This window comes from Antedon bifida, chromosome 3, assembly GCF_963402885.1.
Source record: "Antedon bifida chromosome 3, ecAntBifi1.1, whole genome shotgun sequence".
Taxonomy (NCBI): Eukaryota; Metazoa; Echinodermata; class Crinoidea; order Comatulida; family Antedonidae; genus Antedon; species Antedon bifida.
In genome coordinates this window covers 20,981,916-21,054,004 of record NC_136228.1, presented here as the reverse complement: position 1 = coordinate 21,054,004, position 72,089 = coordinate 20,981,916, and the positions used below count along the sequence as shown (strand labels likewise).

General features: G+C 34.0%; 1 protein-coding gene and 1 pseudogene across 1 annotated transcript; both read left to right on the top strand.

The window, feature by feature from the left end:
- The first annotated feature begins 46,105 nt into the window (after positions 1-46,105).
- On the top strand, positions 46,106-47,868 carry LOC144837932 (uncharacterized). The gene is made up of 4 exons (XM_078693265.1): positions 46,106-46,226; positions 46,317-46,401; positions 47,037-47,208; positions 47,452-47,868. The coding sequence occupies exons 2-4, from the start codon at positions 46,342-46,344 to the stop codon at positions 47,592-47,594; spliced, it is 375 nt and encodes a 124-aa protein (XP_078549391.1). The 5' UTR covers positions 46,106-46,226; positions 46,317-46,341; the 3' UTR covers positions 47,595-47,868.
- Positions 47,869-57,235: 9,367 nt separating this feature from the next.
- LOC144838206 (G1/S-specific cyclin-D2 pseudogene) lies at positions 57,236-57,970 on the top strand (annotated as a pseudogene).
- Positions 57,971-72,089: the final 14,119 nt, after the last annotated feature.

The following is a 72,089-nucleotide window of genomic DNA, read 5'->3' as shown; positions in this document are numbered from 1 at the left end:
TCAATTTTAACCATACGTAATTGTTGTAATTCAACCCTTAACACAAACGAAAAAAGATAGAATCAGCTATTGGAAGTTCACTAATTAGCTTTTTAAGAAATGAGGAATATGTTAAAATAGTTAAAAAAGAAATTCAAACAATTAGAGAACTATATGCTGCGTCGCCATACAAAAGAGACACAATTAAGGATATCCCAGTCTCAGATTTGTCCCTTTCTATTAATGATGCATTATTTTTTTAAATGTTGCTCTTAGGAATAAGAGGCCAAACAATTTCGTTCTTCTCAAGTTTAAAAAAAGAAAATGAAAAGCGAGAAAAACAAGGCCAACAGCCATTAAGCGCGCGTGCTACAATGCATAGTGATACCGGACCGACAGACAGACAGACAGACAGACCAACTGACCGACATAGTGAACTATAGAGTCGCGTCCACGCGACTAAAAATTAGAAGATAAAATTAATGTAATTGAAAGAAAGATGGATGAACTTCAAATTGGTCCAGAAATGGACAACAATATTGAAGAGCTAAATTCCTTAATACCTTTAAACTAACCAAAGAGTGATCTGTACGATATCCTGGGTCTATTTTACATGTATCTATTATTGAGAGTAATTCCTCTGATATCAAAAAGAAGTCGAGCCGTGCTTGTTTTAGTGGTTTGTGTTGTCGCCATGTAAACCTTTTTATGTCAGGGTGTATTGTTCTCCATGCGTCTATTAAATCATTTTCTGACATAAGTTTAAGTACCATTTTTCTTGCTTTTGGGTTATTTGTATTAACATAGTTCTTGTTATCTATATCGGAATTTAATGTTAAGTTCCAATCGCCACACAAAATTTTATGAGCGTTTTCAAACGTATTCATGACTTGAATAATTTCCGTATAAAACTCTGGGCTGTCCATATATATTAATTAGTGTTGATCGTTTAGAATCAAATGTAAAATCTAACGCCAAGTAATTTCCGGACGGATCACTCTTTGTATTATACACTATCCTATCAAATAAATCATTAAAAAGAATTGCTACTCCCCTTGAAGTACCATTACAAAAATAACATTTATCTCCCCAAATTGATTTAACATGTGCTTCTATTTTTTTTGTAAAATGAACATCCTGTAAACACAAAATATCAGGCTTTTTAGCTTTCATTCATTCATTCATCTTTTATTTCGGAAAAAAATTCTCCATAGTTCAGTAACAAATTAGTGTACACTATTGCAAATATAACAAATACATATATATATGTAGATATATAAAAAAAAAAAAAAACCCTACGCTACATAGTCACGTGGTTAGAACAATACAGCAGCTTCATCCATCTACTATGTAGATTGGATGAAGGAAAAGCAAATTCATGAATACATTTTATGACAATATTGTCTGACCTACCTAACCTGCACAACATGCCAAACACCACCTTACGTTGTAGTTCGTAGAACGAGCAGATGTGGTTTTCTACAAACATGGTGCTGGCACTGCATGACCTAAGTTTATTAAGGAGCAGGCGTAAGGCATTGTTGAAGCACACCTTTAGTGCTTCCATAGATTTTACATTAAAATTTGCCCACAAAGAAGCACAGTATAAGTTACTACAATATGTTTTAAACAAAAAACACTTTATGTTTTTAGAGCATTTTGAGAAAGTTCTACATAGTGTATTAGCTCCAATGCACAATGACCTGTACTGTCGTTTGATATCCGTATCATCTTTCAAATCGGGTGTCAAAGTAGTTAAGTACATCTACCCGTTTTTATTACCAAGGCCCCGGCAATTCATAGACATAATATTAATATCCCTTAGCATCATTAGTTATTAATTAGTTTTACAGTACTGCGACGATAAACACATCGCTCTATGAATTGCAACACATGATCTCGGTATGTTCTTTTGGTACCAACCAGCCAATCAAAAGCCGGCTTTACGCACTGTATAAACACACATACTAAGTGTAAGAGGTATCGCTCTATCAATTGCGACAAATGAATGATGTAAGTTCTTTTGTTACCCAACATCCAATTAAAAACCAGCATTACATAGAGTATAAAATAGACCAACCAATAGGTGTAGGCCGTATCGCTCTATCAATTCTTTTGTTACCCGATAGCCAATGAAAAACCAGCATTGCGTTCTTATTTTTTATTTATTTATTTGAACTTACACCTTTAAATCGGTGGCACTCAATCAATGACAATTGGTGCGTTCTTAAGTAAAAGTTACAAATTCACAAACTTAACTAAACAAATATGTAAAAAAAAAAAATTCATAAACATTAACTAAAGTCTCCAACAAAATAACAATTTAAAACTTAAATTAACTGGTAATATTCAGTAATACAGATCTTAATCTAATATAAAGATTGAACATGCTTAATTTCTGATATTTTCTTCCAAGCTCTCTTGACATAAAGTTTACAAAATCTATCAAAAATCTGCTCTACTTCATTAGGTAAAGGAATAGCTGTTGATCCTAAAACATAATACAGTTTATTATTGATAGTTGAGTTTGAAAATTCATTCCAGATATTGTTATAATTAATTAATGCATGTTCAAGCTTATCCAACTCTTCCAATCTTATGTTTGTAAGAGCAGGACTGATAAACAGGAAGTGTCTTATAGTTTCCTCTTGATTAATGTTACAAAGTGTACAAAACCCATTATTTTCTTCAGACCATCTAGAAACTCTGCTATCCAATGCTAATGTGTTCGAGCGAAGTTTAAATTTTAGGGATGCTCCTTCAAAATCTACTTTATCTAATAAATATTCTTCTATTTTTATTGTGTCCTTAAATAGGACAAAATCTGTGAGAGATGTCTTACTAGCAACATTCTCTTTCCATTCATTATGAAATATTACTTTTTTATTTTATCAATTAGAGGATTAACCCAATATACATTGTCACGATTGTTAAGCAAGTATTCTAGAAGGTCTTCAGATTCACATTTTGTAAAAACATCATATATACACTTAATAAATTTGAAGCGAAAATCATTAGGATCACCATCAAGAAGTTTAGTTGCATTGAGAAGTATATTTGGCCATCGATATGATGCAATTTAATTAAGCGACTAAAGTATTTAACTCGAGAAATGTCATGCATGATATGTATTGGTATCCAGCCAAGTTCCCCATAAATTACAGATCGTGGTGTACTCATAGAATCCTTTGAAATATATCTAGCCATCTGTAATTGAAGTTTTTCTATTTTATCTATATCTGATTTATTTATGGTATACCATACATCTGAACCATAATTAATTGAAGGAAGGGCAATTGTCCTCCAAAGTATATCGCCAAAATATACCCTATTGAAATTATCAAAATTGTCAACAACAGACTTGATATAAGCAATCAATCTATTACCTTTCTTTACAACACTTTCAAATTGTTTGTGATCATTTAAATTTCTTGAAATAAGGACACCTAGGTATTTATATGATTCGGCTTCACTAATATAGCCATCTCCTAATTTCCATTTTTTCTCCTTATTTATACGTTTTCCAATAACTAATATATTCGATTTCTCAAAATTAAAATTAAGCTTCCATTCTTTTGAAAATGTAGAGGCTAAGTCCAGCATTTTGTTCATTTCAAATTCATTGTTTGCAAGCAGTGCGATATCGTCTGCCCAGAATAAACCACCTAGCCAATTTCCATCAATCCTTACACCCAAATCATGTGAAACAAGTAATTTTTTAAATTCATTGATAAAAATACTAAATAGAACTTGCTTGCTTAACCCCCTGATGGATTTCAAATGAATCTGTGTCAATTCTACCCATCTTTACACTACCTGTTACTTTTTCATATAGGCTAGTTTGTCTATCAACCTACCTCTAGCCTAATGCCTGATTGCCAAACAGATTTCAATAATCCATCTCTCCAAACACTATCGAATGCTTTACGGAAATCCAGGAAGGCAATATATGTTTGCTTTTTTTCTTTTAAGCGACAGGCTGCTACACTTTTTAAAGTAAATATGTGATCTTCACATCTGCGAAAAGCACGAAAACCTCCCTGAGTTTCCGATAAAACATCCATACCTTCTAAGTAATTTGATAGTGCATAGTTATAATTCTGTTGAAAATTTTGGACACGCAAGACGTTAAAGTAATACCTCTATAATTGTTTAAATCATTAGCGTCTCCCTTTTTAAATATTGGTATAATTATACCATTGTTCCATTCTTGGGGTATTTGTTCTAGTTGGATGCATTTTTCAAATAAAGTAAGTAGCGATAATGTAATGGATTGCCCTCCATTTTTTAATAATTCGTTTGTTATTCCATCCAGGCCAGGGGCTTTATTGTTTTTAGCAAAATTAACTGCTTTTTCAACAGTTTCAAAATTAAGCACAATATCGTATAGATAGTTTTGCTCTACATCATCAGGACAAGGCTGTTCTTTAGAGAGTTTATTTCTGATTTCTTTAACATAGTTATTTGTGAGATAGCTATTACAATCATTTAAAACCATATTATTTGTACCTAGGTTCTCCCAATACTCTTTAACTGTTAAATTAATTTTATCTTTATCTGTAATAAATTCATCTAAACCTGGTATTTTAATACATTCAATTTCTTTACCCTTTATATTTCCTCTTAATAATTTCCAAAAATCTTTACAAGATGTACCCTCTTTGTTTGCAATATCAACAGATTTTTGTACACGCTGCTGTGATATTAACTATTAAGAACTATTAGTTCTTAACTAAAGATGCCAAAGTAATTATAATGAGAGTGCCTGCTGTGCGGTTGTTTTCTGTTGATCACTAACTTTCTGTACAAACAACACATTACATTTGTTGCATATTCTGAATAGGGTAATGACATACACATAGTTCAAATTGACAATGTAGATAAACAATAGAGAACTCATTATTAACTGCAGGTGTATGGTGAATTCCACCAATACAAGTACAACTAGAGGGTACTCCGAGAGTACAAACCTCCGCCTACTGTAAAATTCCCCTACATAAAATGTCCCCGGAAAATATATATTTTTTAAACATTTTTTTATTACTTCTAAGTGTAAATAGGCTAACTGTACACTACAAAGTTGTGGATGAGAGTTTGGTGTAATGGTTATGTATCCAGCCTCTCACAGTTAAGATCGCTGGTTCAAATCCAGCCGAGGTTTTTTTTTTTAGTTTTTTTTATCTCTTTTTTTTTGTGTGGACCTTGATCTTTGACCCTGACCCTTCAAAATTTAACCACAATTATATGATGAGTCATTGATCATTGTGGCTAAGTTTGGTGAGAATCGGATAAAAACTGTGGTCTCTAGGCAGTAAAATAGTTTTTTGTTAGTTGTGACCTTGACCTATGACCTTTTCCTCTCACAATCGAACTCGTCCGAGCTTTTGGGGCATAGATCATTGTGGCCAAATGGCCGGATTCGGATGAAAACTGTGGCCTCCAGGCTGTTCACAGACATACACAAAAACACACGCACACACACACACGCAAACACGGAGGTGAAAATATAACCTCCTTGGAGGAGGTAACAAACATACAGAGGTGAAAATATAACCTCCTTGGCGGAGGTAATAATAACACTTTTAAGCGTGTTAGACATTACGTTTGTAACTGAGAGTAAAAGCTGAACATTTATTTTCAACAGTTTGCATACTTTTCGTACAACAACAATTTACGTTTTTGCATATGATGGATACATAAAGTTTAAAATCACAATAAAGAAAAGTCAAAACACGGACAACACAAAAAACAACAGGCATAATGGTTGATTTTTTTTACCAATAACAGTATGCCTACTAATAACACGCATATACTACACTCACAGTACGCCCTGAACTGCTATTAGTTAAACTGGTTAGCTCCGAGTACAATTTTTTTAACTTGCTTTCATTTATTTGGTATAAATGATTTGTATTTACCTTCTTGTGTCTTAAATCGTATCATAGGCGGTAGGCTAAACGGAATAAACGCGAATTTTACATTTGGTCTTTGCCTAACTTTTTCTAAATGGTTCCTGTCTTAGCCTCCTAGCATTTTTGATACATCGTCACTTATATATATATATATATATATTGTATATAGTTCTTACCCAATGGATTGTTCTGTAATGTTTTTGCTGCGTTTCCGAGTATAAAATTGCGATCCATGTAACGTAATAGTTTGCAGTGAATCGGCCGTGGGATTTGCTTGTTCGTATTCTTGCTTTTGTGGCATTCATTTCTGTGATGCAATACTTCTCACTATGAACAACACTATCGAGTCTACCACCAGGCAAACCATGCTTAACATATATTTGTCATCTGTCAAGAAAGATACGTAGTTGGTTGATATTGTACTTATACAAGAATCACACCTTACACCTGAATTATTTGAAAAATGTAATTTAGTTTGGAACACTACTTGTATACTTGTATACTCCTTTTCTTTTTAACCATAAGGCATTTTGTTTCATGTGAGAACCATGGCTTACAATTAGGATACATTTTTGCCTTCTTTTCGGTGGATATGATATACGAACAAACAGCAACTCCATCATCTATAGTTTCTGCTGATTCAAAACAAAAAAACAAACAATATCAATAATCAATATTATTTTAGTCATTTTTGCTCGAGAACTTTTTAAATCCAATCAATTCTTCTTTGGACAGATTAATTGATATGGTTACAATTTACTGCACAAACACTGGTGTTGATGGTGACTATGGAGTATGGAAAGATCTTTTTGAATTCATCAACAATTCGAAGTGATAATCACCGGAATAATCATCCCCATCATTTACATTTATTCGTGCCTAAGGCCAAATAAAATACAAAAACACATACATTACTGATTATATCAATATTGAAGAAGACACTCCAACAAACTGGGCTATCAGGCCTAAAACACAATATTGATTTTTGTAAATAGTTAATAAAGTAATAACGTTATTCCTTAAAGCGTATTTCAGTTCTAGTAATAACGATTTGGTTAAAGAATTTCTTTTGGCATATTTTTAGGTAATACAGTATAAAGGGGCCTCTAATTAAACATCAAAATGACTAAAGGTAAATCAGATACAACATTAAAACATAAAAGTCGTAACTTACAGTAGAATAACGAATAGTAAATTAATAAATGAGTTGTAGATTGTAATTAGGATATATTAGGAAGCCAATAAATGAAATAAATCAAAATACAGTAGTCGTTTTCTCTACATTTCCTCGAAATCCGTATTGAGAAATGTTGGCAACAAATTAAGAAGAGAGAAAAAAAGGTGAAGAGCACGTAAAGTTCAACAAAAGGCATAAACAGTGTTTTAAGAAGGTTTTGAAGAAGAGCATAATCACTTAATGCTGCAAGAATTAAGTAGGTCGTTGTTATATTTAACATTTGTTTAATGCTGTTTAGCCTAAAGCATGTTTCATCAAGCTATACTTGAGCTAATACTCAAATTTCAGGATGAAAAGAAACGAAGAGTTACAGTGATCAAATACCATGGATAACTGGTGAAAACGCAATTGAAGTCATGCCTGCGGGAAATTTAGCTTCTAGATAATCGACTACCCTTTCTATTATTTTTATGAACCACAAACAATATATTATTAGCAGATCACTAATGACCCTGTATATGTGATTTCATTTGGAAATTACATCATATTGCCTGAAATGTATTGAAGTTATTGATAGTGGCGATGATTCGCTGTTGGATGGGAATAAAATAAATAAACGTAGTTCAGTACTATGCATACCGGCGTAAAACCTAAAAAAAGAAGCCATCTGGAAATCAATTCCACTGGATTTTTTTTTTCATACGCATCCAACAAATTACAAGATAGATCAACTATTTTATAATTTATCGTGCTTATAAAACTAAGTCTCATTAGGCTTAGGGAGTGGAGTTGAAAGAGTCGTGAGTTACAACCCTAGCACTAGGTCATTGACATTTGGATTGGATGGCAAGCACGTTAACCACCAAGCTGCTCCACTCCAAAGGAGTTTTCAAGATAGTATTGGCTTCTTTTCGAGATTGACTGTTTGAATTCCCAACAATTACAGCATTCTTTTAGAAAAGAAGCCCCATTTTTAGTTTACAAAGGTTTAATCTCGAAAAGAGGCCCATCTTTTAAAGAAGTCACCAGAAAGTACTAAACAAGGGCTTCTTTTTCACGGTTTTATGAGTCCTATTGTTTCCACAGGCTACATCTGTGTTCATGATTTGTGTGGACAAAATGATATTTCATTGTAATTATAGTTGATTAAATTTTCAAAAACGAATAAAAAAAATAAAACATAAAAACACACATATCGATATTTCCATTTAGGTTATTGTAAAAAGATATGGTATCGCTTGGTGCATATTCCTCAACCATTAATATGACTCCACAGAAATAGAAACCTCCGAAATAGAACTTCTCGAAGACATGAAACGTATGATGATTTTTGGGACTTTAATGCCTGCCTGAATGGTCAATAAATCATATATAACCCTCACACCTTATGTAGTGATCACTTCTGTTTCAAGATCGCCCCTAATATACTAATTATGAATTTTTATTTGTGGAATTGATCACACATCTTTTGAAAAATTAATTGTGGTTAGCTGCCATGTGTCATTTCTTTTACAGTTTGTACTACATTTGCCTTTAGCTCTTCTTGAATTGTGTTTATTTTGGGCCTATTTCTGATTCCATCAATGTATATAAAGATTGATGATTTTTGTATTTTTCTGTAATTATTTGTGAGCAATCTTTCATTCAACTATATATTAAAAGGCAATCGTGAAATAGAAAAGATCGCTAAATTTAGGGGTGGGTGATTGTGATTTATTGACCATATAGATAGACATAAGAAATTTCAAAGATGCGATGTGATTGAAACAAACTTTATTTTTCATGCTATTGCATTAGTATTGCATGATTATGATGGTTATGCCTGTGTTAAAAAGTCAGTTCCGTACCAGAGGATTCTGTTTTGTTGCATTAATTTCTGTGATGCAATACTTCCTCAATAATGAACAACATTATCGAGTCTACCACCAGGCAAACCATGCTTAACATATATTTGTCATCTGTCAAGAAAGATACGTAGTTGGTTGATATTGTACTTATACAAGAATCACACCTTACACCTGAATTATTTGAAAAATTTAATTTAGTTGGGAACACTACTTGTATACTTGTATACTCCCTTTTCTTTTTAACCATAACCATAACCTATTGCACAATATTGATTACCAAAACTATATTAGAAATGTAATTAATAACCCTAGCTCAGGTGTATTATGGGAAATATTAAAAGCCAAAATTAAGACGTAAAAAATAAATAAAAAAACTAAATGATTCTTTAGTAAATAATGATTGTAATGCCAATTAGAGCATACCATTCAGTGGTTTCGGAGGAGATACGTAAAATTACGCGACAAATTTAGTAGCATTAGTAGCCTACAATATAAAAAAAAAGGGAAAGTCGAAGCCGTGGTGCCCATCTCCATTTCCTACAATATAGATTTTAAAATATAACTGTATAAAACTCCTAACATGGTTAGAATGATAATAGGATACCATATCTTTTTAGGTTTTTCTAGCTAATTTGCATATTTATGCTCATTTGCATATGAAGGCGGTGGAATACAGAGGGTTGATTTGTTGTATGTTGTCAGGACAAAATATAGTAATACATTAATTTAAAACCAAAAAAACTTTGCCTACAATTTTGTCCCAGTTCACCATATATTTTAACTAGATTCAGTAGCCTACCTACGACGCATTATTGAAGGAGTTAAGTCCAAGAATCTAAAAGCAGTGATAATTTTTGTAGACTTTAAGCATTTGACTCGTAATCGTAAAAGAATGTTTAAAATATTTGAAGTATGTGGAATCCCATAGCGCATTGTAAACGCAATCGAAATAATATATAAAAACAAAAACAGAAGCAAAGGTACTGTCACCAGATGGAGATGAGAGACTGACTTTTTCACAATTTCGAATGGAATTCTACAAGGGGACACATTGGCGCCCTATGCTTTTCTAATTCCTCTTGATATGCATTAATAATGGCTACTGTGGGCTACGAACACCAGGTTTGACTTGAACGACAGCGTAGTAGGAGATATACTGCAATAAAAATAACGGTGCTGGCTTTGTTGATGATGATTTGGCCTTATTCTCAGACTTGATATGTGATGCTGAAAAGTTGCTCTTCACTTAGGGCCTAAATGAAATTTATCATATAATCAATCCGGAAAAGTTAAAAACACAGAATGGTATAGAGATGGATAATAATTATGAATGATTTCCAGTATTTGAGAAGCTGTATTAACACAACCGGCAGAGATTCTGAAATAAGAAAAGAAAAAACATGGGCTGTATATGGAGGTCAAATATCAGTAAAAACCTGAAACTACTCTACAAGAGTACTGTTGAATCAGTATTTATGGATCAGAAAGTTGGACCATTACAAAGAAACTTGAGGAAGCAATTGATGGCAGTCACTCACTACTACTTCGTGCTGCTATGGTAATAAAATGGCAACAAAAAATCAGCAACAAAGTACTATGGCTCTTTGGCCATACCAAAAAATAACAGAAACAATAAGAAGATGACATTTGCTGGAGACTGTCTTCGCAATAAAGAAGAAATCATTGCAGTTGCTGATGTGGACAAGTGACATGGGCGTGCAAATCAAGGAAGACCAGCACTCACATACATTGGTATGCAGAGAGATGAACTGGTTGTCACAATGATAGGAAGGTATGGAGAAATCTAGTCATATATAAGTTCGGGTATGTCCGGACTAAGTAAGTAAGAAAGTGATTAAAAAATAATGAGTTATTCCTACGTTTATAGTATGATGAATTGTCCATAATAATCAAAGCTGAAAACATTCTGCTTGCATATGAAAAACGAAGAATAGAAGGGCAAAGTCATTGAGATTGACATGAAACTAATCGAACCTCCAGCTGCAGAAGTTTCAAGTGACATCTTCGCAATCACCCACTCTAGCCCATAGTCATGCCATTGGCGTCAGCAACTAAATGAATTTGCCGAAGCTGTACAATATACCGGTAGTAAAAATCTCCCTTCTCTCCAAACTTAATATCTGTTACACTTTCATTAAAAAAAACACTATATTTATAATTACGCATTTGCGTTGAGATTACGGTGGCAAACTTTGCAATAAATACATATTCTAAAAGTGAAAATAAGGCACCATCAATAAGACTCGATGCCCCAACATATTTCGAAGGATACCGAAATTGACTCCTATGGGGGTCGCGGGAAAAAAATGTACCAAAATGAGCACATAGGGGTGTCCCTGGAAAAGGGGTCTCAATGGAGGGGGTTCTACTGTAATCAGATCGTTTGTTCAGATAACTTAAACAATTTGTAAATAAGTAGGCATATGTCTATAGTTTAGACCCAAATTGTTTGTTATAATACTGAATACAAGTGTGCGGCGTATGTAATTTAAAATAAATTAGTAATGTGATCTGATTCAACTTACAATTACATCTGTAATGTTACTAATTGATATTTCATGTATTCTCTGCGAGCTAGTACCAGAATCTCTACTTGGTCATTCCATAAACAAAGTCATTAAATCTTGGGCCTCTGTCTTCCTTCCCAATATTATTATTAGACTCTATTATTAATAAACATATACGGTACAAATACATATTATTATTTTTAAATAATTTCATTATTTTTTTGGTTTAAACTCATATAATAGGGCCTACTGAAATAATGTTATGGCCTTAATAGCCTCCCATAGACCAAAGCCTCTTCGGCTTCTCTTGAAACCACATGTGTGTTGTCGAACTACTCATATCAAGTAAGGACGTGGCAGAGGAGAGGAAAGAGGAGAAGGACTCGGAAAAAGAAAACGGGCTATGATAAGAAACCGACGGGCGGTGAAGTTAAACAATACTGTAGTCTCTATTTACATTTGTTTTCATCTGTTGGCCTACATAAGAGGCCTAGCCCAAGCCTTACAATACATCTATGAATGATTCATGAATCATGCCATAATAATGCAGATTTTCAACTACAATACAATTTAGTAACTACTAGGCTACTAGGCCCTAGGCCTAGGCCTATGCCTACTAGCCTGCTGGACCTTCCCCCAGCATGGTTAGAGATACCGGTATAGGAATAGAAGGAGGCCTACCGGACGTACCTGATTATTTTTTATGATGATTGGAAAAGAGAGAGGAAAAGCTGGACCACATAGACCTGGCTAGCTTAGAACAGACATTGACTGATAATGCCGGGCACACAGTGGATTGAGCATGCAAAAAGACAAGGTAGGACTAGGCTAGAAACGGTACCCAAAATGGTGCTGTGTTTTAAATAATAGTTTTAAATTTTATTTAAAGCCTAAAATCCATCCATGCCTTCGACTTTAACTGACTGGCTTTCCGCTTATAACCCATTGACCCCTAAGTATATTTTGCTCCCCTGCGACCTAAAAAAGCATAGGCCTATGTCACATAGCCATTACTTTTTTCTAAACTCAAAAAAAAATAATAAAATAATGCCAAGGACATTTTCTTTTCAAATATGTTGGAATTCGCCATTCTTGCGCGCGCACAGTGCGTTTTTTGAAAGCTTGGTCCGCCATCCGCCATGTGTAGCTTGCAGAAAATTAGACAAAAATATGCCAGAAACCAAAACAAATTTGGTATCAAAATGTTGTCAAAGGATAGGCTTCAACAAACTGACCATTGCGCAGAGTTTAAAAAAATATTTCATGCCCATAATGCATCTGACATGTCAGGTTTCATATTATAGATCAAAGATAAACAAAATGGCGCGGCCCTCGGAGGACATGGCCACGACTTTGCTTTTTTTAACACAGAAATAAGACAATTAATAGACACCACAACTGACCGTAATCTAACAACGGTCATAATCTAAAATCAAAAGTATTAATCCTTTAATTGTACAGCAAAAATGTGAAGAGATCAATAATAATTTTTAAAACAATATAAAAAGGACAAAATGCTTACCTCACATTTGAATCTGTCATTCGTTTTGACCTTAAGGCACTTGTCTGACCAACTTCCATCCACTCGGATTCTACGTACCTTGTCAACAGATTGCAAGTAAACCGGATTTTTTAGGTTAGGGAAATGCTCTTTATTGATATTAACTCCTTGTCTGGTTAATAGGCAGCTTTCGAAACACATGATGTGGCGATTATCGAAATGCAATAAGCTGTGAAATCCTACTGCGCATGCGAGAGCAATGCCAACTCGTTTGGCCTACTCATCGCGAGACAGGATTCAGCTGATTGGCATGACTGGAAGACACGATTTGTTACCTCAGAAAATGGACCTAGCAATCTGTGAGTGTTTTTACAGTTTTTAATAGTACAAATATATAATCTGTAATGATTGTATTTTATTTAGAAAGATATTTAAGAACTGTTGTGTGATGACAATATGTTAAATTAGGCCTAGGCCCTAGTAGGGAAATGCGATCATCATCATGAATCATGGTAATGAGGATGATGATGGCAGGTAATTTGGTAATATGTGCTTTCACCCTTTCAAAGGTCTATTATTACAAACTGCTCTTAGAATTACCGTTAAATGGAGGCATAATATAGAGAAATCTCTATCTATATGGGTAGTATAATATGGTCTACATAGTTTGGGAAATCCATGTACAGTAATAAAATAGAGACAAATTGTGTTACGTCTGATGACATCGTAGCTTTCGCTTACATGACTTTAAATTACATTATGCTTGTGCTATGCTTTTCATTTCTTGTGAAATTCTAGGACAAATTATAATGGAATATTTTTAATAAAATGGTAAAACTTATCTATAATATTATGACCTCTAAAGCCTGTTTTCCTGTCGACGTTATTCGACGCTATCGTCGTTAATCATTAACAGTTCAAAGACGATCGTTTGAAAACGATCAAGTTGAAATGATAACGATATCGAGTACCTTTTCCTGTAAATCGTTAATATTTCAATGTTTACGTAGAAGATCGCCAATTATTGTTAACGATAGCGTCGAATAACATCGACAGGAAAACAGGCTTAACATATCAAGCCAAGTTAAATAATGATCAAGATTGACCAAGTCTTTGGTTGGTATTGACATATGGCTGTCATGCCTTCTCAACTATTTTATAAAGCTCTAATTGGCCTTACTGAGCAATGTGCATCCAACTTTTTGGCATTTTACAAACTCTAGCATGTTTGTGCATCGTACACAATGTTCCAACAAAAACAATATTCATCTCGCAATGACGAAAGCTGGGTGGCTGGGGCTGGGGTTCAATTATCTCTTTTATTCCTGCTTTGTTAAATCGGTCAATGAATTAATGTTCTTTGGCTGTGAGTGTTCCTTTTTTGCACGGTCATGATTTATACGCCAGTGGTAATAAATTGTCAATGGCATTGTCGTCCGTTCATTTAAAATTACTCCTACATGTTGTTGTAGGCCGCCTCTCTTGCGCTTCAAAACCATGCGTCTCCAGAAAAGCATTCGTCATTTCGGTTAACATAGGGAATTGTTTGTGCTTTGCTGGTTTCCCAACTTTACCTGCTTTCACTTTCTTTTTGGTTTTGACGACTTGCTCTGTTTATAGCGAAAATGCTTGATATCAAATTATCATTATACTCCTTGTTGCACACTATGTCTGATGTGAGATGGAAATCCATGACCAATGTCGTGGATGGCTGGGTAAAAAATTGTAGTTGCTGCAGACAATAATAAAAAAATAAGATAAAACTGGTTCAATGTCGTGGATGGGCGGAAGTTGATTATATTTATTTAGACTCAAATTGATAAATTAACGTATGTTTGTTTGTATAGCAAAAATGAAAATAATTTACAATTCACAAACGTTTGCACCATAATAATATAATATACTAATGGTTGTAAGGCAATGGTTGTATCATTTAGTGGAGTATCTTTGTAAACTTGATATAATTTGGAACCCTATTTAGATGCAAATAAATTAATAATAAGGGTCTATGCAGAATTTCATTGAAATCATTGACATTGTCATCATCATCACTGTCTGACAATTCCTTACCAAAAAAATGTGTTATCATGTCATCAAAAACATTACAATCTTCGTCTCCGATATTTGCTCACGATAATACTTTAATTGTTTAGCAATTTCAGTTTTGTCTTGGTCTTTACACGCCATTATTAATTTAAGTTTTTTACCAAGTAAAGTAAGTATACACTGCTGTCGCGTTGTGTCCTGCTTCCTCCTCCGAACCACTGCACACATGGGTGGATGTTTTACAGCTTTAAAGCCATGTGAGCACAATTGGCCAATCACAGCGCCGGATACGGTGTTCGTCGTTAAGGAAAATATTTTTGTTTATATCACTAAAAGTCATTATCATTGGTTAGGATGAAGAACTTGTGGCTTGTCTGTGCCACATATGTCAATTGTTGTACAGTAGTAGTGCTACCACAGTAGTAGTTAGTACAGTCTAAAATGAGTAAAAAAAGTGGTCTAGAATTTGGATCCTGGTCCTGATTGCCTCCACAGTTTTCTGTGACTACATATCTATCTTAATCTATTAAATTTGGTAAAGGTATGTCTTGTTTTGTAAGTTTTGATGTTATCCTGCTTACAGGCAAACACACAAATATCGCAGACAAATATATACCAAAAATGAAGGTCCAATTGCAATTCTTGCTGACTGAATAAGTACATACTGTATTCAACAGCAGATGGTAATCCTAAAAAAGGAAACTTTGTAATTTATCAGTGGCAAATGGAAAGTTTGTTTCTGGAATGATAACTGCATCTTCGTGTTCGTCAGAAGGTATTGACGCTTGTTAGCTTGTTGGGTTTTTAACATAACTCGGTAGGATTGTTTACATTTAGAGTTGATTCTTGATTTTGAATATCAATTGTTACAACATTTTCTCATTCTCGCAAATTCTGTAAACTTTATCAGTATATCACATGCGTGACATCCTATCTTAACCCTTAAAAAATTAATTCATTTTGAGTATCTCGCATAAACATATGTAAACAGAACAGGGGTCAATTATTGTCAGGATGCAACATTGCGTCTTCCTTCAGACTGTGGAACAAATCTTTAAAATATATCATGAATAATTCCATCGAACTTTCGAGTTAAAATAACTATAGTGAGACATTTAATTAATAGGCACACTGCCTTAAAATGTGACAGAACAGAAAACAACGCCTAGAGTACTTATATACCAATAGGACAGGTTGTATGTAAATGAGTCTTCTTTTTCCAGGCTTCTCTATTTAGTGCTTCTTCTTTTAGTTCCGAATATGTATTGTTATTTTTTACCTTCCTTCTATTACAATATTCAATAATCCATCCATATCAATGACTTAGCCATATCTTTAACAAACAGATTCGATTTTATCAATTCAACAGCTAGGCTTAACTCAGTATATAGTACAATAGAATAGGATATTGTTCTACTCTGGACGAAACTTGTACATGTTTCGACGTCTCGAAAAGAAATGGTGAGGTATTCATGGGCGTTGCCGCCCACATTAGGGCGTGGCTCATGGGCGATACCACTGTCTTGGAGGGGGAGTTCAGGAATACATTTTTACTTTTCGGTTATGTTCTCCCTTGAAGGGGAAAAGGCCTATGTCGGTTCATCCAGGTAAGCTATCACTTATAGACTACCAACACCACTATATTGGTTTGTGTAGTTTTTATGCTTGCCTTACTTGTCAGAAATTGTATATAATTTTGTAATTTAGATTTAAAGGCATCAACTGCATCGACATTTGCAGATAAACTTTCGCCTTGTAGTGAAAACATTTTCCTTTTGCCATACCTATCCTCATCATTTCGTTTCTACTTTACTTTTTTCCTATACACTTGCCTCTACCGGACTGAGGCGAAGCACTCGGTGCTTAAAAGCCCCTCTTGAAAATAAAGTCACTTTTGGTATGGCGAAAAAAAAAATGGCAGGTGGTTGGACCATGTAACATTAAGCTTTGCTTCAAACGAGTTGACAGTAGAACATGAAACATCCATAGACAGGGCATTCCATAACAGAATTACTCCTGGAAAATGTGTCCCTCCTTATATTAAGATGTGAATGTTTGAACTTAAGTTTAGATCAAAAACAATCAAAACCTTTAACAATTCTAAAAACTTGAATAATGTCCGCTCTCTGTCGTCGATATATCAGAGTGGGAAGACCAAGAATAAAATGATCAATCACTTTAAAAAAAAAATTGTTAGTCTGCTTAGTCACACCTGTGTCAGAGAGATAATATAACGGAGATGGAAGCGAATAAACACATCTATGTATACATCTCAAGGAGTGCATATGTCTGCCTATTGGATCTATTCTTATTACCGAGTCTCTCATTCGTTGTCTTGAAATTGTTTCTGGAACAAACATTTTTACATGTCGAATGAATCTATCGTGGAACCATTTTTTTAAAACAAACATATCCACTCATGCAATATGTTGGCTGTATTAGTAGACTGGTAGCCGATTTGTGAATGAAGGCAAGTGGCACTTTACATGTTTTGCTCGTGTTTGTTTTACTGAGAACCGTAACCCTATATTTGCCTGTCTTGAAGTTCTTCGCCGATGTTTCACCATTAAGAACAAGAGAATGATTAGGCATTAGCTGCCACAATAACCCTGTCTCATCCGTGTTAAAACAGTTGATTCCCTTCTGAGACCTTCTTCTTCAATTATCTTTTGTAAATTAGCTTTAAAGGCATCAACCGCATCGACATTTGCAGATAAACTTTCGCCGTGTAGTGAAACTGAGCAAATTGCATGTCTAATTTTAAAACATGAAAGCCAGCTTTGATTGTGGTAAAGATCCTTAGCGAATAGAAATGCCTTTTCTTGTAACGGAAGTCCTGATATTGGTGCCCCGTTTACCTAATGTTTTGCAGCGCTCGCGTTCTTCTTCGATGAAGAAATATTCCACCAGACACCAGGCAACCTTTCGACAGTCAACGTGATGAGTCGGTAGCTTTGTAATTATAACATGCGTTATTTCGTCTTGTATTTGTTGTTGCTGTGGCATTTCTGCCCTGATTTACGAAAGGGCATTATCTCAATTTTTTTCAAAATTGAGATTTTTGTCTTACATGACTTTTGAGGGTATAATCTATCATTTAAACTTAACAGCTACTAAAAATTTTTTTTATAAATATTAAAAATATTAAAAAAATTAAAATCAGTTTGGGCATTATCTTTACTCATACCTACAAAAAATTCAGTAGAAAGCATTATCTCAAAAAAACAATACACAACAGGAAATGATCGCTTGACTGCACACTGCAGCGGTAACAATTATCCAATCAAAGGTTGACTTGATGCATGCTAATTAGCACGCTCAAACTATATTTGTAGATGTTAACTAAAATAAATTGAATACTTTTAATCAAATTATTGTATTTGACAACACTAAAATAAATTTATGCGGATACCTAACTAAAATGGAAGAGCATGGCTGCAAAGGACATTTCCAAGAGCCTATTGAATGAGTAGGCCTAAGTTAATTATTACTTTTTATTACTTATGTCTTCGTTATTATCCTTGAAAATGTAAAAAAAGTCCAATGGTCATTTGTAGTGTTTTCCAATTGATATTTAAATCAATGTTATGCAACTTTTGTTATAAAACAATGGCATTGGGAAATTCGTATTTTAGTCTTTTGAATTACATTTTATTTTGGGTGTGGCTGTCAGTAAGCGTAGTCATTACATTGAATTCCATTACATCGATTATTCCTTTACATTGATTATTCTATTACATATTAATATATTTGCATAATATTAATAAATTTGTACTTTTTATAGACAACGAAATGTCTCATACCGACTTCTACGCATACCAAAACTTCATGATGTTAAATAAGTACTCTTTAAAAAGGTTGAAAAAAAATTATACTGGAAATGTGAATATATGGATACCAGTTATATGTCTAGAGAGTTTTTAAAGAAAAACAGGAACTCCACAAATTAATAACAACAACATAATAAAAAAATTGATTACACAAACAGAAAACTTTTGGAAAAATCCACCAACTTCAAACGTACGCAATCTGTTAAAAACGCATAAATATATCAAATACAAAACTTGTAAATATAATGCATAAAGCAGTAATCTGTATCAAGATAGAAAATGCGATAAATTGGTTGTTTTATGTTTTTGTCATCAAATTTCATGAAATCCTTCCAAAGCGAGCACCACAATCACCTCCCCCCCCCCAAACCAATCGCCACCCCCACAAACACCCTCCCCACCCCTTGCCCAACAGCCACATGTTACTCCCTCTCATTAACTTTACCTATCCCTACTGCAACATATTTGTCTTGTGCTATTAGATTAGTTTTGTAGTGTACATTCTATGTAAATATAGAGATAATGCCTTTTGTTAAATTATCTATTGTTATTAGTTAGTATGAATAATTTACAAGAAGGAATTATCTCAATTTTGACCCCCTAAAAAATAAATTATTAAAATAAAATTCATGTTACATATTTTCTATATATGTACTAATACCTATTATAACTGAAAAACCATTAATTTGTCTCTAGATTTTTAAAGATAAACTCAAACACGTTTTGCTTATTTACTCAAAACTACATTTTTTGAGATAATGCCCTTTCGTAAATCAGGGCAGATTTGTGTTGGCTATTGTTGTATTAGTTGGGGTTGTGGTGGTAGTAAATGTGGTGACCTAGTGAGTTCAAGTGTTGCCAGGTGCTGGTGGAAAGATCGCAATTCTTGCTCTTGTCTTGCAATAGTGCTCTCTTATACCTCTACCTTCTCTTCCAGCTTTCGCAATTTGCGTGGTAGATCATCTAGGCTCATGTCAGATTGATGGTCATGTTCGACTGCTCTAAGAAGTTCTTTGGCCATTGCATTTACAGCGTTTTCAACTAATTCGACTTGAATCCTTAAAAAATGTTGTAATGAAAGACAACATCTTCCACCGTCACCGCAGGCTGACCTTCGGTTGCATGTAGTACACAAGCCGCCTAAAGTAAATGAATAATACAATCGAAACAATTTATTTAGGTAACCAATAATTCAAATAATGAATCTCACACAATTAAATAGAATTGTTTTACTGTACGGCTTACTTAAGTAGGCTAGATTACTGTTAATTCATACATTTTCTTATCTATCATTATGCAGTATGTTAGTCTACTGGAGTTGTGTACAATACATTGGTCCTAATTTACTGGTTTCTCTATGGAGAGTTTTTTGGTCGTTCGTTGTTTGGTTGAGATCGTTTCTGTGCTGCTAGTTGTTGGGGCACAGCAGCGTCTTCCACTGGAACATCTCCCTCTTCCTCCGCAGCCTCTTCTTCTACGTCGTCCTCTCCTGCTTCTTGTAAATCAAATACTATATGTTCGTATCTTACTCTTAATCCTATGGTTGATACGATCCGAAAAACAAAGATAATGCAAATTAGTAACTGATACCTGATGCTATTTGGGATTAGCTCAAATGCTTTGAGCAATGATACATATTAAGCGGAACCAATGGGCCTAGAGTCTTCAATAATATATATTGTATACATGCTTGCTAATTATATTTAAAATTGAGGACACTTTCATATCAATTAAAATACCAATCATATTTTGTCCAAAAATAAAAATACGTAGAAAACAAAAACTATAACTTTAAAATAAAATGTTAAAAAATACTACTATGTTACTATGAGTATTTGTTTTCCTTACGTCACACAGGAATGGGTAATTAACGTCCACTTCCATTGAACCGGGCAACTGCCACTTATCCTCTCTTTGCATTTGCCGATATGCTTCACCATATCTAAACGCCTATCATGTTTGTTTATTATTTACTTTAGTCTTGTAATTTATGTTATTGTTATATTCATACTAACTCGAGTGTACCTAAGGAACCATATCTCATAACTGTATATTTTTGCCGTGACAATAAAGTTTTATCGTATCGTATCGTAAACGCCGGAGTTCTGGTACTCAGACATTGTCCTTGTGCTAATCTGCTCTTAATGAACTTCAAGGGTGCAAGTAATGGCCGAACGATCGGAGGATACCCCTAAAAAATAATTTAGCACATAGATATAAATATAACTACACCCACTACATCCCCCACATTCAGAATAAATTCACAAGAATTAATTTCTATGCCTATTGTGGCATATATTTTATTAGTAGGCTTACTTGCATTCACATATAATTATATTAAACTTTTATCATTGGTGTAGGTTCATTTATGTATTATCCGGTTATTATTTTTTTATTACGTTAAATAATAATTTTTTTAAACATTTTTAATAGACAGGCCAATGTTGTAGACATTTAGGCTTCATACTTAGGCCTAAAAATTTTTTTTTTCTTTAATGTTAATTTCTCTGTTAATTGTACGCGAATTTGAGAGTAACAAAACACACTGAATAAAACAACGAGCTCAAACATCTATTCATAATTTGTTTCACACTTTAATTCTGTAATGCCGATGGGATCATTTATTTATTTGTGACCAGGTTGAGGATGTGATTTTGGGCTTTTTCTGCCCCATGTCGCATATGGCAAAACAACTTTATATGCGAGTAAAAGTTCCTGCAATCTTGCTACCTCTAAATACCATAACAATGCTCCATCGGATTCTGCTAAGGAGGCAGGAAATGAAAGACCTCTCAATTCCATTTCATTTATCACTTCATTGTACATCTTGTCCATGTTGTTAAGATCTCTTTCTGAGAACAAATTAAATAAAGACATGAACAACTTCTATTAACAATATGAAAACAAAAGTTACATTCATTCATTGAAGTTGGGTAGTTGAAGTTGGGTAGTAGTATGTGCCATAGGTGAAGAAAAATGAACCGAAAGTGTTCTTCGATCAGGCTGACCTTAACGGCAGCACCTATTTCTTTCCTGACCTTTAACGGCTACTGATAATGAATGGGAACATACGTAGTCATAATAAAACATTGTGAAAATGTCCTTTTTCAGAAAGTGGTATATATGGCAAAAAATGACACATTCATCCCGAGGAGCTGATTCAAAATAGGCATTTTCTTTCTTCATAAATTTGCATTAAGCTATTTTTAAGTCTATGGTTTTTCAAGGTTTAACGTGCACGGACGTCGTTATTTTGCAATTAAAGTTCATAAAAATGAAAAACAAAAAATGCGAGTGCGTAACGGAAACAAATTTGACAATTTTGAAATGCTCAAAATGTCATGAAACGTGTAGAAACTTGATTTTAAATGCAGCGCGCCATTTTTACTCTACAGAAAGTGTACTTTGATATGAATTAAATTTTCAACAAATGTCAATAAAAATAAAATTTTTGTTTCTATGATCAATCATTAAAAATCATGACATCGCGCGTAAGTCTTGTTGCGCAAGTCTGACATCATTAAAAAAAATAGGAGGTGCATAACTTACGTGAATGTCGATATGTTGACAATGTTACGAAATGTTCTATTTACACGTTGTAGAGATACGCAAGGCACAAAAATTACAGAAAGAAAGAAGAATAAGAAAGAAAATAATAAATAGGACAATAACAAGGAGGCGGGGATAACTAAAAATGTGCAGACAACTAATATTTTACATTTTGACATATATGATTTTGATTTACACTGAAGACGAAGAATCATCAAATTATTGTGATTTGTTGTGCTGTCTTTCAATATAACTGTGGTATCAGCACTTTTCGTTGATAGCATTTCGAAGTTGTTTTTTGTTCAGCTCAATGCTCGAATATCTAAATTGGGCAAGAACCTGGCTTAATATGGCATTGACCTTTCTGTCTTTTAACGCATCCTTGTTAAAGAAATCCCCAAAATTGCTTTGGCTCATCTCATGGGTTTCAACTCTCTGGCTAGTGTGACAGGAGCAACGTTCTCCTTTTGCTCTCCAAGCAAAACATAGCCATTCTAATCCAGATTGATGATTGACTCTTTTTTTTTAGAATTGACAATATCTGTCCAATAGCCTTGCTTCTTTTCTCCTGCTCTTTACGTAGTTCTAATATGATTTTCTTGTTGCTGCTGCAGCAACTGCAACATCATTTCAGTCCTGTAAAACATAACATGTCCAATGTCAAATCCCCACTGTTTAAATTATATAGCTAATTGGCACGGTATATAACAAACATTGACGAATACATGAATTAAACATAAAGGAATTAGTTTATGTTCTCCTCATGATATAAAATTTGCGATTTAATTTAACAGACTGTGTTGTATTTTTTTAATAATTATACTTACCGATATCACAAAATAGGTTTTCTTCATACCTTGTAGATTCCAAAACATGTTGACTTGGTGACTGTATAACTGTTAAAATCAAACAAATTGAAAGAAAAATTTACTGACATGTTCAGAACCATTTGCCATCGATGATTCTGACTGGATCGACCAAGTGTCACTTAATTCCATCATATGATTACTTGCATATAAATAAATATTGGATTAATTATGGACAGTAATCCCTCTCTCATCCAGTAGTCAGGGAGACTATGTCGAATAATAAAGTCCCGTGCGATTTTTATGAATAGAAAATACCACCTATCTAGACATGTTGAGTACAACCCAAGTAACAAGAAAACACATGTTGACAACGTTGGAAGGGTGGCAGAGGCCCGCCATCTTGAATTTCAAAATATCTTGGTAACCACAGACTGTAGAGACTTGCTTTTGGTCTCAAATTGTTCATAATATAAAACTTTATATCAGTTCTAATGGAACATTTATCCCCAAAATGACCGGAAATGGCTTTTCTGACCTTTAGCCCTAACTGACCGGAAGTTTTGTATCTCCTTAACTGGTGGACGTAGCGACTTGATTGTGGCCTCAAATTGTTCGTAATATAAAACTTTATATCAGCTCTAATGGCGCCTTTACCCAAAAAAGTGACAGAAATTGCTATTTCTGACCTTTGACCCTATTTGAATGGAAGTTTCATATCTCCACAACGAGTAGACATAGATACTTCATTTTGGTTCCAAAATGTTCATATCATACAACTTTCTATTTGCTCTAATGAAAACTTTCCAAAAATAATGACCGAAAATACAATTACTGACCTTTGACCCTAGTTATCTGGATTTGTTCATCTCCATACCGTACTGTTGACATAGTTACTTGATCTTGATATCAAACTATTTAGAGCATAGTTCTGTTGTTAATTGTCTTTTTGAGTTATTTTGCTTCAAAAGTGTAAATCAATTATTTTATGGACTAAATTGTTTTACGGTATAAGTTTAATACAGCAGTTCATCATCAGTGTCATCATCATCCTCATCATCAGTGAGACTTGCCTGCTCTTGGTTGTCACATAATTCCTAATCGTCACAGCAACTGCAAAGGTATGTGCAGTTTAAACCGGTTTTTTTTGCACTTGGATTGGTTGGTTGTGCATCATGTTTTTGCACAGTGGCACTTCACTAGGTCGATAACACCCTGGGGTGCTGGAGGCAAAGATGTCATAACTGCTTTATAATTGCCATCTACAATATCCCAACCAAAATCTTGAGGCTCTGGTATAGTTGGATTAGCAATGACATCGTTGTTCCATATTATAGCCTGATAGTGTGCCCTTAAAATGGCAGGCCGCAATGCACCCAGCGTTGGAGGCAAACCCTTTGATTGGTCTTGTTCCTTCTTAAAAAGCCACCACCTAACATCAGCAACATTTTTTAATCTGTGTTTCGTATATAGAGCTTACACACAAATGATGCTTCAGATAGTTCATTTGTTGTTCCTAATAATTTCATGGCAGTTGGATGTAGTTCCTCCAAAACCTTCCAGAATGTAGTTTTGCCTTTCCCAGAAAATCTACGAGTAATATCTGCACCTGAGAAAACATGCAGTCCTGGAAGGACTGCTGCTTTGGACTCAAACAGTGTTCTGTGGATTGCGCTAATAGAATTGTCCTGCGGGTTTTGCCAGTGCCTGTAACAAAGTTTGTATTTTGACATATAATGGGGTATCGTCTGATGGCTAGTACAAGTACGTAAATGTCAGGTGAGTATATATCTAGTGTGGTAGCACCATTCGTTGTTGCATCAACGGAATGCAAAATGAGTTTGGTATCAGCTTCCACCTGACTACTTGCAAGGTTGCTTACTTCCCTATGTGTAGCCTTCGCTTTGTTTCGCCGGGCAAACTACAAGATGCTTGTTTCTTCCACATGATCTAATATCTTTTCAGCTAAATACGTCGCCAGTCCATCTTTCGTTGATACATAAGCAAGAAGACGTTGCCTACTGATTGTACCGGTTGAAGTTGAATCTGTAATGTGGTAAGCTACAGCTTTATTGCCACCTAGCCGTCTCGCGCGGTTTGAAGCTTTGAGTGATTCTCCAGTATCATAGCGGTCACATACCAAATGCACCTCATCACAGTTATTTTACCATACTTCTGCCAGTGTCGTTCAATGAAATGTTCTGATAGATCGAAGCATGTTTCAATATTCTCTAGTTTACTTAGTGATTGCAAATAAGCCATAGCATCGACAATACATACTTATTTATAGTTCCTGACAACTTTTTCTTCTGTTGAGTCATTTGTTTCGTGAGCGACTTCTATCGTTTTTGGTAGCTTTTCAAGAATCGTCATCAAGTCACTCTTCGACATTGTAGGAAACAATGAACCATCTGCTGCAAATAAAGCTCTTGGGACAACAAAAAACTGTACCAACGGCTTGTCTGAGGTCCCTCAACTTGGATACAACTAGTTAACGAGCAAACAGCTTGTTGATTGTTCATGTCAGGTCCGTTACGATTTTTGCTTGGAGATCTGTTGTATTACTATTATCATGATGCTTTGATATTGATAAATATCTACTGGGAAGAAAAGTCATTGTCTCAGCTTCTTTAGCGAGAGCAAGAGCCACTAGAAAAAACTGTGTGCGTGAAAAAGGGTTTAACGAAATACCAGTTAGCCCACCAAGTACTTGATGAGACGTGATCTGGAACAATAGCACAAAATGGCAATGAATTTTTATCTACCACCCAGTTGCCATCGTTGAATTCTATCCATATTTCTGTATCTGATGCTCTCATGTCTGCCAGGTACGTAGGGATTAACTGAGCGTAATTTAATTTGTCATGTGCGACGAAATATGGTATAATGTTTCGGTAGCTTTAAGATGAAGACTCCAATTGGCAGTTCACACTGCTTGATGCTTGATTGTGATTGGCTAAAAGTTTAATCAACTGCCATGGTTTCCTTTTCCTTATTAGATACAGTATAATGGATATGTATACTTGATTCATTAGCACAACTGTAAATATGCATGTTATGAACAATTTCAGACCAGGATTGTCAAGCTGTAATGAAAATTTGAAAAATTCCACATAATTAGGGTCAAAGGTCAATAATTGCATTTCCGGTTATTATTTCGAAAAATATTTCATTAGAGTAAATAGAAGGTAGTATGTTGTGAACAATTTAAGATCAAAATAAAATGTCTACGTCCATTGGTTATGGAGATATAACACTTCCGGTCAATTAGGGTCAACGGTCAGATATGGCCTTTCCGGTCATTTTGGCAGGAAATGTTCCATTAGAGCTAATATAAAGTTGTATATTATGAACAATTTGAGACCAAAAACAAGTCTCTACAGTCTGTGGTTACCAAGATATGAACACTTTAAATTTCAATGGCGGCCATTTTGAAATTCAAGATGGCGGCCCTCTGCCACCCTTCCAACGTTGTCAACATGTTTTTTCCTGTTGTTTGGATTGTATTCAACATATCTAAATAGGTGGGATCTTCTATTCATAAAAATCCCACAGGATTACATAGTCTCCCTGACTACAGGGTAAGTCAGGGTTCATCGTTTCTAGTTATTTTACCTTAAATCGTATTATCTATCTGAAATGTTATTATGTTGACAATAAAAAGTGTATCGATATACCATATCGAATACATAAGCAAACAAGCGGTGAGGGTTCTACCGAACTGACACCCACCCAGTTATTTATAGTGATGCCTTGCATTTTGGTAAACCACATATTTTGTGATTGAAGAAAGTATAATATATTATATGTTATGGGGATTGCTTTTTGTAAGTTTGGGGTAGTGTACCAATGTTAATTTACACAAACCAATAGTGGTGTTGGTAGTCTGAGTGCTAGCTTTCCTGGATAAACTGACAATAGCCCTTTCTCCTCGAGATATAACTTGAAAAGTAGAAATTTTCATTGAACACCCCTTTCCACATATGGTTTAATCCATGAAATATGCCCTCAAGTGCTACCACTCATAGGCTACCAACACCACTGTTGTTTTGTGTAATCTATTTCGTGCCTAGCTTACCTGGATAAACCGACAATAGCCAGTGTAGCACCAGCCTAGATACTAGTCGGCAGTGGGAGACAAGTTACAAAGAGCTTGAATGTTGAGGTGGGGAGGGTCGATGAGGAGAGGTTGCGGAGGGCATCTCACTCAACGCTGCCGTAGGGGCTTGCAGAACTGCTGGGGAAAGAGCATCCGGGTCTGTAGAAGCCGCAGCGGGTTCAGGCATAGCATGAGGAGCATCATCATGTACAAGTGTAGGATGATAAACATAGTCAGCAATCCGCGAGCAGTCAAGCATCTTGCTAGGAAATCTTTCCTAATACTAGCCACACAGAATGACACTCAAACCTAAACCAGGTGTTCAATAAAAATGTCTACGTTTGTTGAAGGGCGCCTACCCGCTGGAAAAAAGCCTGTCGGCAGCACGTCGCGAACTTTCGACCCCAAAGCGTCTGGTTACCGACCTACATTCCAAGGAAATGAGTCCATGATTAGTTAGTAGTACGACGTTATGTTGAACAATAGACATAGATATTAATCAAGATAAAATTCTGTAGATAATAAACTATGTATAAACTATCAATTACGCATAAACATTTAAATCACTATTTGGCACGCGACCTTAATTAAGCATCTTAAGCCATCAAGATAATAATCAAATTGTTATATAATATGCCTCTGCCAACATAAAGCTATTGATTGTGAATTCACAACCACCCCGCTTTTCTTATAAACGGCATCTACTGGCGGAGCCTAGGCCAGATATTATGGCACTTCTCTCCCCGCTTTCCCATTCACTATTTATACGGCTACCGTAATTATAATTTAAATTGACTGTCTATAATAATTGAAGAACGGCCATCATACAAAATAACCATACAAAAAGTGTTGCGAACATGCGCCCCACACAAACCTGCTGAGTGCACGATACGTTTAGAAAAATTGCCATAATCATGTGTAATTATTACAGGATTATTACGACGTCAAGGTGTTTTGGGTTTTTTTTTTTTGTAGCCTTGGGAAAGGCCTAAGGACTACCCATAGGATCGATTAGTCCTAGACTTGACTTGTATGCCCACAGACCATCGAAAAAAACACCAGAGTGTATAAGCATGGACCTATTAAGTTAGATTTATATATATTACATATCTATCCAAGGGCAAATTACCGAAAAAATCACAATCTATCAGTGGCTGGATCTCAATGGAGATTTAAAAAAAAAAACGAAAAGCTAAATCAAAATAATCAAACAAATTGTCTTATTCAATCATACAGTGAATCGTTTAGAAACATTTTATAGTAATTTCTTTTCCAATACGTTCACAATTTTTAAATTAACATGGTGTCCTGAAATCCAATGAAAACGCTATTTCATTAATTAATAGTTGTTAACAATTTGTATTCATTCATTTTTTATATACCGTATATGTCGGTGTACAAGACGCACTTTTGACACGCAAATTTGACCTTTCAATTTTGGGTGCGTCTTATACACAGGTCATTTCCTCACGCACCCTAAAAATCTAGTCTAATCCGATCATCATGACTGAAACAAAATACACAAAAATGGTACGGTACGTGCTTTTTTTTAATAGACATACCGGTATATTTTGTTTATTATATCAATTTATTTAATTTTTTTATGGTGAAACTATCCACCGCCGGAAACCAACCTGGTATTTCTGAGTCGCGGTTTCGGGGCCATGATTGTATATATAAAAAACAAAGTGTATATAATACAACTACAATAATTACAAATTATTTTAACATAAACAGGCATACCTTTTAAAAAAAATGTAATTATAGATACATTTAGTGTTTTTTGGTGAAACTATCCCCCGCCGGACACCAACCCGGTATTTCTGAGTCGCGGTTTCGGGGCCATGATTTATATATACAAAAAACAAAGTGTACAATACAATTAAACTAAATACAAACTACTTTAAAATAAATAGGCATACCTTTTTTTCTATAATACATAGTGTTCTTTGGTAAAACTATCCCCCGCCGGACACCAACCCGATATTTCTTAATCGCGGTTTCGGGGCCATCAATTATATTTAAAAAAACAACAATTCGTAATGATAGACAATGTTAACATAAACATGCCTATGTTTTCTCTATATATTCATCGTTTTAACATTTTTGTGTTTGTTTTTGTTTTGTTTTTTTGTATATGGTAAAACTATAACCCGCCGGACACCAACCCGGTATTTCTGAGTCGCGGTTTCAGGGCCATGATTTTATACAAAAACAAAGTGTACAGTACAATATTAAACTTATGCAAAATATTTTAACATAAACAGACCTGTGCTTTCTCTATATATACAACAGTGTTTTTAAAAAAAATTATTTGTTATGGTGAAACTATCCACTGCCGGACACCAACCTGGTATTTCTAAGTCGCGGTTTCGGAGTCATGATTTTATACAATTTACACAATTTATACAATGATTTATAGGCCTATATAGGCCTACAAGAACAAAAACATATTACAAATAACGTATGATAGACAATGTTAACATAAATAGGCCTGTGCTTTCTCTCTATATACAGTGTTTTTTTTGTGTTTTTTTTAATGGTAACACTATCCTCCGCCAGATACCAACCCGGTATTTCTGAGTCGCGGTTTCGGGGCCATGATTTTATACAATTTACACAATGATTTATATAGGCCTACAAGAACAAAAACAAATTATGTATGATAGACAATGTTAACATAAACAGGCCTGTGCTCTCTCTCTATACACCGTGGTTTTTTTTTGTTTTTGTTTTTTTTTATGGTAAACTATCCCCCGCCACTTGTCTTGCAATATTTTTCGCTGTCACCTGATGCTGAAAACATCCACCACATTGGCACTTTCTTCTCCCCGTGTTCAACCCTTCAGTGCCAACAAGTGCTCTCTGACTACGGAGATTAAATACTAACCTTGGCCTTTCAACATTATCTCGAACTGGGGCATATTGCCTGGCGTCTGCATTTACTTGAGCGTGGAGGGACTCGATGCCGTGTTCGGACAACAGACCTAAAGTCCTAAACACAAGTGCGCATTCAGGAACATGGGATATTAAGATGTGCAGTTTGGGCGGAATGTTCTGCTCAGGAAAGATACTGCAAAAGAAAATTCCCAATGCCCAACAGCTTTGGCGAACATCTTTGACCTCGTTGTCGCATAGAAATGTTGCACTTGTGAAAGAAAAAATATGGTCCAACCTACCGAACAAATTAACATACATCTGGTGATCGGAAAGTCCCTCTAAGCATGCCAGGACTCTCACCGAATTACGCAAAATCTTCTTGCAATGATTCCCAACAAAACATTGCGAATGGTATTCTTGTTTTTTGACGTGCAGCTCATCATCCAGAATTGAATTCAACAACTTTTCTCTTGGACCAATTATCCCTTTAACTTCTTCATATACTTCCGCCAATTCCTTCTCTGCTACACCCTTCTCGTTTTCCATCTTTTCTACGCTTTCCTTACAACTTTCTACTCTATAAGTTTGCCATTCCATAATATCAGCAGGTGTTTCAAGCTGCTTTCTACATTGAGGACAATGCAATTCCATATTCACATAGTCCTCACCCTTCAAGCCCACACAATCTACATGAAACCATTTCCTATCCTCCTCTAACTCCTCATCACAACTGTCGCAACTAATCCAGGAAATGTCCCCAGCCACTACTCCTTCTACTTTGTCTTGCGAGGGCACAAGTGGCTAGGGCACATTTGTCCGAAAGACCATTCCCACGTTGACCATTCATACACTTTCGAAATCTTTCCAGAAGCGAAACTTGATATCTTAAGTCGGCTCTTGATACTTCCGTTTTCATGTTCCATTCAACAAACGTCGGGTTCTGTTCGACATTTTTACTTCCATCTGCTGGTCTCGCTATATCCTCGATTTGCTTTAAAAAAATGAACCGTGAGACCTAATATGATGTAGTACTGGTGGCACTACATGCACCATGTCACTTCCCATTGGCAGTATTGGTGCCTCGAAGATTGATAGGTGGAACTTGCTGTTTTTCTTGCTGTCTCCTTTATTTTCTTTGCAGTTTGCGAGGTCTGTTGCCATTTGTCCTGGTGTTCTTTCTTCGGCATACCACGAGGTGTTTTCACACCAGTTGCCATCTTCAGATTTTACCATTGGTGAATGTGGACGAATGGTTTGTTCATTTGCAGGCCTGTACAAGTCGTCACGATGAATATAACACCACAGACAGGGGAAGGTAGATACCGGTACGAGGTGGCCCAGGATCTTCGTGAGCCACTTATAATCTCCGAAGAGAAATACTCGGACCGGTTTTTCACATCCCCCTATCTGTAGTGTTGACTCATTCTGCTGCAAATGAACGAACTGTTCAGTGTACACACCAAACATAGCTTTCATGTTGGAATAGTTGTCAAATGCATTGTACATCGAAATTATTTCAGTTGTTGTTGCTGAGTTTGGTTTGTTGACATTGACAATCTGTGCCACCAATTTCATTGACGGACCGCCTTTATCACCCTATTGCAGAACAATCAGTATATTTCATTTCATTTCATTTCCTCCATAGCAAAACAATACAAAATAATAAACAAAAAATAAAAAATGAAATACATGTTTGTTGGATAAACAAAAGAAAAGTGAATTTAAGAAAATTATAATATATAATATATAATTCGTTAACTTTGTGTGCATTGTAAGCGTTCATTAATTGTTACGCCAAAAATGATAGAATAACCCTAACAAATGATTTATGATTTTCTTTTTCGTATGATACTCTTTTACTTTAAAAAAATTGATAATTTAATGTACTTGCACCTATTTTAGCCCATGCTTCGTTATGGAAAAATTGATGTTCCCATAAATTATCGTTTTGTTCGTGAATGTGAACAATATCCACGACTGGATCCACGGTCCAGGAACAAATGCGATGTTGGTTTCCTTTGCATTTGCGGCCCTTGGCATTACCAATTACCTAATAAAAGAATGTGATGTTATGTGGAGCGATAGATTACGGTATATGCGATAACATCAATTGGATTTCGAAAATAATAATCAGATTTATTCGGGCAACACCTTTCAATTCTTTGTACAGTTGTTGATCGCTTGCAAGTACCGTATTCCATGATTTGTCAAGAAAGTGCGGAGCTGGCGTAGTTTCTGCATTGGTAAACGCAGCAATAGCTTCAGATCTAGAGTTTCAATTGTGCTGAATTACTATATTAAAATGACACCCTAGGCCCTTGCTAGGCCGGAATTCATCAAGCACCCACGCCGGGACAGCGTCACCGACGCCGCCTCACAAAGCATCTTCCCGGGCCTAGCTTGACGTAGAAGTAGAGTTACAAATTACGCAGAATTCATGACTACAACCCCACTTAAGCAAATTTTAACAGTACATTAAATATTAATTTACGTAAAAATAAAGATTACTCATATGTTTATTTAAAATTTATATAAAATTATGATTTTTTAGGGTCACGAATTGATTCGTTTGTTATGAAAAGCCGTCAAATGGAAGGAAGCGACTATTATACCCCTATCCCTAAAGAGAAAGGTCCCAATAACTTAAACCAGATAAGACCAATTTCAATTACACATATCTTTGTGCGGATCCTAGAAAAATTTGTTGTCTCGCGGATTAAACCTACAATTGTTGCTCAAAAACAGTTTGGCAATCGACGAGGTGCCTCTACCAGTCATTACCTTACCAGTATGTTAGACTATCTCCCTCAAGGACTCAACCAACGACAGCAACAAGCAACAATAGTTGCAATCGACTATAGCAAAGCGTTCGACTTGATTGACCACACATCATTTCCAATTGGATAACATGGTTATCAACCCTGTTAAAAGTAAACGCATGAATATTACCTTTGATTTTATAATCTTTTACGACTTATTGATGTTCAGCATGAGATTTTAATATTTTTAACTGTTTTTTATTATTGTACAATTTGTATATGTAATTTACTCTCAATTCATATTTAAACAACTTAAATTCGCTTATTAGTGCCGTTTTATATATCAACATGATTCTAAATAAATAATGCAGCTAGCTGACTCTTTAAAATAATAAGTTTATATTAATTGCACACATCGTGTTCAGTTTAGAATGTTAATTTTTGAAGTTTACAATTAAAAAAAATGAATGTAAACTTACGATATATGATCAGCAGAATATTCAATATCAGTAACGTCGTAGAATGAAATAATATTATATAATATAAATTAATTAAAAATGCAATATAAACGGTAACTTCAAAATAGCGTGTGAACTCAATACAGTATAATAGGACAAAAAGAAATTGAAATTGAAAATAAGCGAGTTATAAAGGTAAATAACGCTCACTTACCAAAAACTTTTGATTCTGACACCCGCCGACAACTAGCGAACTTTCCAGAATGATTATTTTATAGTCTTCTAGGGGTTTCAATATATGATTAATCCGAATCTTCTATCAAAGAAGAGATCTGATGGGTCAATTTTTTTATATTTAAGCGCTACGAAATGCTATTTTGTATCGCAAATTAGCGAATTGGCACCTCATTAACACAAGTCCACGAGTTGAAGTGTGCGTGACGTCATCAAACAGTCCAATCAGCGGAATGTATTTTTATTAATAAATAGGAAAGATTTTCATATACCGTACATGATATTCCTGGTTCATTATCAGCCCCAAAAAAAAAAATCATAATTTGGATTGATTTTATTTTTTTCATTTTTTCATACACACAATAACAAGGTATATATTTAAATAATATGAAATTAAAGTCACTTAAATACGGTAGACATAGGCTAGGCCTACCCACACAGTGCATCGTAACTGAAAAAAATGTGGGGATTTCCCTTTTCATTGAATGTTCACTTGAAGTAGAGACTGATTATCAAACAAAATTATATCATTTGATTCTAATAAATATGTCTCAAATATCATTGTTTTATTATTACAATACCATTGTTTTGATTGTAAAATGTTTCAATTTTGACCTAGAAATAAGTGTGTCTTATACATCGACTACATAAAAAATACTAATATTTCAGTCTCCGTTATGGGTTCGTCTTATACACAGGTGCGACTTGTACACCGAAATATACGGTACTGTATTCATTGTATGTGGGTGTGTGTCGCGTGCGGTGATCATGTTTTTAGTGCAACAATTTTATTTGTTGTACAGTTGTTTGGGATGGTGTGATATGGACGCTCGTGATTTTGCATGCCAGTCAAGAACGATAGTTGCATGTTTAGGTCGATTCCGCGCCGGTGAGGAGAGATTCTGTATGGTGGGAAATAATTAATATGCCATGTGACCAACCAGCGATCAAATAACGTTTCGCTATTATTAATTAATATTTTAAAGTTCAAGTTGCATTGAACTGGTGGCACATCTTACCTCATCGTGGACAATTTTATTTTCAACAGGCCATATTTCTTGATACACAACACAAAAAGCCGGCCTACCTATATTTTTTTTGCGTTGGCCGTGAGTGCCCTTTCCGAGTTTTACCATAATAAAAACTACTGAAGTAGATAGAAAATAATGTCAAGAATATTTGTTTACATGACTCGGACGAGACGCAAAACTATCGCCTGTCTTCGTTGCAAGGGGATTTCCCTAAACCAGACCAACAAAACATCGAACATATTGTGTAACCAAAACAATATCGTCCCGGCCACCGTGCGTGGTAAATCTGTACATTAAAATACAGGGGTGTACACTTTTAATAATCAAGCTAAAAACGTTCCTCGATCGGAGGTCACTGAAAGTATTAAAGTCGCACCACCCCCGCCTCAATAATCGAGCTAGCCGCCTTCGTTGAAAAAAAATTGCACACACTCCTAGCCTAGCCTATCCTCCCGCTGCCGATCCGATCAAACACATGCAATTCAATACATTGGGAAAACAATTCCATTTGACACACACGCACCCTCTGATAAGAAATTTCAAACGACGTCGCGTGAGTACGAAGGATCGGCGGATCGTTGGAAAAACAATTCCTTTTGACGTACACGCACCCTCTGATAAGAAAATACCATGTGCGTTCCTGCATGGTGTAGTCCATTATACGTGTAAAATTAGGGGTGTCCACTTTTAGTACCAAAGTTAAACTGGCACCTCAACCCGAAGATCGTTGGAAGTATAATCCATATTTATATTTTATCGCACCCACCTCAATAATCCAGCCGACAGATCATCGAAAAATCTTGTTTAACAACGTCGTACACTAAATGAACAAACACGTTTTTACCGAACTCAAGGAAATGGTATAGTCCACAATACACGTGCAGAAGGCTAAACAGAGAGCGAGGGGTCGGCGTCCGTCCGTGTTTTGAATTCTTATAAATATGGATTATACTAACAAAAAAGCTTCAGAAATCGAAACTTGGAAAATAACAATAATTTATATTCTACTACATAATGTCATTGGCTTGATTTTTACCGTGGTTAACACTCTGTGTATGAATAGTTGTAGTTAAAGCCTACAAACAAATTGTTTTTGTATCATGTTTTCTCCGTCCGCTGCGCCTTAGTGCTTGCTGTTGTTAGGGTCTTTACCTGTTGGGCTTGGTTGGGCCTGGCTTCACATGCCTTTTTTGATCGCATTGTTTGAAACTAAACGAAACATTCAACACAGGACGGTAAACTGTAAACGCTAAACATCGTACCTTAATAATTATTATATGGATCGTAAATACACGTAATATTTATATGAAAGAAATTCAAAAAGATGTAGACAGTCCTCTCCTACTTAGTACTACTACTACTACTACTACGCAATCTGATGAATAGTGGAAATTCCCCTCAAAAATTTTGCAGGTAGAATTTTTTTTTTTTTTTTTAAATTCCACCCGGGCGCTCAACCGGAAACAAGCTATTTTTAAATTTTGGCCTAGGCTAGTTATTAAAATATTTTTTAATTTTGGCCTTGGTGCCCCTTCGATTTAAAACAAATGGCCTTGGTGCCCTCCCATTTGGCCTTGGTGCCCCTCAAATCAACGAAAACCGGAGGCCAAATGGCCTTGCCCCTAAAATCCCCAAATTTGAGGCCTGCCCAACTTCCTGATGATTTATTTGCATATCTTGCTGATAATATGATGGTTATGTACTGTACCATGGAGGAAATATATAATAAATATATAAGAAAGAAATAGGTGCTGCATAGGCAGGATCATGTATAAAAATAAAACAGACCAGTTTCTTGTTTCCGACTCAAAATAAAATATTTATTGAACGAGTACTTTCGACCATAGGTCATCATCAATCCGATGATGACCTATTGTCGAAAGTACTCGTACAATAAATATTTTATTTTGAGGCAGAAACAAGACATTGGTCTGTTTTAATAAATATATAGATAGACTGTACCAGTTATGACTGATAGGTAGAATAAATAAATAGGATTATTTGATTAGAAATTAATTTTTAAATACACGTAATCGCGTAATTTTTTGCGTAGCATGCTATTTTTATCATGTCAAAAGTTGCTTCATATTATGAAATACACTTTCGTAAAGGTCCATTTATTGCTTTAGATTAAATACATGGCATGCTCATCGACTCGATCAACAATGAATTTGTGTTAAAAACAATGGGCCTACTCCAACTTTCTGATGATTCATTTCCGTTGTGCAGTACTGTATGTCTATTATCCAGGGAAGAGTGTTTATAATAATAATAATAATATTTATTCGGCAAAAGTTCATAAAGTACATTTTACAATTCATCTTGCCAGGAGCAAGTAATAGGCATGAGCCCAAACAGAAAACTGCTCTTACTCCATCATTACTTATAAAATACAAAAATAACAAAACTAAGTAGCACAAATTAAGTCAAAATAAAACAAAACAAAACAAAGTTATAATGAGATACACCAATTAAAAATAAGTTGCATTATATAAACAATTACAACTTAATATTTTGAGATCAAATGTTTGGTGAGTTGGGCTTTAAAGTCTGAAATTGTAGCACATTGTTTAATTTCATTGGGAAGTTGCTCTCATAATCTAGGGAATTTAAAAATGTATTGGTCTTTGCCTTCCAATGTATTAACCGCCCTTCACACCTCTCACTTGATCTCACAAACTCATTAAAGGATGATGGACAGAGGCCATGCATTATTTTAAAACCTAATGTGAGTCTATACACTTTAAATATATCTTCAATACTTAAAATATTTAGGGTCTTTAACCTATATAAATATGAAGTGTCCCAATTTCCTTCTTTTCTGTACATAATTATTCTAGTGGCCTTTCTCTGAACCCTTTCAAGTCTATACATATGAGATATTTCAGTAGGTGCCCACATACAACAACAGTAAGTCACAACAGGTAGTATTAGTGCTTTGTAAAGATTTAGCATTGCCATCCAAGACATTGCTTTACTACATCTTGAAACAAAACCAAGAAGTTTGCTTGCCTTACTACAAACATAATCTACATGAGAGTGGCATGTTAATTTACTGTTGATATATACACCAAGTAGTTTGAATTCATGGACTCTTTCCGTTGAATCGGAATTGATATCGTAAGCAAATATGATGGGATCTTTACACCTGGATAAACTCATTGCTGCACATTTTGATGCATTTAATGGTAGTTTATTGAAAACTGACCATTCATAAATCTTATTTAAATCACTCTGTAACTTTATACAGTCTTCTAATTCATGAATAGGTCTTGAAATGGTATTGTCATCTGCAAATTGAAAAATTGAAGATTCTATACCATATTCAAGATCACTCACATACAATAGAAACAAAAGAGGGCCAAGAACTGACTCCTGGGGTACCCCTGATATTACATTCTTCCAATGCGATATTTCACCTCTATAGATAACTCTTTGTTTTCTATTTAAAAGAAAATCCTGAATCCATTTATTTAAACCTTTGTTTAAGCCAATATTGTTAAGTTTCTTAATCAGACGCTTATGGGGTACTTTATCAAAAGCAGATGAAAAATCTAAGAAAATTACATCTACTTGCTTACAATTTTTTGCATCTAAACTTTGAGCCCATGAATGAAACGCCTTAGTGAGTAACAATTCAGTACTATAAGCATGTCTAAAACCAAACTGATTATCTGATAATATACTATTAGCCTCTAAGAAATTATTGATTCGGGTACACACAAGTTTCTCCATAATTTTACAAACAATTGGTGTTAAAGACACAGGTCTGTAACTCTTAAAATTGCCTTTAGGTTTTCCATGCTTTTTGAAAACAGGTAAAACATTAGCAGTTTTCCACTGTTTTGGTAAAATGCCTTTTTCTAAAGATAAGTTAAAAAAGTCGCACAGCAATCGTGCTAGTTCTGCCCTACAAACCTTTAGAAATATGGGAAGTAAATTATCAGGTCCTGGAGATTTTGAAACAATTAAATAGTTTAATGCCTGATTAAACCTCCATCACATTAAATTTCTCAAGTTCCATATAATGCTAAGGGATAATATCAGAATTGCAGAGCAAGTCATCATCATCATTATTACTGAAATTACTAGAAAATTGATCATTGAACAAATTTGCTATCTCTCTAACATCTGTTACTATAGCATCATTAATCTTAAAACTTATAACTTGTGAATCTTGTCTAATTGCCCTAATATATGCCCAAAATTGCTTTATATTTGAAGTAGCCTTATTTGAGATGTCTAGAACATAATTTCTGTGACTACAATATATGGCTTTTTTCAGTTCCTTACTACAACACTTAAATCTATCTGTAGCTTCATTTGTTTTTAAAATCTTAGCCTTCCTATATAATTTTCTTTGTACAATGTTTCTTAATTTCTGTAGTAATCCATGGAAATGATTTAGTCTTATTTCTTTTCTTAATAGGCACAGATTCAGAAATAGCCTTGTTTATATTGTTCATTATACTATCCCAAATATTATTAATATTGTCAAACATAAAACAATTTTCCCAATTAAAATTAATTAATATGCTTTTCATCTTTAATTTCACTCTTTAATTCCCTGGTTTACACATTATAGTTTCTTAGGTTATGGATTATTAAATTCCATAAAAATAATCAGTTCATAGGCCAACATGTATTATTTTCCACAGTTTACTATATTTAAAAAAGTACCGTACATCAATCAATTTCAATAATTTATTTCCAAATGACAGACAAAAATATAATAAAAGATATATATATATATATATATATATTAATTCTCTGGTGCGCGTGCGTACAACTGAGGACTAGTGCTGTTCCGCCGTACCACGCCGAGAGTGTTAAAGAGTCGCTATCCAATCGAGTTTGAACAATACCATGAAAGCCCCAGTGGTCTAATGGTTAGGACATCTGCATATCAAGCAGGCGGGTCTCGGTTGGGGCGACTTTTTCTCATTCTCACAGATTTCCTCATCTTTATCGTTTCAAATTAATTAATTAAATTTCAGTATATCACCGGGCGGTTTAGGATTAATGTTCTTTGCCTCTTGTGTTTATATATATATATATATATAAAATATGTAAATACATAAATACAGTAAAACAACCAAAACAGTAAAACTCAAAAAGAAACTCACAAAATCACTTCATTAACTGACCACTGTCTGCCCCTTTTTACTGTGATTGATATTGGTTCCCTTTGAAAAAAAATTTACCGTCGTTTACCAGTGTTGAACAACGGTAAAACAACGTCGTACTAATCACCAAGGTTAATCACCTACTTACATGTTTTAATGGGTCTCATGGGGGTTTCATGATGGACTTTTAATTGGTTGCTGAAGGTAATCTATTAGTTGGCTTGTTTAACAATCACCAACTTACTGAATAGCTCCACCCTTCAAATATATAGACCAATGGCGAAGTCCAGTTTTAATTGAGGGTTGAAGACAAGTGTATTTAGTGACGTGACACGTGTCCTTCCCCGCTAGTTTTTATCAGATAGTTTTCTTGAAGAGAACAAAGCCCTCTATAGCCCAGTTGATGGTATAATAAAAAATATATAAAAAATAGAATAAAGCAAAGGGTAAGCCTATGTGACGTGAACTGGCCAAATCAGGAATGTAGATTATTTAATCATTCGCTGATATAATACGATAGGTAAAAATACAAATGATGGAGATACACAAGAAATATTAATTCTGTCCACTAAATACTATTCTAGTGTATAAGATTTTTTATTCGGTTATATTGCCGTATCACATGTTAGCTGTTCTTGTTAACTACGGTAAACTATACGGTGTTATCGAGTGTTAGGCCTAACTATAAAAACAACGGTATACTTGCCGTATCACATGGTTTAGATGGGTGAAATTTACGGATTTATCTATGAACAAAGTTCTCAAAACGTGGGTAAACGACTGTAAATATATTTACATAATGTATATAAAACGGTGGTATAAAATAAATGATTGTAAAGTGAAAATAGCGTGTCCGGTATTTTTTATTCAGACCAGTTAGCTGTTCTTGTTCACGACGGTAAACTACGGTGTTATCGAGTGTTAGGCCTAACTATAAAAACGGTATACTTGCCGTATCACATGGTTTAGATGGGTGAAATTTACGGATTTATCTATGAACAAAGTTCTCAAAGCGTGGGTAAACGACGGTAAATATATTTACATAATGTATATAAAACGGTGGTATATAAATGATTGTAAAGTGAAAATAGCGTGTCCGGAATTTTTTATTCGGACCAGTTATAGCTGTTCTTGTAAACGACGGTAAACTACGGTGTTATCGAGTGTTAGGCCTAACTATAAAAACAACGGTATAATTGCCGTATCACATGGTTTAGATGGGGGAAAAAAAAGTTCTCAAAATGGTATTAACTATTGGGAACGAAGAGATGTTCGTTTGTAAAATTACACTGAAAAAACTGTATCTATCTAAAACAATCGAGTTAGATGATGTTAAAATGATGTGGTATAAACAGGGAGATGGATGTCTCCCTGGTATAAATGAGGTAAAAATAGCGTGTCCGTATTTTTTTTATTTTACACTCTTCCCTGGATAAACCGCATTTTACAATAACCCAACAATTCGGTGATATGCATTTCATGCGTTCCGGGCCGAATCGGCCCGGGCCGAATCCGTCGTCCCGGGCCGAATCGTCCCGGGACGAATCGTTTTTTTTTCGTATATTCACGTTTAAATATATTTTTTTCTAAATTTATTTCAGTTTAGATCATAGGACTGCTGACTCTTAATTGTTTATTAACTTTATTGCAGTCCCTGACCAATTCATCTCTTTTTTATATTATGGTTTGTTGGTCAAATAAATAAATTAATAAAATGTAACACTGATATTAAGTTAACATTAAGAGAATACTATAATGAGAGAACGTACGACTGTAGTTATTTTATTTGATCATCAATGACAACACAATCTACAATAACCATGGAGTAATAACAAATTTGTATTTAGAAATAAACAATTGTATACGCCTAAAGTAATTCCAAAGGCGGCTGATAATGAGGAAATAACTATCATGCAAACAGTAGCGTGTTTAATTGCAAACGTGAATTGTATTATGCGATTAATAATGCTGATACAGTATTACTTAATCAAGTCAATCAATTCTCATGTATTTGATTGGTTAATTAATTAACCCCTAAAAAAGCTAAAACGAATGTATTGAGATATTGTAGTTCACTATAATATTATTTCTATGATTGAAGTAACCTAAACATTCGCTGACAAGAAAATCTACAAGAGCTTTAACTGAAAATAATGAATTTTTCTGGGGGAAAACATGAGTATAGCTTCTTATTATACAAACATTAAATCACTGTAATAAGTTTTCATGTAAATTAAGGATATTAATTAATATATAATATAAATATCATAACAATTACAATACTCACTCTTAGGTCTGTCACCCACGGAATCCTCACCCACGTAGGTAGTTTGAATTAACATTGGTCATCTTTGTTTCTATAACTCGGAGGCCGTATTAATGTAGACTAGAGAAACCCTTATTTCTCAATGTTTTTAAGTTATTTCAAATTTGATTCACGAACAAACCGCCGTTTGAGTTATTTTCACTACCTTGAGGCGAACCAATACTGAATGTATAATTTTAGATAAAACAAAATCACCTTTTAGGTAAATTAGGTATTAAAATTAGTTTATAAAAAAATATTAACCGAAACAATAAATATGATTATATTTTAATTGATTGACATATAGTTAGTTCAGTCTATTTTTGAAAATGAAAATTGTAATAAACAGGTAAATTGATTTTAATCTTTGCTGAATTTATTAATTTTAACTAGTAAGTTTTTAATTGTGCAGAATGGTGTCGAGTGGGACGACGCCACCATAACAGACCTAAGGCCAACAATGGCCATGAAACTTCGAATGGCCAGGCCTGAATTTGTAGCTGGAACAAAAGTGACATTACCAGGTCAAGGATGGCGAGGAGAAATCGTGAGTGTTGGAGGTATGACATGTTATTTGTTTAATTAAACATAACTGTGAAAGTAGTTTACCTCGTGAAAAAACCTTTTTACAGAAAGTAAGACTAGATATGGAACGGGAAAGTGTTATACATTTTGGGATCGAAGTTTATATATATATATACTATTAAAATTAATCAAAATAACAATACAACTAAACCAAAATAAATACTACATTCAAATATAAAATATAAGTTAATAATGTTAGACAGAGAGCAAAAGTTTAGAGCAAGTCAACCCATTTCAGCAGCCACTCTGAATCACAGTTCTTTCTGGCAATTTAATTTAACACATTTGCTTATTTTAATTGTATCTCCTTTGAGATCCAGTCATAAGCGTTGCCATTTTTTCTCAGTGTAATTTGCCTTTTCATTTTTCTACCGCATAGTTCAAAATCAACCAATCGTGATGATTTAAAACGGCTTTTTATAATTAATGTTTTTTTAAATTTTCATCTTTCCCTTGCGTTTGTAAATCCGGCCGCCGGATTACATCATAAACTGTAGGCCTAAAGATTTTTTACTCCGCCCACGCGACGCAACATGACGGATAAACCACGGAGGTAGACAATTATTTTTACCTCCATGGTCAAACATTGTTCATGTTAGAAGGTGGCCTACAGCCAACTTAGTGATCAGTTAATAGATGTATGTATTTATTCTCTTGTGTGTTGCAATATTGTAGTGGACTACAGTACTAATAACAAGGCCATATAGATGGCTGCAGTCGCGTGCTCATTAGTGTTTACCGACCAACCAACTGACCGAAATTACTGAACATGTTTAAAAATGTTGAAATGTTTAAAAACATTTATATTTTTTTAATTTACACGTGCGTAGCCTGTCACTCTTGACGTGCTCGTATAACGTAATTTCGAGTTGAAAAGTAAGTCAAGAAAACAGAAATCAGGCAAAAAGAGTGCGCAATAACATTTAACGCGCAGTGCGCGCGCAAAAATATGCGCACTCATGGCAATTTTGTAAACGCTTAAAATTGCCTGAAACATACTCTTATTTCATCGAAAATAAATTTTGAACATTTTAAGCGCGCGTACGCATGCGTTACATGCGCTACGCACTAATTGTATTGCCATATGATGATTTATGCCCTGAAATTTATGAGTACCAAATTTTATTTAATTGTGATTCATGGTTGTGAAGATATGATTACAAACGTGATTTCGTTAAATCGTGCGTAGACCGCGTAATTTTTTATTGCGCACCGTGAAAATATAACCACATCGATTCCTGGCCATAAGGAATATACTGTGAAAAATTGACTTAGCTAGATTAAACTGATATCAAGATAAGGTCAAAAAGCGATACGCATAGTGATACCGGACCGACAGACAGACCGACATAGTGAACTATAGAGTCGCGTCCACGCGACTAATAATTTAAGCTAGTGATCAGCAAAAACTATCACATTTTTTCCACTGGTAACAACACAAGTGACTGACCATGGACTCCATAGTTAGGACCTTATAAATTAGATAGGTCCATGGCACCGCAGATCCCGGCGGGGGACGGAGAACATTCCCCCCCCCCCCCCATATTTTTTTTAGTGGGGAATGTCCCCTCACTTTTCAATAGCAAAATTATTAAATTGTTGAAATGAAATAAAAGTAAACCATCTATTTCACGTATGGCGTATCGTATGTAATTTCAGAAAATACATACGAAGAAGCACTCAAGCAGCTATGTATTGTAGGCCTAAACAACGATCAGCGGTTCCACCGAGCACGTGCATATACAGTAGTGGAACCGCTGGTCGTTGTTTAGGCCTACAATACATAGCTGCATCTTGAGTGCTTGATATTTTGTTAATACTGTATTTGCGTGAGTTGTATTTAACGACGCGGAACGTCTAGGTACAATAGAATCACATTCTTTTTAATTAATTAATTCAATAGTTGAGAGCGATCCCTGGATTTCTTTTTCATCCATTGTAGTAGACATTAACAATTGTTTACTGATTTTTTTTGTCATGTTGAATTGTCCCTTGCAATGCAATGTACATTTAGTAAAGGAGGGATTTTAGTACGTTATTTTAAAATTTATTTTATTTAAAAAATATTTCAAAAATTATTTTTTAATTATACTTTGATAATATTGCATTTTTTAGAAACAAAAAAAGCATTGGACAGGATATCTGACTTAAGTGGTATATATGCAACACATTCAAATAAACATTTTCAGTAATATAACTACATATTACTGGAATAACTTCAGCCATAGCCAGAATTGAATAGGCACAATTAATAACCAAAACGACCTTGTGTTTTGTATCACTTTTACAGAAACTGCAAATTCAATTGCACCTGCTAAGAGTAAGTTTTTGTTTATTTTTTTTTGCCAATTACTACTGTAATAATTTGTTTGACATCAAATATGTCATTTAAAAAAAAGTAATTAATACATTTACTTATCATGCATTTTGTATCACTTTTACAGAAACTGCAAATTCAAATGCACCTGCTAAGAGTAAGTTTTTTTTTTTTGCCAATTACTACTGTAAAAATTCGTTTTACATCAAAATGTCATTTAAAAAAAAGTAATTAATACATTTACTTATCATGCATTTTGTATCACTTTTACAGAAAATGCAAATTCAACTGCACCTGCCAAGAGTAAGTTTTTTTTTGCCAATTACTACTGTAAAAATTTGTTTTACATCAAAATGTCATTTAAAAAAGGTAATTAATACATTTACTTATCATGCATTTTGTATCACTTTTACAGAAACTGCAAATTCAACTGCACCTGCCAAGAGTAAGTTTTTTTTTTGCCGATTACTACTGTAAAAATTTGTTTTACATCAAAATGTTATTTAAAAAAGGTAATTAATAAATTTACTTATCATGCATTTTGTATCACTTTTACAGAAACTGCAAATTCAACTGCACCTGCTAAGAGTAAGTTTTTGTTGTTTTTTTGGCCAATTACTACTGTAATAATTTGTTTTGACGTAAAAATGTCTTTTTTAAAAGAAAATTTCAACCCTGTAACACAATCACAGCAATATAATATAAAACTGCAATAATGGAATCATTACTTCCCTATTTAGACTAGTGCTAGTCAACTTGACACCTACAGTTTAAATTACTAAACAATCGTAACTGTTTTTTTTTTTACACAGTATCAACAGCAGCATTAAAAAAACGCAAGTATCTATTACAAGATTTTTACACTAACTACTACTACATACATAGCTTCTACAATAATTATTTAGTTTTTTAAGGTTGTCTGCAGTGACCAGTTTTATTAAATTGTATTTGATTCTCTTTTTTGCAGAACAAATCGAGCTGCAAAAAAAAGCCGAAAGACGGAATGTATTACAGATGCTGCGAGATGAAACTTCTGACAATGAATCCGATCATCATTCTTTTTCGGATTATTCTGTTTCGTCTCCATTGTCTGCTGATGATCAAAATATTGACTCCTCTATAGGCCCTCCTTTGCACGAATCATCAGGGCATTCTGTGCATATTTCTGACAACTCTGGACAATCTGAGTGTACGGTAAAGAAGTTGGTAGGCCAACTAAAACAGTTGTCAAACAAAGTTGATGACCTAACACTCAAGGTAAAACAATTATGTTGTTTCTGTAAAATAAAAATGTTGAAAATATTTATTTAAAAAAAACAATAATTAACAATACTTAATTACTTAAAGGTTGAAGCAATGCAAAGGAAAATTGATGCTCAACAACAACCCCTTCAGACATTGCCAAATGAAAATATACAGCCAGCTATCCCACGTAAGTTGTTAATTACAGTAGTGACAGTTATTCAAATTTCGAAAATTGAGATTACAAAAGTTTTCTTTTTATCATTTTGTTATTAGTAAAATAAACAATAAATTGATCACTCCATTACCAATCAGAGGATAGGATATCTGAAATACTATTACTTTTAGAGCACAGTATCTATTTAATTTCTTTTTATGCTGAAATAAAAAGTACCATTAAATAAGGGAATTGGCCCTGTTTTATAAGTGAAACATATGGAAAACATTCACTTTAAGGAAGAAAAACCTGTAAAACTGCCATGCTCTCAAATATTGTTTAGGAAATGTAGTTACTTTAATAATTAAATCAAAACATTAATGTAATTAATGCAAATCCTAGCTTATGTAATAAAGTATTTATAAAAAATGTAATATATTCAGTATTAATCCCTCTGATAAATAATGGAACAATCCATTTAGAGAGGTTCTCCTTCTACTAGATCTGCATTTTCTAGACACCTGTGTAACTGTATTTGGTTCCTTTTATAAATAGATTTTAGAAAATGAATTTTTGTTTTGTTTCATTACTCTAAGTGATGAAACAGCAAAATATAGTACTGTACAATAATTCAATATTAAAAATTTTTTTTTCTTTATTTTTTTTAGGTTTTCCCACCTAGGATTCGCCATTTGTGTGAAGGATGTGACAAAATGGGCATGTCAGTAAGAATACTTGTAAAGTATTTGTTTGATGATAATATGTTAGCAACACAAACAGTGACAGGCAAAGGAGAAGGCAAAGGACAGCTGGATCCCGAAAAAGTAAATTCTATAGTTGGTGAGTAACCAAATATTATAATATATTTCAATTTTCCCATCATTAATAACCTTTTTTTTTCATTTTGTGCCAATACTGTGGTATAGATACAGTATAATCAAATTAACCACAGCTAATAAATCATGTTGATGGATATAACTTTTAAATTTAGAATATTATGTTGAGTGCAATTTAAAACCCTTTCATTTCATACTCAGTTGACTTCTTCTATATTAACTACATTCTTATCACTTACATTTATAGCTTACGCTCTCATGCTGTACCCGGGTCGTACAAAATCTGAAGTCCGAATGATGATTGGGGTCAAAGCAAGAGAAGTCTCTAGACGGATCAATCGTGCTCCCAACGACACGCAACATGCACCACCACGCCTTTCTCCTCTGTAAAATCTTTACTTATGAACATCACTTTACGTAGAATATCATTTGTGTTTACATAGTAAGTAGCACTTTGTCTGAAAATAATAATTGTTATTTGAAATAGTAGGAAACGCATCCATTGCTGGTGACTAATTGAATTGTTAATAACAGTACACTTACTGGTTAAAAGTTACTTCTTTGGCATGGCTGCCTACAGTTGCTGATAACTTATGCAAATGCCATTCCTCTTCAAGGCCTTTTGCATATGCATTTTGAGAAATAATGTTTCCTTCTTGAATATATGCACTTGTTTTTCCTTCTTGTGTGCTAAAACTGAGAACTTTTCCATATAAAGTTCTGCCACGTCTCTTATATTCTACCACATAACCAATTCGACTCTTTAGTCTTTTCCATTGTGTGGAATAGATAGTTTCCCCATTAAATTTAATTTTGCTTGTGTTTTCTTTGTCTTCATTGATTTTTCTTTTTCTGGATTGACTGTATTAAATTTGAAAAGACAAATAGTATCGATAAAATTATTTTGGGAAAAAATAAAATATATCTAAATTAACAGTTTTATTAAATACAGTATTTGTTTTTTTGTGTTACAATGTAATGTGTATTTTCCACTTCTTTCACTATTATACATAGTTTATTTTTTTACTGTAATCTATACAAAATATTGTAATTACTATACCTTTTACCTTTGCCAAGAACACCACCAACTACATTTTGAACAGACTCTGATGTTGCCAGATTTTGTAAGGACCTTGCTCTTTGCAAAAGTTTGTAATTATTTACTATCTGTGGGCCAAGAAAATAGTCTTAAGAAGTAGCAATTTCATAGTACTATTCTCTTCGGACTATATCGTCCTGAGATGAGAAAAATATCATTCTCTCTGTCGTATATCAATTGTTATATTTCACCTCTTAGCAGAAATATTTGTATAATGTATGCAAGTTTAGCGATAAAAAAAGTATGTCTACCTGATCTGCAACGCATTTTGTGCCTCTTGCAAATTTGCACATTTGACCACAGTTGCTTTCAAAAGAGAAACATCCAAATGTCCAAATTGGACCACATTCTTCGACACATTCTGTCAGATGTTCACATACATTGTGAACATTCATTGTGCAGTTTTCACAACCTAAAAATATAAAAATACAATATTAAATTAAATCACAATTACAAACAGGTTAAATAAATTTTAATCAGTCTTTCAATCATGATTTAATTTAATAAATTAATGTATATATCGGCCGGTTACCACAATCGCAGTGAGTTCTCGGCCGGTTACCACAATCGCAGTGAGTTCTCGGCCGGTTACCACAATCGCAGTGAGTTCTCGGCCGGTTACCACAATCGCAGTGAGTTCTCGGCCGGTTACCACAATCGCAGTGAGTTCTCGGCCGGTTACCACAATCGCAATGAGTTCTCGGCCGGTTACCACAATCGCAATGAGTAGCTTGCCTTCTCCTGTTATATGTATAAAGTATTTGCCTGCGCCTAAGCCTCATCTGTTTCCTCCTCTGATAACTAACATCGGGCTGCTACCTTTTAGTTTTGCGTCCAGCTCCCTACTCCCTCTCATTGTCCTTTGTAAACCAAACCACAACTCCACGATTTGCATAATAATGCACGCTACAGTACTAATTTGCATCATAATACAGTATGACACTTTTACGGATAAAATGGATTACAGTCGCACCTTCACGTCATCATTAAATTCAAAAAGTTATCAGGAGTTATATCTCTTTCGTAAAAGCTCATCGCCTTTGAAATAGAGCGCATCTCAGTTTTACGTGCCCAAGATTCTTAAAATTGTTATTAATGTAATTATTTAGATACTTATCTTCAAAAATAGTTTTCTTTATATGTCAATTTGATGACGTCACCATGTTAGAAATTTGATTTAAAAGATGGGTCTCGTAATTTCATATATGCTACGCTGTATATAACATATACAGTGTGTTCTGTAAATACAGTATGTCAGCACTGTAAACATATTTAATTCATGTCATAATCATAGGATGGATGGCATAATAATTGCCGGCGTTCATATTTTAACGACATATGTCCATGTTGCGTTTGCGTGGATAACCCCCAAATCTTTCTTAAAAAATAGTGTTTTGTTCAATAATCAATAAACAAACTTACCATAGTAGGTCTTGTAAAGCTGGTAGAATTTACAAAATAACGTCTTTGCAGATTTTAGTTCATTCGGTGTTATTTCCTCCCGCAAACTAATATGCAATGCGGTGGCGAACATTGCAAAATGTGTGTAGTAATCGTCAGGTAGTATTCCTTTGAATACTACACAACCATAATACAAGCACAATGAACGGAATTCAGAGGCTGTAAAAAAATGATACAGTATTTGCAAGTTAATTCACATTTAATCGTGTTTTAAGTTCTGTATTTTTCAGCATTATAACAATTTAAGAAATGACCTCAACAAATATCAACAATAAATCGATTCACTAAAAAGCCTGTTTTCCTGAGTCCACGTTATTCAACGCTTACTATCATCGTTTGAAAACGTAAATATCGAGTACTGTGTGCGCAACAATTGGCCAGGCCCAGGTGCGGAAGCTCCGGTGTTTTAGAGCATTTTAGGCATACAGAAGTAAATTTCATATACTATAGTACAATTTTAGTTCATGATCTAAATACAAACTCAAAAATAAATTGTAGAATGGAAAATATACGCCAACTGCGAAAGTACTCCATGCACGTACAGGACAAGCGGTGGCGTAAAAAAAATTACCAAAATGCATTTAATTCGTGAAGCTTTGTAATTTTGTTGTATGAACGGGCGCGATATAGTGCAGGCTTTATTCTAGGCGTAGGATGTTATAAACAACCCAACAAATGTGAAAGAGGGCACTTGTAAAGCGAGGCTTGTTGCGAATGAATTGCCGATTCTTACAAAGGGAGGATACCGCCTCGTAGTATGTAGCATGGCCCAGAGATTGACGCTCGTGAGTTGGGCCAACTTCTAATCAAAATATAATGTTAATATTTTCATACCGTATTTTTGTAGACGGTTTACTATAATATTGAATATTGGTTACTAACAAAAAGAGATAAATATTTTAGTTATGTAGGCCTGTTGCGCCTGACTAAACCCGACTGACCACACACGTCCTGATAGCGTCTAATAACGTCTTAAGTCATGAAAAATAAAGATTTATAAAATGATCCTTTTTACAGGCCATTTTTAGTCGCGTGGACGCGACTCTATAGTTCACTATGTCGGTCTGTCGGTCTGTCTGTCGGTCCGGTATCACTATGCATTGTAGCACGCGACTTAATGGCTGTTGGTCTTGTTAATATTCACTTTAATTGAATTACAGTTTCTTCAATCAAGTACTGTAAATAATTTTTGTGTCGATCCAATTGTTTTGTCAGATTGAATAACTATAGTATTATGTTACATTAAAATGGTATATTCATGAAAATATATATATATTTAAGAATGTGAATACTTAAACAAACGTACCTTTGAAATTTGCGAAATTTTTGCTAATTGGCCGAGTCGACCTTGTTACATCGTCTGTGGGTTTTATTGTAACAAGTCGGTCATCAACCTCGGCCAATCGGTCACCGATGTAATATGACGCCTTGGTATTGGTGATCCACATTTTTATTAATGCTTTCATAACGCCAGAACAAGCACCATGCAGATAATCTACCTGCACATGTGTTGATGGGTCTACACCGTGAATAAACGAAAGGACCGATGGACCTTTGATCCCTTTAACCTGTAAACACAGAAAACATGGTTTTATTTCTAAAATTAAACTAGATTTTAATTTGTCTGACCAGGGAAGAGTGGAATAATTTCACTCTTTCCTGGTCTGACGAATAGGTGATCTTTTTGATACCATATCATAATAAATAGCGCTGAATTGTGTAGGCCACTGTAGTGTAGCATATGTGAAATGGGACCCACTAAGCTTAACAAATTGGGGTCATCATTCAGGAACTTGCATTAAATTGCCGATTGGAGAACGCGTATACTGTATATATATATTATTAGTTTGGCTTCCAGACGGAGCTTTGACTTAATATTAGTAAAAAGATAAATATTTTGGCTGGCACATATGGCGTTTCATACTTATGATCGGTCAGAAAAACATCGACAAGCCTCGAAATACTGTAACTACAGACTTGGGGCAAGTCTAATTGTTATTATGTGATTTATATCTGATAAGCGGCGTGAATATACAAAATGGTACATTCATGACGTCACGCTGAAAAGCTTACTATGGATGGCCAGTTTTTATTATGTTATGTGAGAGATATTTTAAACATTTGAAAATTAGTGATATTGACCTTTTAGATAGATAAATACATAGATAAAACGATTTATACATTAAAAAATGGTGAACTTTTAAGATAAACTGAACTACAATTAACTTACTGGTTCCTTGTTATTTCCAGTTAATGCCTCTTTGGCCTGCTCTTCCATTCGCTCTTTAGAGCGTTTTATCGGCGGTTCTGCTTCCCGTACGTATGCCGTTACGTGCCCCTTTCCCTTTTTAACAACTTTCCCCTCCGCTTCACATCGACCACACCCATACCTCCCATTAAATTGGGCCATGTTTTTGACCATGCTCATGGCTGGCAAATCCATTGTTGCTGCCAACAATTTAATACGAATGGTTTCATTTGCCACCAGTACGCCTACAAGATATAGAATTTACAAAGATAATTTACCTATACATTACATTCATACTGTAGTTCAGAGCGATATATTATAGTCCTTCAAAATTGTAAGGAATTTATAATACACATAAATTCCATTACAATTTTTTTTATGTAGCCTATCCAAAAATCTGGGCAATTTCCGGTTTCACACAAAAAATGGTATATTTTAGGGTTTTTATGTATCTGTAGTGTGTATCACCATATAAGTATGTACAGCATTAGAAAACCAATAATCACCAATATATGGATTTTTTTTGGTAAATATCTCGACGTACCTTTTTCATATACATGGTTAAACGTTGGTATGAGTGTGGACATCAGTGAGCTGACAAGGGGCTTTCCCTTACCGCACCACAAACCAAATATAACGACCCTTTCCTTGCAAAACCTGTTGGAATTTAGTAACAAAATGTAGCTTAGACTAATTAATAAAGCTTTTCAAATTATATCTACATAAATAATATATATGATAAAAGCCCTGCCAAAGTTTTTTATCGTTTGATTTAGCTGTTATTACTGTTGAAATTTTTTGGTATAGATATTTCTCATACGACCTTCTGTTCAATGGTTATTTTTAAAAACAACATTATGTCCAAAATTCCCATGCAAAGACATTGCTCACATGCCTGTTTGCTACAACAATTTGCCACCCAGTTCGGCCACGTGACAATTAGTATCAACGCATCGTCAAGTAATCAGTTTATGTCATTCCCCAGGTTATTAACATTGTGATTATGGCTAACTTGCTGTCTGGCTGCTTCATTTGATTCATTGAATGTAAAGATATAATAATTAAAGTTTAATACTTGCTGAAACCTTACTAATAGTGTTCATCATATCAATTATGACTATTATTCACTTTAATTTATTACGCTTTATACTGTATTTTTTTTTATTGAATTTGTTTCAAATCAATTTCAAATCCAGTTCAGGTAGTACCCCTCCTCTGTGACAAACATTATCAGGGACATCCATTTTAAGGGGACTTTTTCTTGTAAGTCTGTTTTTAATGGTTAACTAAAATACACCATTTGACAATGTGATTTTATCAGTATAGGCCGATGTAGATAATTGTGCTTAAAGTTCACCAAAAACATGTGCGAAATTATGTTTCTATAACTTAATTTTATTTTCAATATTGTAGTTTAAAAAAAAATTAACATTTCTGTGTCGTTTGCTATTTCCATATTAAAGAAATTGGCGGCATGTGCGAAACAGAAAATAAATTGAAATACGACATTTTGTATGCCTATCGTTCATTAACGTTATTTTTTCCCAGGACTGGCCAAGGCAAAGGGTTGGAATATCGACTTGATATATGTATTGAGGCAGAAACAACTAGGGCCTAATACACTTTTATTGAAAACTAATAATACATTAAAATATTATGCTTGTTTGGGACGTTTCGAACTGGAAAAAATGTGAGCAGAACCCCTGTTTATTGTTTATTAAAAACAGAGTTGCTGTGAATTTAGGCCTGGGGTAGATCTGTCGCACCAAGTTCATTGGACTGGTTCTGGCTACCAATCGGTCCAGCCGTATTATCGATAGATTTACGTATCGTAAATAAAAGCATACAAATGATCGGTGGCTTTACTCTTAAAGCTTCCCCCACGAAATTTAATTAGCCTATGTACTGTATAAGTTAATTTATATAAAATCAAATTTGTAATGTACTATGTAATTAAAACAAATTGAAAATGTGGATTTGTACATACCGCATCTTAGGGGGTAGCTCATTAATATATCCTTGGATTGGCCAAATCGACACTCTGGAGCTATCCCAGACTTGTGCCCCATCGATATGCCAAACCATTGTAAGGTTATTGATATTGGTGCAGTAGCCACCAGGTTTCAGTAGTTCCTTATACATTCTTCCATCATAAATGTCACAGATTCCGGATTTGCTCACTTTTCTAGGTGTTTTTAACACCTCTACAACTTTAGGATCTGCAAAAAGAAAATTATAATCACTTTGAAAGTATGGATTAATTTGCCGGAAATCAAGTATATCAAATCAAATATATTCCTTAAATATTTAACTTAAAAACTATTATACACCCCATATAAAAAATAGATTTTTCAAATTATGAAAATCGAAAGTTGTATGCTGTGCGCAATTTTAACGGTTTGCGCAATAAAATGTGAATACAAAATTGTACGGTAGTGAAACGTGTAGGCATAAAATTAAAAGGGAAAGCGCACCAGTCCCTCTATCGCGGCAACATTACGTTAAATTTTCATAACCTTCACGTTTTATAAAATACTCAATAATACCTTGCTCTATTTAAAATTTTCTGCGAAATAATTTATATTGAATATTTTGATTCAAATTGTCCAAGGAAATCCTAGCGCTATACAAATTGCGCATACCGTTCAAATTGCGCATTATCCAATCACATAAGAATGCGTATATACCTAAAGAGTGCCCAGTGTTTCTTTACTAACTCCTATATGTCATTATCACACAAAAGAGTGATAAACCTAATTTCAACTTATATCGTGGCACGTAGTGACTAAATAAGGAATTTAATTATCTACGGTAATTGTTTGTGTTCGCTGTAAATGTTAACCGTTTAATACAACCATTATATAACAAAGATTTCCTGATTTTTATTTTATATAAATTAGACCAATAAAAGATAAATTGAATTGAATAATATGGAAAAGAAAAAGCATTGTTTTACATACTCACCCTTGTGTATTTCTTCCAATTGACTGGCAACGTCTAATGTCAACAAGTAGGATTCATTTTTGTTGCCTTGTTTGTTGCACACCGGGCAAATCAAATTTTCTAAAACACTGCAGCAGTCCACACAAGTTTGATAACGAGTAACTTGACTTTCCTTTTCAACGTCGAAAATTTTTTTAAAGAAGTACAAGGATTGCAAGTGTTTTACCGACCGTGCGTGTTGTTTGGGCATATGTTGACAAATAATATTTAATAAAAAAATCATATCGGCATCCGTTGCATTACACTGGATCCTATATCCAAGTAGCATTGTAACGCTCTCAAGAGCTGAAATTTGCGAACCTGGATACAATTCGCCGTACCCATTCAGTTCAGACACCATGTCACTCCAGGAACATTGCCAATCGGGGCTAATTGTGCGGTTGTTCGAATTATCCGTGTTTGAAAATTGCATAAAAAAAAATTATACTGTGTGACTTAACGCTGCAAATTAGAAAGTGTTTATGGCATTTGAACTTCGCGCGTTTGACCACTGGTATTTTACCACTGGTTAGATTATAATACATAACCAATGACAAGTGGACATACCGTGTCAAATTTCGGGCCAAGGTTTTCGCGTTCTAATGGTCATACAAAAAAGTTATAGGCCTCCAGTACAGCTGAGAACCTGAGATTTCAATAAACTGGGATATTTAAAAAAAAATAAATGTATGCCTCGATGCCACCCAGTGTGGATAGTGATAGTATTATTAGTATAAGGCTGGTGACTATGATTTCATCAACATTATCAATTTGTTTTATATTATACTCATAGAACAAAAATTCGTATAGTTTTAGCAACCTATTTATAAATTATAGAGCCTGCTGTAGGCCTTCTCCGTGATTTTATTTGTCCATGTTTAAATGTCTATAGGCTATATAGTGCATTGACTGTCTATTTCGTAATAATTTACTAATTCCATAACTAACGAAAATGAACCGTATAGCCTAAGAATGATGGGAGTGGGAAAACATTCTCACCGAACCTCAACTCATTTTTTAAGCTGACAATGAAGCATTAATTGAAACTTGAGTCATTATTTAAATTGTTCCATTAATTGTCAAGGAGATCCGTGAACAATTATTTTTACTTCCCTTTTTACAACTAAATACTACTAAATACATTTTTTCTTGTGTGGAATCACCCCACTTTTATTTATTTTTTCAACATAAAAAAAATTCAATATAAAAAAAAAATGTACATGCACATGAAACACAACATTTGACAAATTATTAAATTATTTAAATGTCTTTCCACGGTTCCGAACGTTTACTGGGGGTCAGATGAGTTGCAGTGGATCGTTGTACTGGGGAATTTTCCTCTTATGGTTATACCAATTATATACTAAATGTGTTTACACAATGCTTAAATGTGCGGGATACAGTTCCCCGTATCCACTCGCCATAAATTAGGTTCATGATGTTCACAGTTTCATGGTCATTAGACATTGCAAACCAAGTTACTTGTCGCCTGTACAGCTGAAGTTCTAATTAATAGGGATAATTGAGAAATACCTTAAAGGGTACTGTAGTTCTTTAGGGCAAAACTGCCTGTGTACTGATATTCATTAAAAATACATTATTTGTTTACGGACCTATCGAGTATATATAACAAACAATGATATCTTAAACAATGCCGAGTGTTATTTTTTATTTATTAAGTAATAAAAACAAATAGGCTAAAACACAAACAAAACAATGTACAATGGAGTGGGCATAGTCTATCTGTGAATTTTCTAATCAATGTTGGAACGTTGTTTAAACCGCCTTGTAATCAATATTGGAGGTACTGCTGATTATATACATTAGTATACAGTATGTCAAATTACATTATGTATAAAAAAATAAATACTGTATATAAATTAATTGTTCACCAAATGAATTAAAATTATTAGCACGTTTGTCAATTGAAGTCGTTGCAAAAAAATGTCAAAGAAATAAATGAATTCTTACTCGCCTACTCCGGACCTGGAATCTAACAATGGAATTTGAAATGTTGATTAATTAATCGTGTTGTTCTGGGAAAATCTGGGTAGGGCTACTTAAAAAAGTTAATCCCTTGTGTAGGTCATTTTGCCCAGACCTGATGATTCCGTTGACATCTGTTAAAATTATTAACATTAATGAAAAAGGGGAGTAAACATAATATGACGTCACAAACATTATTTGCTGGGTCAGTTAAAAAGACCAGTACGAGCATAGCCCTCTTACACTGTTAAAATAATGGAGGTAGTACAAAGTTATATTGATCCTGTGTTAGTTAATCCTCAAGTGCTTACAAATATGTTATCTGTTGAAGACCGACACTGCATAAACTGTGACTACTTTCAATTTCAAAACGATTTGAAACCGTATATGCGGAGAATGGTTGCCGATTGGATGTTAGAAGTATGTGAAATCCAGAGATGTGAGGACGATGTTTTCACCATTGCGATGAACTATTTTGATAGAATTTTGTCAAAAACAAAATATCGCAAGAAAAACCTGCAGCTGTTGGGCGCTGGATGTCTATTCGTCGCATCCAAACTGAAACAAACAGTACCATTTACAGCCGAAACCCTGATAGACTACACGGACAATTCAATTACGTACCAACAACTTATGGAAATCGAGGTTTCTATTGTGAAGGACCTGAACTGGTACCTTTCACCAATTACTCCACATGATGTATTGGAACAAGTGCTTAGTGCATTAAACATTCAACATAAGTACATCACTTCAATAACAAGGAAATGTAATGCTGTTATATATTTGTGTATCAAAGACTACTCATTCGCCACTTATCCACCTTCTTTGATAGTTGCGGGGTGTACCATGTACTTATTGGAAGACGTGATGCCAAACCTTACATCAAAGCTAACCGGGCTGACAGAAATAGGATCTGAGAACATTATTAAATGCAGAGACAAAATCGAACTGATTGCCAAGAGTTCAGAGGGAAAGAAAAGAAAACGTTGAATGAATTATGACTTTTTGAATTTTTAACAATATTTTTACTTTACTAAAGACGTTTTTTACTTCCGAATACTTATTGACATTAAATTACAATAAACTTAATTTTCGCATTATCATTAACAAAATAAGTTTAATGAATTACTTCTTCAGTCTTTTTTGTAAATATAATATTATTTTGTTGTATGCCATGCTAAAAATTCCCTACTGGTTATAACCTACGGTATCTTTCGGTTATATCCTGTTATGTTTATTTGCTTTTCGTCGTTCATTGTTCTGTATGCCTATGTGCCTTTAATTGATGTTTTTGAAAATAAATTGTATGATTTCTGACATGACGTATTATACAATTTTTATTTTTAGTACTGTATTTTTTAAGGGATGTCGATAACGCTGTATAATACATAATCTCATTAGGTTAGATGTTTTGTCGCGATGTTAAATCGTGTTCAAAATATAGTTAATTGTTTTCACAACCCAGTTTGTTATTGTACAATATGATCCTTATAACGTTTTAATTTAGCTTACATTGTTCGTAAGTTGCGCATAGACGGGAAACACTACATGCAAATTAACTAAACCCGGCTACAAACAACTGCGACTTAGGCCTACTCCCTCTCACTAACAACCGCATTAGGCCTATAGCACAGAGTTACTCCATGTAGTAAAGGCTTGTGGTTGTTTTCAAAAATGAATTCATAAATGAGAACAAACATTACAGTTTCGTTTCAATTACCACTATAAACGGTAAATTGAAGACTAAATTATTATGTTTAAATGATTATGCCATGTAAGTTTTACTTCAAGTGATAAGCCTATGTATAACACGACGTTGTTCACGTTTGTTGTGTTAAAAACGATACAGATAAAAAAAAACGTTGACAATCCCTAGGCGCAGACCCAGAGGGGGGAAGTGGTGGTGGTACCAAAACATGTCCCCCGGTCAATTTTGTTTTTAAAAATGAGTGGACGGAGAGGGATAGAATAAGTAAATCCGTTCAAAAAAGTTTAACAAAACTATAGTAGGCCTAACGTCAACTAGTTAACTAGATCGTAAACCTAAATGTAATGCTTTTTTTTTGTGCATGTTTGCTGAGACAACGCAATATATTGTAGCAAGTAGGAGAGTGAATTGCCAATAGCGCCTGAAAATTAACTCATTTTGGTCCCTGGATGTAACATGATACACTCTGGGCAAATTAATGTCCAAATAATACTATACTGTATTGCGGTAGCGAAAGTTAACCGATTAGTAGGTCTACCGTATCTATGTTTATCGTTGGAATGGAACGATACGATGTACTACAGAATGTTTCACATACTAATTAGTGATTAATTATTGTAGGCTGATCTGAACGTTACGTTCATCTCAGAAATTATTATTGAATACTCATGCGCATCGGAAATTTCCTGTAATGATGTTTATATTGTTTTTCCAATGTCAGTTTTAAGGCAATGATAATTAGCACTGTAGGCCTATGCCTGTAATAACGTAACTTGTTGTATTGTGGATTTGAACAGAGGCAATATACCGTAGTGGTGTTACAATTTTTTTTCTTCTTATTCATAAGTAATTTTTAATTTTTTAGACACATGTAGGCCTAATCCCAAATGCAAGGATAGCTGAATTTTATATAACGCAACGTTGCTCAACGTTGTTGTGGATTTGAAATGAGGCAGGGTAAACATTCGCCGACAATTCATTGGAAACATAGACTAATATTACAAATTTCATGTTTTGGTTCATATAGGTAATATTAAATGTCTATATTTTTAGACACATGTCATTCTAAATGCAAGGGTATAGTTGAATTTTATATAACACAACGTTGCTCAACGTTGTTGTGGATTTGAAACGAGGCAGACTAAACATTCGCCGACAATTCATTGGAAACATAGGCCTAGAGCGATATTACAAATTTCATGTTTTGGTTCATAGGTAATATTAAATGTCTATATTTTTTAATTCATTGGACACATAGAGTGATTCTAAAATAAGGCAATAAGAGGAGATTTCATGTTTTGGTTCATAGGTAATATTAAATGTCTATATTTTTTAATTCATTGGAAACATAGAGTGATTCTACAACAAGGCAATAAGAGGAGATTTCATGTTTTGGTTCATAGGTAATATTAAATGTCTATATTTTTAAACACATGTCATTCTAAATGCAAGGGTAGTTGAATTTTATATAACACAACGTTGCTCAACGTTGTTGTGGATTTGAAACGAGGAAGGCTAAACATTCGCCGACAATTCATTGGAAACATATAGAGCGATATTACAAATTTCATGTTTTGGTTCATAGGTAATATTAAATGTCTATATTTTTTAATTCATTGGAAACATAGAGTGATTCTACAACAAGGCAATAAGAGGAGATTTGATGTTTTGGTTCATAGGTAATATTAAATGTCTATATTTTTAAACACATGTCATTCTAAATGCAAGGGTAGTTGAATTTTATATAACACAACGTTGCTCAACGTTGTTGTGGATTTGAAACGAGGAAGGCTAAACATTCGCCGACAATTTATTGACAACATAGACTGATATTACAAATTTCATGTTTTGGTTCATAGGTAATATTAAATGTCTATATTTTTAAACACATGTCATTCTAAATGCAAGGGTAGTTGAAATTTATATAAAGCAACGTTGCTCAACGTTGTTGTGGATTTGAAACGAGGCAGACTAAACGTTCGCCGACAATTCATTGGAAATATATAGAGCGATATTACAAATTTCATGTTTTGGTTCATAGGTAATATTAAATGTCTATATTTTTTAATTCATTGGAAACATAGAGTGATTCTACAACAAGGCAATAAGAGGAGATTTGATGTTTTGGTTCATAGGTAATATTAAATGTCTATATTTTTAAACACATGTCATTCTAAATGCAAGGGTATAGTTGAATTTTATATAACACAACGTTGCTCAACGTTGTTGTGGATTTGAAACGAGGAAGGCTAAACATTCGCCGACAATTCATTGGAAACATATAGAGCGATATTACAAATTTCATGTTTTGGTTCATAGGTAATATTAAATGTCTATATTTTTTAATTCATTGGAAACATAGAGTGATTCTATAACAAGGCAATAAGAGGAGATTTGATGTTTTGGTTCATAGGTAATATTAAATGTCTATATTTTTAAACACATGTCATTCTAAATGCAAGGGTAGTTGAATTTTATATAACACAACGTTGCTCAACGTTGTTGTGGATTTGAAACGAGGAAGGCTAAACATTCGCCGACAATTCATTGACAACATAGACTGATATTACAAATTTCATGTTTTGGTTCATAGGTAATATTAAATGTCTATATTTTTAAACACATGTCATTCTAAATGCAAGGGTAGTTGAAATTTGTATAAAGCAACGTTGCTCAACGTTGTTGTGGATTTGAAACGAGGCAGACTAAACGTTCGCCGACAATTCATTGGAAACATAGGCCTACCCGCTGGAAAAAAGTTCGACAGTTTAGACACAAACGCGCTACCGCGTCGACGTCTATTTGTAGATTAGGGAAATCACCAAATATATGTTGCCAGGAAGCTCCGATACAGGCACACTTCACACCCGATAAGAGCTGATAAGTTGTTTATCTCCCTTTGAATTGTTGGGTGTGTTATGTTTTGATTGACAGATTTGCATTTACAAGACTTAAACATAGTTATTGTCCATCAATTGTGCCCCCTATATTTCTTTAACAACGAAAATTATAGGCTACGCAAATAATATCAGGCTATCTTTTAGGCCTCCTCCACAGGCCCACGTTAGACTTGGAAGAAAACTTAATCAAGGCTAGGCCTAGGTCTGTGTGTATTATAAACCTGACCATGGCCTAAGACTAGATTTTAGCTATTTAAATGTTTGTGGTTCAAAATAGTTAATTTAATAATGAAAACAAACAGTATTTTACTGGTAAGCAGATTCGTTATCAAAACGATGACAGTTCGATGTCGCCACGGCGGCGGCCAGAGTGCAGTCAGTAGTCTACGAAGTACGTATCGACGCGTGGTGGTGGTGTTGTTTAGTGACATACCTGCTGCTGTAACATAGGCGCGCCTACAGTACCCCGAAAATGAGTAAAATTTTTAATGTAGGCCTAACCGCACACTGAAACAGCTGAATAAAATTTAATTTTGTGTATTACATACTATTACTACACATTTCGATAACAAACACATACGAAATTAGCTCCTTCCATATTATTGTTACTCCATTTAATAAACGATAGCAATTCGATGTCGGAAATTGATCGACATTGAATGTTGTTGAACTGTTGAGTTATTAATGGCAACTAACATGATGAGTTAACCTAAAATGTATTGTAATAGTTTTTTTGTATAGTTTACCCCATATCCATTTCTAGTATGGTGATAAAACATGCGCTCTTATTGACGTGTATGTAGTCCTATGTAGGCCTTACCCTCAGTAGACGATAACAGTTCGATGTCGAAAAGTTATCGACAATGTGTTCTACAATGGAGTGATGACTTTATTGAAGAACACGGTCGCAGTTGTACAAGTGAACTGAATATTATTAATCTGATTGTTTCATTTCGTTCCGATGTATACACCACGTATTTCGAGGATAGTTGGGTATAATAAAAGCAAGCGATCTCATTAATTTTGATTTCTGTATTGTACTATAAGGATTCAGATAGCAGTTCGATGTCGAAAAGTTATCGACATTGTGTTCTACCATAGAATGATTATACTAGAACAGGGTCACAGTTCTACGACGAGTTAACAGAAGATTCTTTTTTTTTCGATAACTACGAGTTAACTGAAGGTTATTATTCGTAATTATTGTTTTTATTTTTTTTATACACGGCACGCATTTCGAGGATAGTTAATTAAAAGCAAGCGATCTCATTTTTATTTTTATTGTACCCTGAATGAGCGTCGTGGATTCTGTTACGTAAGCCAGACGATAGCATTTCGATGTCGAAATGTTATCGACATTGTGTCCTACCATGGAGTGATTACTCCATGGTAGAACAGGGCCACAGTTTTAACTAAATATTATTAATATTGTTGTTTCATTTTGTTTGGTTATAAAATTTTACACCACACGAAATTTGGAAGAAAAGTGGACATCCTGGGTAATAAATTCAAGTGATCTTATTTTTGTATTGTACACGTGTATCGCTAATTCTGTTACGTAAGCCAGACGATAGCAATTCGATGTCGAAATGTTATCGACATTGTGTTCTACCATGGAGTGATTACTCCATGGTAGAACAGGTCACAGTTCGACGACAAGTTAACTGAAGATTATTATTAATCTTAATAATTGTTTTTTTTTATACACGGCACGCATTTCGAGGATAGTTAATTAAAAGCAAGCGATCTCATTTTTATTTTTATTGCACCCTGAATGAGCGTCGTGGATTCTGTTACGTAAGCCAGACGATAGCATTTCGATGTCGAAATGTTATCGACATTGTGTTCTACCATGGAGTGATTACTCCATGGCAGAACAGGGCCACAGTTTTAACTAAATGTTATTAATCTTGTTGTTTCATTTTTTTTGGTTATAAAATTTTACACCACACGTATTTTGAGGAAATGTGGACATCCTGGGTAATAAATTCAAGTGATCTTATTTTTGTATTGTACACGTGTATCGCTAATTCTGCTACGTAAGCCAGACGATAGCAATTCGATGTAGAAATATTATCGACATTGTGTTCTACCATGGAGTGATTGCTCCATGGTAGGGGCACATGTACGATGTGATAATAATCTTAATTAATTTGTTTCACATTTTTTTCAATTTTCTTTTTAATGTTGTTTTCAAATTATCATTTTAATTCATTTTGAATGTTGTTTTATTTTTTACATTTTTTTGGTCATGTTAAAACATGTTTTAAATACATTTTAAACACAACCCCATGACGTTAACGTTAACCTTTACCGAGCTTGAAAAGAATTTATTTTGCATTATTGACTATTCGTGTTTATAAATCTAACTTTTCAGTGAAATAAAACGCTCATGATGCTATATTATATTGATCAAGCAAGTTTGACCAATCGATTTATTCACATGAATACATAATACAAAAATACAAAATTGGAATAGTGAAAAGAAAATATTTTAATGAAGTCACCATGAAAGGGTATCGTAATAGCCATGAGCTTAACGATGCGTGACATTTGCAAAATGTTTATGTGATTCAATTAATTGTATTTACAAATGTTGCTGGTACTGGTAGGAAGGCGAATAAGAAATGTGAATGGATTTCCGATCGTTGTTTGCCCTCCCTCGGTTGTAATGTGACGTAACACTGTGTGACTTAATGCATAGCGCAAACAGGTTTTTGGGGGTCAAAATAAATTTACTCATACTTAATATTTGTTTTAAACAGAAAATTAAAACAATTTGTCCAAATTTAGAATAATTTGTAAAAATATAGGCCTATATAATTTAATTCCAATATTTATAAAATACTTTAAAAAAAAACCGATATAAAAATCAATATTAATTAATAGTCATTACTGCAGTGAAAATTGAAAACCAACTTTAATGTTGAATTAGCTTTTTAGTGATTGAAATAAAACACTGCATTCGTTTTATGAATGAGCTTAACGATGCGTGACGTTTGCAACATGTTTATGTGATTCAATTAATTGTATTTACAAATGTTGCTGGTACTGGTAGGAAGGCGAATAAGAAATTTGAATGGATTTCCGATCGCTGTTTGCCCTCTCGGTAGTAATGTGACGTAACACTGTGTGACTTAATGCATAGCGCAAACAGGTTTTGGGGGTCAAAATAAATTTACTCATACTTAATATTTGTTTTAAACAGAAAATTAAAACAATTTGTACAAATTTAGAATAATTTGTTGAAATATAAGCCTATATAATTTTATTCCAATATTTCTAAAATACTTTAAAAAAAAAACCGATATAAAAATTAATAATTAATAGCAATAATAAAACCAATACAATCAATTTAACCGATTGGTCTCGCGTTAATATTATTTAAACAGAAAATTACAAAAATTTTGAAGAATTTGTTCAAATAGATATAATTTAATTCCAATATTTAAAAAATACTTTTTCGAAAAAAAAAAACGATATAAAAATCAATAATTAATAGTCATTACTGCAGTGAAAATTGAAAACCAACTTTAATGTTGAATTAGCTTTTTAGTGATTGAAATAAAACACTGCATTCGTTTTATGAATGAGCTTAACGATGCGTGACATTTGCAAAATGTTTATGTGATTCAATTAATTGTATTTACAAATGTTGCTGGTACTGGTAGGAAGGCGAATAAGAAATTTGAATGGATTTCCGATCGCTGTTTGTCCTCCCTCGGTTGTAATGTGACGTAACACTGTGTGACTTAATGCATAGCGCAAACAGGTTTTTGGGGGTCAAAATAATTTTACTCATACTTTGTTTTAAACAGAAAATTTAAACAATTTGTCCAAATTTAGAATAATTTGTTGAAATATAGGCCTATATAATTTAATTCCAATATTTATAAAATACTTTTAAAAAAAAACCGATATAAAAATCAATAATTAATACTTAATAATAATAGTCATTACTGCAGTGAAAATTGAAAAACCAACTTTAATGTTGAATTAGCTTTTTAGTGATTGAAATAAAACACTGCATTCGTTTTATGAATGAACTTAACGATGCGTGACATTTGCAAAATGTTTATGTGATTCAATTAATTGTATTTACAAATGTTGCTGGTACTGGTAGGAAGGCGAATAAGAAATGTGAATGGATTTCCGATCGCTGTTTGCCCTCTCGGTAGTAATGTGACTTCATTACGTTTTTAATCATTATCTGTATCGAAAATTGAAAGCCGATTTGAATATTGAATCAGCTTTTTAGTGAAATAATTGTATGAATGGTGTAAGCTTAACGATGTGTGACATTTGTGTAAATTCGCTAATGCTCAGTGGAAATGAATAAACAAACAAACAAATGCATTATCAAATCTCTTTGTCTTATAAGTTGCTCTGAAAAGAGCAGTTTTGTTTGAATTGAAATCCTCCATGGTTTGATTGGTGAAGTTTAGTCGTGGTCTGATCTATTCGCAATGGATATTATAAGGCCAGTCTCAGCACCTTCGTTAAGCATCACCATGCGCATCACGATGTCTTTGATATCAACGTAGAGTGTCTGTGATCTAAGAAGTAAATAAAAACAAATTTCATAATAACTAATTCTTATTATTAATTAATAACGCTTTAATAAATCATTCATCACTTAGTAATTTTATTGAAATAAAAAAAGTTTATATAAAATATAAACTGACCTGTCAAATTGAATGGTTTTTGTGTGGCCACCGGCATTGAGCCCATGTATAAGTGGCAATCCGTCTCCGACGATTCCATTCTCATAAACAATATTGGCGGGGATGATGCCAGCCACATTAATACACGTGGTGTACCGCAAACTTTTATCAGCAATGTTTGTAAATAATTAAGTTTTTTAATAAAAGAATTTATTGAAATTTTGTTTTAATAGAGTCTTAATGTTTTAGTAAACCGTAAATAATAAACTATACAATAATCTGTAGGCCTATATTAATTTGATCATTTGTAATACTGTAGCAATTGGGTGGAATTAATCGGTGAATCACAATAGACGTTAGCGCTTGGTCGGGGTCTTGTGGTCCGATTGCACACTATTAATATATAGTGTGCAATACTTCAAAATCTTTTGAAGGCTAATCATCGATCCGCGCACCACCCTATAATCTTGAATCGAAACATTTACCACTGTATTTGATACACATTTTTTGCGAAACCTTTTCTATATAATTATATATAACGATCCCGAGCCGGCTTCAGTAATCTGCAGGCAATCCACTTGAGCGAGCAACAATGTTATCATTTTAACACTTTGATTGTGACATCCTAAAATACAATTTGGATTTATGAAGAGCTTAACGATGCGTGAAGTTTGCGAAATGTTTGTGATTAATTTTGCTGGTAGTGTATTGGACCTATTTATATTTACTTCCTTGGCTAACGAAAATACATTTTAAAATTAAATTTTAAATTATGCTTGAATGTATATTTATGACTTAATTAATAAATGTTTAATTACCAAAATGTATTTCAAATTAGTTTTCATAATCATACATAGGTTACTGTTTGTTGTTAACGTACGTACGTTGCAGTAGTGGAGTGGGTGCTAAGTAGTATTTCAAAGAGAAATGGAATGCCAAAAATGTCTTTAACACGCCGCCGCTAACAAGGGAGAAGTCTGCGTCGCTGTTAAACCATGTGCTGCTAATGGCTCTTATGCGCTGGGAACATGTTAGGTCTATAAAAATGGACTATACTATTTTACCATTTTACGAATCTATAATAAACATAGGATGGGTTGCTATGATATGGGGCGTGTTTATGAATACATTTTTAAAAAACCGTAAGACTATGTGTACGTTATCGGGTATATTTTTTTTTTCACAATACTGTAATTGCCAGTGGTTAAGTTGAAACTCGAGGAAAACATGCAAATAGATAGGCTAATGCGAATGTGACATGACCTCGCTAATAAAACGTGTTGGGTAGAGAGTTATACAGAACGTAATGGAATTCTGTACGTCATGTGATATACAGTATTTGATTATAATTTTTATTTTTTATTAATATACATTATTATCAATATATTATTAATACTAGTGTAGGCTAGGCTAGGCACTCGGCAAGCTAGGCCTACGTGTATTGTATATACAAAAAAAAACGTCAAGTTTTTTTTTTCTCAGGCAAAGATTGTAATTGTAAACATCGGACACTAATAGTCGGTCAACACGCGGCACATGGTGTGGGCGGATCACCTTATCAGGCGGGTAAGGGAAGTCACCGATGTGACGGCGAATTGTCATTCTTCAAAGAAAACGCTTCTTTTGAATAAACCGCCTTAATTAGGATAGCGCGTGTCAACTGTTTATTTATAGTAAATCCAATTAGTTTTTGCTTGCTTCTATTGTTTAAAGATCCTCAAAATACTGTCGATTTAGTATCGACGCATTATCTAAATACTATTGAATTACTGTCGGTAACTAACTGCAAGTTCGACGTCGAGCTTTTTTCCAGCGGGTATAGAGCGATATTACAAATTTCATGTTTTGGTTCATAGGTAATATTAAATGTCTATATTTTTAGACACATGTCATTCTAAATGCAAGGGTAGTTGAATTTTATATAACACAACGTTGCTCAACGTTGTTGTGGATTTGAAACGAGGAAGGCTAAACATTCGCCGACAATTCATTGACAACATAGACTGATATTACAAATTTCATGTTTTGGTTCATAGGTAATATTAAATGTCTATATTTTTAGACACATGTCATTCTAAATGCAAGGGTATAGTTGAATTTTATATAACACAACGTTGCTCAACGTTGTTGTGGATTTGAAACGAGGAAGGCTAAACATTCGCCGACAATTCATTGGAAACATATAGAGCGATATTACAAATTTCATGTTTTGGTTCATAGGTAATATTAAATGTCTATATTTTTTAATTCATTGGAAACATAGAGTGATTCTATAACAAGGCAATAAGAGGAGATTTGATGTTTTGGTTCATAGGTAATATTAAATGTCTATATTTTTAAACACATGTCATTCTAAATGCAAGGGTAGTTGAATTTTATATAACACAACGTTGCTCAACGTTGTTGTGGATTTGAAACGAGGAAGGCTAAACATTCGCCGACAATTCATTGACAACATAGACTGATATTACAAATTTCATGTTTTGGTTCATAGGTAATATTAAATGTCTATATTTTTAAACACATGTCATTCTAAATGCAAGGGTAGTTGAAATTTGTATAAAGCAACGTTGCTCAACGTTGTTGTGGATTTGAAACGAGGCAGACTAAACGTTCGCCGACAATTCATTGGAAACATAGGCCTATAGAGCGATATTACAAATTTCATGTTTTGGTTCATAGGTAATATTAAATGTCTATATTTTTAGACACATGTCATTCTAAATGCAAGGGTAGTTGAATTTTATATAACACAACGTTGCTCAACGTTGTTGTGGATTTGAAACGAGGAAGGCTAAACATTCGCCGACAATTCATTGACAACATAGACTGATATTACAAATTTCATGTTTTGGTTCATAGGTAATATTAAATGTCTATATTTTTAGACACATGTCATTCTAAATGCAAGGGTATAGTTGAATTTTATATAACACAACGTTGCTCAACGTTGTTGTGGATTTGAAACGAGGAAGGCTAAACATTCGCCGACAATTCATTGGAAACATATAGAGCGATATTACAAATTTCATGTTTTGGTTCATAGGTAATATTAAATGTCTATATTTTTTATTTCATTGGAAACATAGAGTGATTCTACAACAACACAATAATAGGATATTTCATGTTTTGGTTCATAGGTAATATTAAATGTCTATATTTTTAAACACATGTCATTCGAAATGCAAGGGTAGTTGAATTTTATATAAAACAACGTTGCTCAACGTTGTTGTGGATTTGAAACGAGGCAGGCTAAACATTCGCCGACAATTCATTGGAAACATATAGAGCGATATTACAAATTTCATGTTTTGGTTCATAGGTAATATTAAATGTCTATATTTTTTAATTCATTGGAAACATAGAGTGATTCTACAACAAGGCAATAAGAGGAGATTTCATGTTTTGGTTCATAGGTAATATTAAATGTGTATATTTTTAAACACATGTCATTCTAAATGCAAGGGTAGTTGAATTTTATATAACACAACGTTGCTCAACGTTGTTGTGGATTTGAAACGAGGAAGGCTAAACATTCGCCGACAATTCATTGACAACATAGACTGATATTACAAATTTCATGTTTTGGTTCATAGGTAATATTAAATGTCTATATTTTTAGACACATGTCATTCTAAATGCAAGGGTAGTTGAATTTTATATAACACAACGTTGCTCAACGTTGTTGCGGATTTGAAACGAGGCAGGCTAAACATTCGCCGACAATTCATTGGAAACATAGAGTGATATTATAACACAATTAGATAAAATTTCATTTTTTTGTTCATAGGTAATTATAAATAATATTATTTAAATATATATTTTAGGCACGCCATTCCAAAGGCAATGCCAGAGATGAAAAGTACATAACACAACGTTGCTCAACATTGTATAATATGCCTGTAACGTTGTTGTATTATTGTGGATTTGAAACGAGGCAAGGCAAACATTCGCGGACAATTGAGACTAGACATAGATTGTCAACATAGCAAAAAAAATAAAAAAATACCATGTCGAAATTTCGACAAACGTATATGTCGAGATTTCGAAATAGTGTAGGCATATCTGATAAAAAGGAAACAAGGGTTAAAATCAATAAAATGTTTCATGAAAATAGCCAATAAAATACAATCGTCAAAAGTACTGACATTATCAGTATTATGGTTTTAAAGCTAAGCTAGACTAGGTCCAGATAGGGCAATTTTTAGCGCGTCATTGTACTTAACATGTTAAAAGCCGATGGGCTAGCTCACGACTCAATCGACTGAAGAGTTGCAAAACATGTGAACGGAAACATTACAATCATATCCATTTATTTACAATACATCATTACAGAAGGTTTCTTTTTAGGCCTATGTTTTTACAAAAAGACAGCTTACAAGATTTGTTTTTAGTAGTACATAACTAATTTATTATCCTATGAAGTTAATATTATAGTAATATAAATGATATCTTTCAACATAGTACAACTTTTAGAAATATTCTGCCTTTCCCAAAAAAATGTTTATTGCCAGTTCTACGTAAGCCATTGTATTACATTCTCATCAAAACAAACAAATCCATTAGGCCTATAGTATCGGTATAGATAACAAGAAATTATACTTAAAAATTGCATCAAGACTACAAAAAAAAACAAAAAACACAAGGTATGCTGATCATTCGCTTATAAAAAAACATATAGAAGTTCCACTGTAATGGATAAAGTCTGTAAGCCTTATCTAGTCGTTTTTCTGATATTTCCTCTGAAACTCTCGGCCCTTGATTCCAATCAGTTGTCTTATTTCACCTTTTTCAACGCTTGGATAAAGTTGTTGTATATACTCTGAGATAAAAATAGTTAAATGTTAATAATTGTAATTTCTAAATTTGTTATTAATAATAAATACTCAGTTAGTGCTGCTGCATATCTTTAATATAAATATAAAAAGAAGATGTAGTCATGGTCCTACCAATTATGCTAGCAACTTTGGCCGGATCAAGTTTCTCACATGGTTTGTTACTCCGTGTTTTTCCCGTCAGCGTTGCATAATCTTTGAGTGTTCCAAAGGCGCTATTTATTAAAATTCTAGTGGCCTTTCGCCACGTTGGAGACTTCCGACAAGCAGAGAGCACTGTTGTGTAAAGACCTACAGATTGAGAATTTAATGTATTATAAATATAAATTACACTGATGATCGGGCTAGTATACCTATTGTGACACGTATGCGTATACGTTAGTTTGCCAAACTCTATACCTAGCCATACGTACCGATGCAACTGCACAAGATGCTTCTGTGTTTTTTACTGGAGCTTCTACATCATCTGATAGAGGTTTTTCTGGAAAATCTACAATGAATGTAACAAACGATATTCTGACTGCCGGTTGGTTATATTTATAATTATTATTTAAGTATTAGTTGAGTGCAAACAAAATAAATAAAACAGTTTATCGACCGAATAAGGAAACTAAGTATGCTCGGTGACGAACATTGCCCTCTGACTTTAGGTAACGATACACACACACTTTTTTTAAATAAACAAAATAAGCTGGAATGGCAAATCAAAAGAGGATCACTTTATTAAAGAAATAGTAGAAACACGTACCGATTGTCATACCGTCTTTCATACCGTCTTTCTGTATCATCTGAAATGTAAATTTAATATTTTATGTTATGTGTACAACTCAAGCAACATCTGCCGACTACTCCGATTACCTCAAAGTTTATGATTGGTAAGCCTACAACGTCGTAGGGTCCAAGGCCACAACTTGGTTGTCAGTAGAGTAAAATTGTAATAAATGATTACGGCAACGTGAGACAATTTTCTTCTCGGGAGTAAGAATAACATATTAGATGATG

Bases quoted from the DNA above. Each gene is read 5' to 3' on its own strand.
- LOC144837932 (XM_078693265.1), top strand. From the start codon at position 46,342: ATGCTCAACAACAACCCCTTCAGACATTGCCAAATGAAAATATACAGC. The intron at 46,402-47,036 runs GTAAGTTGTTAA...TATTTTTTTTAG, and splicing joins TATACAGCCAGCTATCCCAC to GTTTTCCCACCTAGGATTCG. The intron at 47,209-47,451 runs GTGAGTAACCAA...TTACATTTATAG, and splicing joins AAAAGTAAATTCTATAGTTG to CTTACGCTCTCATGCTGTAC.